The 61323-nt window shown below is 39.8% G+C and overlaps 1 long non-coding RNA gene across 1 annotated transcript; it reads left to right on the top strand.

The window, feature by feature from the left end:
• Positions 1–34447: 34447 nt before the first annotated feature.
• LOC141422451 (uncharacterized) lies at positions 34448–58000 on the top strand. The gene is made up of 2 exons (XR_012447006.1): positions 34448–54777; positions 55841–58000. It is a non-coding gene; the product is annotated as an uncharacterized lncRNA (long non-coding RNA).
• The last annotated feature ends 3323 nt before the right edge of the window (positions 58001–61323 follow it).

The raw sequence follows: 61323 nt of genomic DNA, 5'->3' as shown, positions 1-61323 counted from the left end.
TTCGTGGCTTTTGTCCTCTGGGCAGTGGGGGGACTCAAGCAAGTCTGGTTCTTGCTGCAACACCATCTCTGTGTGGCAAGGCTGAGCTATTTGGTGTGTTTGGACTCATGAGAATTGGTCATCCTTATGGCTTTGGTGAGCTCAGGTCAGGCAGGGGATGCTCTTACTCCAGTGGCCCTTCGACCTGGATAGATTGGGAGGCCAATACTGAGGAAATAAATTGGAAAAACCACTGGGGAATTACTATCTGAAGGCAAGATTCCAGATAGTTTACCAAAGGCTTTTGAAATTGTCATGCATGCACACAAGCACACACACGCATACACACACACACTGAATGCCCTAGCTAAAACTCTGCTCTGAGTTTTGAACTCTTGGTAGAATAAAGATCCTACCAACTGCTGGAGGCTTTCTGCCTCAAGAGGCTAAACCTTGTATATGTACTTTTGGGGACTGACTCCAAAATCTGCTTCTAGTACCCAATGTAGAAAACCATTTCTATGTAGGAAACCATGAAACAAGCTGAATACGTGTATGCAAATGAAAGGCAGTTTTCTTGCTCTCCCTTCCCCAGTAACACTGTGAACAATTTCACATGGCCCCTTCATATACCCTTCTCATCAGTGCTATCCACATGTGCATATGAATTTTTATCAAGCAATTCTTATACAGAAGGCATCCTCTTTGCTGCTCCAGTCTATCAGAGTGGTTTAACTGTGTAAAGTGACAGCATCCTACCCTTAGACCCTTGCTAGGGAGGGGAGATATGAAAGGGGCAGTCATGGGTGGATTTACCTCTTGCCTTGGTCTCCAAGAGGTACTGTAGCAAACCACCATAAACCACATGGCTTCCAACAGTAGGAATTAGTTTGCTTTCTGTTCTGGAATCTAGAAATCTAAAATCACTGTCAGTTCCCATGTTCCTTCTGTGTCTATGGGACAGCCCTTCCTTACCTCTCCCAGCTTCTGGTGGCTGTGGCAATTCTTAGGGGTCCTTGGCTTATAAATGCCTCTATCCAGTCTCTCTCTGTCATCGCGTGACTGTCTTCCCTTTGTTTCTGTGTCTCTCTGTCCAAATTTTGTCCCTATAAGGACATCAGTCATGGTGGCTTTAGAGTCCATTCTAATCCATTAGAACCGTATCTTAGTTTGATTACATCAGCAAGGACTGTATTCCCACCACAGGTCATATTCCCAGGTTCTGGGTGGACATGAACTTTTAGGGAACACTAATAACCCAGTTCATCCTCTCAAAACTGGTGTGAACCTAAAGCCTGTAATCCTAGCTACTTGGGAGGTAGGGATTGAGAGGACTGAGGTCCAAGGCCAGCCCAGGAAAAAGTTGTGAGACTCCATCTCCACCAATAAAAACTGGATGGTGGCTCGTGTCTGTCATCCCAATTGCACAGAAAGCATAAATAGGAAGATCTCAGTCCAGGCCAACCCTCAGCATCATGCAAGACCCGATCTCAAAATAACGAAAGCAAAATGGGCTGGGGTTGTGGAGCACCTGAGTAGCAAGCATGAGGCCCTGAGTTTTACCTCCAATTCTGCCAAAAAAAACCAACAAAAAACTGTGTGGACTGGTGATGTCATACATCATATCTTTTAACACACAGTGACTCCCAACTCCAGGAGAGGTTAAACTTGAACCATTGTGTGTGACATGGGTTCTCTGAGTCCCAGGGGACGGCCACTCTGTATTCCAGAAGAGAGCCAGGTCTTGGTGAGGGAATTAGATCGGGAAGTCTGAACCCAGGAGAGAGGGACCTTGTCCTCTTTATGGGTTTCACAGGGCCGGGATGAATTATAAAAAGATGGACATTCAGCATGGGAGATGGCAGTGCTGGGGATGTCTGCAGACATGGCTTTGAGAGGAGCTGCCATTGCTGGGAGGGTTGTTCTTGGGGTCATACTTCTCTCCTGCAATACTAATTGGGTCTTGTTACAACAGGCGCAGTTCTCCCTGGTGGGAGTCAGAAGCCTATTGTAGGCAAAGAAGACACACAGAGGAAGACCATGTGCCCAGGCAAGCAAGAGACTTCTGAAGATCTTGTGGCCAGAGGAATGGAGGGATAGGTGGGAGGGTAAAGAGCTGTATTCACTTGCTAGGGCAGCCATGGCCAAAGAACCACAAGGTGGGTGAGTTTATATATGTATCCATTTATTGTCTCATGGTTCAGGGCATTGGCAGGATTGGTTCCTTCTGAGCACTGTGAGGAAACCTCTGAGCCAAGCTTGTTTCCTCAGTTCTGGAGGTTGCTGGTGATCTTTGGTGTTCCTTGGCTTATAGAATCATCATTCCAATCTCTGCCTTCATCTTCACGGCATTCTCCCCTGTACTTCTCTGGGCCTAAATTTCCCTTTTTATCAGGACATTACTCACTACTGGTTGCCAGTGGTCAGTGGGTTTCATGGCCATGTAATAAGCTCTGGTTTTGGGGTATTGTCTAAAATGAGAGCATCCCAGTGAAGGGAAAAAAGCAAAGACTGTAGAAAAAGATACTTTTATTATGGAAAGAAAGAAGCTTTTATTAGAAGAGACAGCATGCCCCTGAAGACAGATGTGAAGCAGGCAAGTTGGAAAGTCTAACTGCCTAACCAGTGACAGTACACCTCAAGGTGTGAGGCAGGCATTTCAAATAGGGACCCACTGCACTGGGTTGTCATTGTCTGGGTCATTTGTTTGGTAATGGGGTGGGAACATCTGTTGGCTTGAACTCTTACCTCCACCTCTGTGGGCCAGTGCATGCACACATGTCCCTTGCAGGGCCCCTAAAGGAGAGTGTTTGTTAATTACAAGCCCAGGGAACATCTCAGATGTGGGGTAGGAGTCCCACCTCTTTTTTTTTTTTGCTTGTACCTATCTGCCTACTCTCGAGGGGCCCACCCTACTCAGAATGCCCTCACCTGTTTAATTACTCAGCAAGGACCCCATTCCCAAAGAAAGTCACCTTCTGAGAACTTAGGGATTAGGACTTCAAGCTAGGAATTTGATGAGAGACACAATGCAACCCATAACAAGGCCTTTCCAAGGCACTCCTGTGACAATACCTGATTGTTCTATAGGGAACTTTGTAGGGTGCTAAGAGACCAAGGCACTTTAGTGACCTGTTGTACAACTGGGTGGGGATTCCTGAGTCAATCAGTTACTTTTAGGGGCTCTTCTGGAACTAGCCTGTGTCATGAACTGACCTTTGCTCCTGGACCTGTGCTGATTTGTGTGCATATCTAGGACAGTAACACCTCAGAGCCTTGGAGCCCAGGGATGAATGCACACTGGCAAGCAACTCTTGGGTCAGTGAGGAAGCTGCAGCAAGCATCCATTCATAGCTCTACTCCCCGTGGATAGGCAGGAAGTGCTGGCAGGAAGAGGCTGGAAAGAAAAGGACAGGAATGCGGTCTGCTGGAGATTGCCAAGAATGTTTGTGTCCCCAAAGCAGTGTGTGGATCCCATACTAGTTGCACAGTGCGTGGACCTTTCAATCAGGAGGACCAGGGGCAACACCTGTGATGGTAGGCGTGGAGGGAAGTGATAAGCAAAAGGGAATGGGGCCAAGGCTCAGGACTTCAGAGCTTTGTGGTCCTCAAACCAACACTGCTTAGCATTTCTGGAGACATTTGGGGCAGGACTGGCCCAGGGATCACAAAGTGGAAGAAAAGTATGTGTTTCTGAGTTGAAGAGGAGATGTCATCCGCCATGGCAGAAGGGTGCCACAGAGGGAGGAGCCACAGAGAAGGCCAGCTTTGCCATGAGCTCTACAGTGATTCAGCTGAGATTCCAGAATGAATTTCAGCGTGCAGGGTGAGCCAAGCCTCAGCTAGAACTGGGGGTGGTCTTCTGGTGAGCTGGAAGAGACCAGGTCAAGAAAGATAAGGGAGTATGATGAGGTGACAGCAGCTGGAGTGGCCACTCTTGGAAATGAAGGACAATTGCAGTGATTCCTAAATTGCACTGGGGCAGCTGATTTTGGAACCCATTTCTAAGGGTCTTGTAACAGTGAGGATCCTTGGTGCATTTTCCCCAACTACCAGTTAGTCAGTTGTAGGGAGCTTTTAAAAATCCTGCTACAGGGTCTTACCCCAAGACATTGGGATTCAATTCTCTAAGGAGCCAGGTTGTTCTCTCCTGAGGCCAGGGAGGGAGATCACAGATGCTGAAAAACAAGAGGGGGAAACTGATGCTTCCTTTTTCAACTCCAGGGGAAGAAAAGACTCACATACCCCCATTGAACACTCCAAAAACAGGACAAAACCCAACACAGCAGAATTTCTGACAGATGTGTCACCTCTGGAGCCTCAGGGGCTGGGAGGCCAGGTCTGGGGACAGCTGCCATGTTGCTGAACCACACTGGCCCTGGATGAGGCCTTGTCACTGGTACACAAGCCGCTGTCTCTCAAAATTTCTGTGTTTGCCAATGAAGGAAGCAACGCTGACAAGACAACAGTCAGAAAATGTCACTAGCATCAGAGGGGCACTGAAGTAGGTCACCAAAAGGACAAGTGGTGGCCTCAGGTAGTGCCCAAAAGGAGCCTCTAGAAGGATGCCACAGGCAGCCTTGTGGGGACCCTGGAGGGTGACTGGGGGACAGGGGCAGGAGTGGCTGAGCTCTGCTTCTATAAGTTGGTGACACCCATAGAGAGGGCTCCTGCTTAAAAGGGGGAACGTGGGGTGACCAGGCAGTGCCTACATCTTAGGCCTGGCTCTTCCACTGGGGCAAACTAACCTTTCAGCCTCAGCCTTGTAAGAAATGCCAAGTGCTTTGACAGGCTTTCCAAAGGTTAATCACTCCATACTCAGTGCCTCCAGCCCTCCTCATCTGTCTCCTTCCTTCACCATTCTTTGGGGCATGATTGCCTATTTACTTAGATGAAATTCAAGAGCGAGAACTATTCAGTGACACAACTGGGTTGAATTTCGAGGCTTACAACAACATTCTTATTTACCAAGTTAAAAGTTAGAGGCATTTTATTATCGAGGTGCCAATTTGCGTAATGCCCTGAAGTTTATGAAGCTCATACCTGTGTATCATCTTACAAAATCATTAAATTCTGCAGACAGATGCAAATAGATCTGAAACATGAACTATTTCTGCATTCTCAGATCCCTGAAGCTTCTCATCTCTAGGTCACCCACAATGAGAGACTTTTGGTACACTTAACTGCTGCGAACAGGTATGATGAGAATTCACTCCCATATACAGTTTGCCAGTCACTTGGGTAGCTCCCAGTAAGCCTGAAGAAGTGTTTGTAGTTGACCTGGGTCCAGAATCCTGTCCTATTTTCTGTCATCTGACTTTCTCTCGGGTTGATCTGTTTGGGATCCCCTTCTCTGCAGAGACTGTGGGGTACCAGTTCCTGGTGAGCCAAACAGTGTAACAACCCTGCAGAAACATACGTGAGCCAAGCATTACCCATTTATGTTGGCATCCCGAGCTATTATAAAACCGCCTCATAATTTAGCACATGGTCTGTACACCATAGTCATGGGTGTGAGTTCTGTGTCGGAGAGCTTGGGAGGCTTCTCAGGGGTGAAACTATGGGAGCGAAGACCACTCGCAGTGCTTGGTGACCCCTTCCATGCCTCTCTTCATGCATAAGTAGTATATGTGGCCTTGCACCGCCTGCATGGAACCAGCCAGACTTCCCACTCAGGTAACCCACGATAACCCAGAGTTGGCTTTTCCTCCCCTTTCCAATATTCATACTTCTATGGGCCCATATGGTCATGCAGACATGTAATCAGTGTGTACAAATCTGAGGAGGTGCTAATATTGATCCATGGGCTCAGAGTATGTCAGTCTGCTCAGTCCAAGATAAAAATCTCCATCAACCCTCCAACAAATGTCCCAATATCTACTGATGAGGTTGCCTAAATATAGTCTGTCCTCAGATGCTCAAAAATGGTGACTCTCTAGGTGGGTCATTTCTTCTGAAGCGATTGGCTGGAATTCTTTTATAAAAACAAATGTTCCCTCATAATGTGTTTGGTTGGCTTAAAATAGTTTATTCAGGAAAGGCATGGGGTGTTGGCTTCTTTTCATTTAGGTGTCAGTTTTTTCGAACTGACAATGTCCCAGAACTCTCCAGTGGTGACCACTGAGTTTTTAGTATATTTGTTAATTCATCAGCTTTTATGTGTTTCAATCTGTTGCATTGATTATTCTCTTAATTGCTCAAATTGTTCCAACTTGGACCAGTGGGACCCCTTTAAAGCTCCTGTGGCCAGTTTTAAATTATTTTGCTCTTCTGTCTTGTTTTTAGGACAAATCCTATCAGGTATGTCCAGTCAAAATATTGCATTTAAAATATACCAAAAGTCATTCTTTTCCTGGGAGGTTCCACCAACTACTTAGTATACATCAGGGTCATTATGTATTTTTTCCTCTTTGTATATGTTTGGCATTTGCACAATATAAAGTTTAAAAGTGCATGACCACTCCAATTTCTCCTGGGACTCCATCCTACAGAAACGAAAACTCTGATGGATAAGGGCATATACGTAAGATGTTTACCACAGCTTTCTACATAGGAATCTGGAACCAGGGAAAAGGAAATGCTTGTTAATAATTTTTTTAGTTATGTATACAGTTTGAAGGCCCAAAGTTATAACTATAAAGCAAGATCTATCTCAAGAAGTCTAGTTTTTATGGCTGGGCACAATGGCTCACACCTGTAATCCTAGCTACTCAGGAGGTGGAGATTGAGAGGAACATGGTTTGGGCAAAAGTTAGTGTGACTTCATCTCAAAAAACAAGAGCTACTGGGACCTGGTAGCTCTTGTCCTGCCATTTATATAGGTAGGAGGATGGTGGTTTGAAGCCATTCTGGAGTAAAATGCGAGAGCTTATCCAAAAAATAAAAGGGATAGAGGTATGACTGAAGTGGTAGAGTGAAGGAAAAGGAGGAGGAAGTCTAGCTTCTGTTCTGGTTATCTTCACGCAATCACTCTGTCCCTTGTCGCCATTTTTGTTAGTTTTCTTCATTCTTCCATTGTTTCTTTTTCAGAGATAAACCCCAAAGAGAGTATGCTCTAAAACCTCTACCCTGCCTCTTCTTTTCCCACCCAGCAATGCATCCCAGCAATGTGTTTAGGGTTTTCCTTGTTTCATTTTTCACACAGGCATGCATAGTTCTTGTGGAGTGTGTGTGCCTGGTCTGATTCTGTCTGTCATGGGTATTTGGCTTACTTCCTGATGTTCTATCACGCATCTTGTCACAATGCCTTTCACAAACATCATTTTATTTTCCTTTTTCTGTCATCTCTTAGGAGAGAGTCTTAAAGGTGGGATTATTGATTCAAAAGTAAATGCAAAGGTACCTTTAGTAGATATTGCCAAATTCCCTTGCACAAAGGCCTTGCTGTTTTCTGTTCATAACAGCGAAAAGGAAAAGTGCTCTGTCCCTATGTCCTCACCACAGAGTGCTTGTAATACTTGCGAGCATTTGTGAAGCTGGTTTGCAAGAAAGATCATCTCAGTGGAAATTTAATTGTCATTTCCCTTCTGAGGGGAGCTTCAAGCCTTTTCATGATTTTAAGAACCATTTGCATGTATTTTTGTGAATTATCTGTTGTACTTTTTGCCATTTTTTTCACTTAAGTTGTTTCTTTCTCAATTTTTCAGCTCTTTATGCACTCAGGAAATTCATCCTTTGTGATAAAAAATACATGTATTTTTTTTCCAGTATTCAACTTGCTTATTCTGGTATTTTTAGTTAATAAACTTAAGTTTTATTAGTAATTTAAGGTTTACACTATGCTGCAGTTTTCCCCTACACAGAGTTTTCTTTTTAGTAGCATTTTTCCATTAGTTTGGTACATTCATTACAATTGATGAACCCATATTGATAAATCATTAACTAAAGCCCATAGTTTTAGACTTTACTCTTTATCTTGTGCAATCAACAAATATATAATACCATGTATCCACCACTACAGTGTGATGCACACTAGTTGTATTGCCATAAAAATTCCCTGTGCTCCCCATCTTCATCTCTCCCTGCCCCCCTCTCTCCAAACCTCTGACAACCACTGATCTTTTTACTGTCTCTACAGTTATGGTTCCTCAGCATGTCCTATACATACATTTGTATGTCATTGTTTTTTTCAGACTGGCTTCTTCCTTAAGCAACATTCATGTAAGGTTCCCTCACACCTCTGGTAGCTCGACAGCTCATGATTTTGCTGCTGAGTAATAAGCCATTGGATGGATGGACTGTTTACCTACCGAAGAACGTTTTGGTTGTGTCCATGTTCTAGCAATCATGACTAGAGCTCCTATAAACATGTGCAGGGTTTTGTGTGGACATAAGTTTTCAGCTCATTTGGGGAAATACCAAGGAGCATGAATGCTGGATGGTAAAAGTATAGTTAGTTTTTCAAGAAACTGTGAAATTATCTTCCAATATGGCTGCACCATTTTGTATTCCCACAAGTGAAGATTGAGAGTTTCTTTTTCTCCACTTTGAGGCCAGCATTTGATGTTATCAGTGTTTTGGACTTTAAACATTCTAATAAGTGTTTAAATGGTGTCTCATTGTTTTCATTTTCGATTGCCTAATTAAATATGCTATGCATATTTTCACATGTTTGCTATCTGTACATCATCTTTGATGAATGTATCTGTTCACATCTTTTGCCCATTTTTCTGTTTTCTTATTGTCACATTTTAAAAGATGAGGTTGGTTTTCGTTTAGGCTTTTTGTTTGTTTGTTTTTATATATTCTGGGTGCATTCCTTTTTCAGGTATGTGTTTTTGCAAATGTTTTCTCCCAGTTTGTATCCCCAACACTCTCTCAACAGTGTCTTCACAGAGCAGAATTTAAAAATTATAATGAAATCCACCTTATCAAGTTTTTCTTCCATGAGTTATGGTTTTAATGTTGAAGGTCACCACCAAACCCAAGGTCATTTAGAGTCTATCTTCAGGATGCTTTATAGTTTTGTGTTGTCTGTTTTAGATCTGTGATCCATTTGGTTTAATTTTTGTGAAGTGAGTAAAAGTAAATGTCTACATTCTTGGATGTATGTGTGTGTATAAATATCCAATTTTGTCTGCACCATGTATTGAAAAGAGTGTTCTTTCTCCACTGAATTGCTTTTCCTCCTTTGTCAAACTTGACTGTATCTGTGTAGGTGTGTTTCAGGGCTCTCTATTCTTTGCCATTGATTGGTTTTTCCTTTTCTTTCACCAAGATTCCATTATACTGATTGTAGCTTTGTGATAAATCTTGAAGTTGGGTGTTAGTCCTCTGACTTTTTTCTTTGTTTGGCTATTTTAGGTCTTTTGTCTTGCCATATGAACTGTAGGATCCATTTGTCCATAACTTGCTTAAGTTTTATTTATAACTTGTATCGAGTCTATAGATAAATGTGGAGAAACTGGCTTGTTAATGATAGTGAGTCTTTCTATCCATGAACATGGAACATCTCTCCATTTATTTAGCTCTTCTTTGATTTCTTTCATCAGAGCTTTATAGTTTCCCCTTATAGTTGTGCATTTAAAAAAGATTTAACCTAATTATTTAATTTTTTGGTGCTCATGTGACATTGTGTTTTTAATTTTAAATTCCAGTTACCCCTTGCTGGTATTTGGAAAGCAGTTGACTTTTGTATACTTGCCTTGCCCCTTGCAACTTTGCTACAGTCACTTATTCAATCCCAGTTTCCTTCTCTTATTAGTTTGTTGAGAGTTTTTTCAAGAATGGGTGTTGGATTTTTTAAAATGGTGTTTCAGCATCTGTTAGTATGAAGATATGATTTTCTTCTTTACTCTGTGGCTGTATTGTATTAACTGAGCTTCAAATATGAACCCAGCTTTGCATTCCTAGAATAAGTCCCACTTGGTTGAGGTATATAATTCTTTTTTATACATTATGGAGTTTGAATTGTTAATATTTTGTTCATGAGAGAGATTGGTCTGTGTTTTTCTTTTCTTGTAATGTCTTTATCTGATTTTGGTATTAAGGTGCTGATACTGGCTTATGAATGAATGAATTAGAAGGTGTTCCAATTATGTGTATCTTAATTGATTTCTTTTGTTTGACTGCTTGACTGATGGCTCCGATACAATTTTTAAGATGGATATAAAGACCAACCCGTCCTTTGTCTAATATTAGTGAGCTTAACTCAATAATCTCTAATATTATTATTTCTTTATTAAATAATATTAGTGAGGCTATTTCACTATTTTTAATGTTAGTGTTTCTTCACTAAGTAAAATGAAAACACTTTCATTTTACTTTTTGTTGAACCATACTGAATACACACTATATTTTTTTCCAGCACTTGAGCCATGCCCCTAGCCCTTTTTAGCATTTTAGTTTGTTTTTCAGATAGGGTCTCATGCTTTTGCCTGGGATAAACCTCGGATTGTGATCCTCCTACCCATGTCAGCTGAGTAGCTGGGTTCCAGATATGCATAACCACACCTTGCTTATTTGTTGAGATGGGGGTCTAACTAACTTTTTGCCAGGGCTGGCCTCTAACTATGATCTTTCCAGTTTCCACCTCCTGAGTAGTTAGTATTATAGTCATGAGTCACCATATCTAGCAGAATATACATTTTAAGTCAATTTTTTATTGAATAATACACATAAAAGAAAGAACACAGATAACTAGTATCCAGATCAATGAATTTCACTGAGTGAGTTTTTCTTCTAGCATCCTGGTGAAGAAGTAGAAGGTTTCTATTTCTTTAGAAGTCTCTATCATGTCCCCTTCTGGAACCACCCCTACCAAAGGACCTCTATCCTTCTAACTGTAGCACTGGGTTCTGTAGCATTGTAGATTACTTTTGCTTGATTTGGACCATATCTAAGTGGGATCATATTCTTTCTTATCTGCCTTCTTTTGCTTAACATTCTATTTGTGATTCACTCATTATGTCATGTGTAAAAATAATTTGTTCTTGTTTTTCTTCCTGTGGATATATACATCCACAGAAATATATAGAAGTAGATATATATGTATGCAGATACATTTATGCATCACAATTTATCTATTCAGTCTTCTTTTAATGAATATTTAGGCTGCCTAATTTAGAGTTTTTCTGAACACCATTGTAGTTAACATTTTTTTTTTTGGCAGTACTGGAGTTTGAACTCAGAGCCTCACTCTTGTTAGGCAAGCACTCTACCACTTGAGTCATGTCATGCCCCAGTCCTTTTAGTCCTTTTTCTTTTAAGTTGGTTTTCAGATAAGGTCTTGTTGTTTTGCCTGAGTGGGCCTAGGATCATGCTTATGCTACCTCCACCTCCAGAGTAGTTGGGACACAGACCTGTGCCACCATGCCTGGCTTGTTTTTGAGATAGGGTTTTGCTAGCTTTTGCCAGGGCTGGCCTTGAACTGTATCCTCCTATCTCTGCCTCCAGAGTAGCTGGGATTACTACCAGTATACCACCATGCCTGACCATTAATTACAATTAACATTCTTGCTTTTGGGTCCATAACTAGGAATAGAATTTGTGGGTTATAGGGCATACATATTGTCAACTATATTAAGTATAATTTTATTGCTCAGAACCCCTGGGTTCAATCTCTAGCACCAAAGGAAAAGAATTCTGAACTGTTTGTACCAAGTTATGCTTCCAACAGTACAGGACAATTTTAGTGTTTTCCAAAATCTCATCAGTCCATGCATTGTGTACTTCATTCTGTTCTACTTACTCATCAGGCCCTGTAGCTGTCTTTTGAAGTGGAGCATATTTGGATTTGCTTATTGGTCATCTGGGTATATTTTCATGAGAAGTGTCTGTTCAAGTTGTTTGCCTTTTTTCTGTTGGGTGGTCTTTTTGTTATTGGTTTTTTGGACATTTTATTTTATTTTTATTAGAGTAAATTAATTGTACAATGGGTATTTGAGATACTTCCACAGATGCATACAATGTACTTTGATCAAATTCATCTCTCTATTGTACTTTCTTAACCCTTCTTCCCCTAATTTCCCTTTTCAAACAGTATTTAGTGGGTTTCATTACGCTGTCTTCATATATATATAATGTACTTTGATCATGTTCGTCTGCCAGTACTCTCTCCTTCCCCCTCCCACCAGACATGAGACGCTCATGTCTCATTGTTAGTATTAATATTATTTTAGGGTTTAGATTTGCATATGAGCAAAAATGTGATATTTGGGTTTTTGAGCTTGGCTTATCTCTGTCAACATGATGATCTAAGGCTCCATCATCCATTTGCCTATAAATGGCATAATTTCATTTTTCTTTATGGTTATTGTGCCTCTATACCACACATTCATCATCCACTCATTGGTTGTTGGGCACCTAGGCTGATATCATGGTTCCACCGTTGTGAGTAGTGCTGTGATAAGTATGGGTGTGCAGATATCTCTATTGTATATTGACTCACACTCCTTTGAATATATGCCCAGTAGTAGTATAGCAGGGTCAGTTTTTTGAGGAAAGTCCATACTGATTTTCACTGTGACTGAACTAACTTACATTCTCAACAACAGTGTGTAAGGTTTCCTTTTTCCTGCATCCTTGTAGCATTTGTTGTTCATGTTCTTGGTGATAGCCATTCTCATGGGGTGTCATTTTGATTTGCATTTCCTTTATGGCTAAGGGTGTTGAACATTTCTTCAGGTATTGGCCATTTGTGTTTCCTCTTTTAAGAGTGGTCTGCTGCATTTGCCCATTTATCTGTTGGATTATTTGTTCTTTGGGTATTTAATTTTTTTAGCTTTTTTTGTATTCCTGATGTTAATCTTTTATATGATGAATAGCTTGTAAAGTTTTTCTCCAATTCTTTGAATTGTGTCTCCATTCTGGTGATTGTTTCCTTTGCTGTTCAGAATCTTTTTAATTTGATGCAATCCTAATTTATCAATTCTTGCTCTTATTTCCTGGGCAACTGGAGTCCATTCAAAAAATAGTTGCCTTTAGCTGCTGACCATGTGGTCCCAGCTTGCTGCTGCTCTGGGGGCCCAACATGGACTCTATATATTGCTGGTTCTGTCATCTCTAGGGAGGGCTGGGCCCCTGGTGCTGACCTTCACAAGAAAATGACCCTGTCTGTATCTTGGGCCTGCTGTGTATGTCCCAGGAGTTCACAGGCTGGAGCTGGGTGAATGGGCCCTGTCATGAGCAGGGCAGCTGAAGCTATAGGGTTTTCAGAGCCCTTGGCCAAAGTAGTTTCCCTCCCTGACCTGCCCTGGCCACTCTATGCACCTCACATGTCACCTCCTCCCTTTACCTAGTGTAGAACTAGAAACCCCTTTCTGAGGAGCTTCCAAGAAGACTTCTTACTCCTCAGTGTCACCCCTCAAAGTGGCCTTTCTGACAGTCTTCCTGATGTTCACAGCTCATGACACTGCTCCAGGAGGGAGTTTATGGACATAGAGAGGCCACAACAATAGCTCAAACTCTGCCCACCCTTGTGTTTGTAAATAAAGTTTTTCTGAAACATACATACACACAGACAAAATAGTTGCCTATGCCTGTATTTTCAAATGTTTTTGTATGGTAGTGTCAAAGTTTCAAGTCTTAAAATAAGGGTCTTTTATGTTTCCATGTGAATTTTGTGATTGATATTTCGATTTCTATGAAGAATGACATTGGGATATTGATGGGAATTACACTAAATCTGTAGATTGTTTTCAATATACAGCCATTTTCACAATATTAACTCTTCCAATTCATGAACATAGGAGAGGTCTTTCCATCTTCAATTTCTTCCTTAAGGTATTACGGTTTTCATTGTAAGAGGTCTTTTACCTCCTTAGTTAAGTGTATTCCTAAGTATTTTATTTTTTGTGAATGGGGTCATTTTCCTGATTTCTTTATTCAGCCTGCTCATTGTTGGTATATAAAAGAGGCACTGATTTTTGTATATTGAGTTTGTTCCCTGCTACTTTGCCATAAGTGCTTATCAGATATAGGAGATTTTTAGTGGAATCTTTAGGGTCTTTTGTGTATTGGAACATATCTTCTGTAAAGAGGGATAATTTGATGTCTTCCATATTTGAATCCCTTTTATTTCTTTCTCTTGCCTTATTGCTCTGGCTAGGAATTCAAGCACTGTTAACATGGCAGGAGGGATTATTAGGGGTTGGATCATATCCCATTCAAAAACATATTGAAGTCCCAACTTCCAATACCTCATAATGTGACCTTATTTGGAAATATGGTCTTGAAAGAGGTAATCAAGCTAGGCATGGAGGCACATGCCTATAATTCGAGTACATGGGAGACTGAGGCAGAAGGATGGTGAGTTTAAGGCCAGTCTGGGCTTCATAGTGAGTTCCAGTTCAGCCTGGGCTGCATAGCAAGACCCTGCCTCAAACAACAACAACAAAAACTCAAGTTACAATGAGGTTAATATGGTCGTTTGTAATCCAGTACAACTGGTATCCTTATATAAAGGGAAAATTGGGACACAGAGACATTCACACAGGGAGACCACCATGAACTCCAGAACTGTGAGACCATACATCTCTATTGTTTGAACATCCCAGTTAATGCAACTTTGTCACAGCAGCCCTAGCAAACAAATACAGAGATTCAGAATTGGATTTAAGGAAAATAAAAAGTGCAGTATTTCATATACACCCAAGTTTATGAATAAAGATTCCTACTAACTAGAAACAGGAGAACTGATTTCTGAAAGAAAAATTATGTGGTTTTCTAGAAGTTCCTAAACGTGTATAGCATCCTTCAGTTGTCCACTCACGGTCATACAGTCTCCTCTTTGCAAAGCTCTCTCCTGCTGATCCTTGCAGGAGTATGGTGAGATAAATTCCCTGCATGGATGAGGGGCCAGTGGCCAGATGGTCTGAAACTTGCCTAAGAATAGGATTTCTGATACTCGGTCCAGGTATGTCCTATCTTTACTGCCAGGAAGATGTATCTTCATGGTTGAAGTTGTCCAGGTTGGAGTTTCTCTTTATGTACTATAATCCAGTCTGCTGCCAACATTGATGAAAATAAAGTTCCCATGATTTTGCTTTAAAATAAGACATTGCTGTTCTAGGGCAGAATGAGAGGCCTGGCTTAGCAGTGATGGACAGGAAGATAATCTGGGGTCTCAGAAGGCAGAAAAAGAAAAAGCCAATCAGATTTTGTGTTTAATAAAGGAACAAATGCAGATTTAAGTGACACAAATGTGGGCATAGTTTGCATGGTCTTACTTCACTGGAAAGAGCTGTGGTTGGTAGAAATCAAAATCATGTGAACAGTGCTGTACTTAAGACTAGGATCTGGCTCTCTGGGGCCTCTAGCCCACTCGTGTTTATGTGGATAGCACCAGCAGTGAGGGCGCCAAGGCAAGTAGGGAAGGCACTGTTCGTGGCCTGGGGGCTGGGAGTGATTTAACTGCAAACTCAGGGCTCATTTGGGTGGTTCCAGGTAGCAGAATGCACCTGGGGAAGGTGTGAGCATTTCTTGGTTGGATCAGAGAGGACTGTGGACCAAAAGTTCCTAGCGTGCCAACCAATTGTCCCAAAAGATATTTACACCAAGGTAAATGGCCTTGGAGAAGGGGATTAAGAGGGGATCACTTCCAAAATCCTATGTGATTGAATCCTAAATCTCTGTCGAGATGGTGCTTCTGACTGCACACTTATTGTCTAGGGAAAAATACACTTAAAATTCATTTCATTTTTACTGTAGTGTAAACTTAAGAAATTCTTTTGTCACAAACAACAGTAAAAACAAAGAGAAAAATAAAGTAGGAGAATGAGAAAATTGTCTTTCAGAAGAAACAACATGCAGCTTCTTCCAATTTGTCATAAATCCACTAGGGGGCAGGAGAAGATAACAATTTGGTGTCATTAAAAACCAGTGCAAACCCAATGCTTTTCTGTCAAAAAAATGCCTGAGCAAAAAAGAGAAACCAAAAATGGCTTTTACCAATATTCAGATTTTTTTTTCTAGCATTCTGAGGTAGCTTGTATTTTACATTGAGGATGCTGTACATCAAATGTAACCCTACCTTTGAGTGGAAAATTTAAAGAGTCAAAATGTAATTCTTACCTGCTGATTAGCACTGTGCTTCTGGCTTGGCCATAGGAATATGTAAATGCACTCAGTGTTGCACTCACTGACCTTCAAACCTGTTCAGTCAAGAGGAGAAAGTGAGGAGCAAGCTGATAGTAGACATTTGAACTTGACATAACTTTCTCAGCTGTCACCATTTGATTTTGAAAAATCATAAATCCAAGGTCTGCCCAAGGGAATTTGCCTCAGGCACAGCCTTATTATGGCCTCAGAAAAGTTTGAAATTATTACTATATGATGAATCTTTTCCGTTGGTCTCTTCCTGGCTCACAAAGCACAAAGAAAGCCAGTAATGTCACAGTGAATCAGAGCCAGGTGCAGTGGAAAAGCCCTGCCGTTTACCTCTGTTAGTGCCTCTCAGCTGTGTCAACTATTTTTCTCAGGGAATTAAGCATTTGATGTGGTCATTCTTTGGATTGAATTAAAACACCTTTGACCCAAGAGTCTATGAACTCCCCTGAATCCTATGGGGTAAGGATGAAAGACAACATCCCACTCAAAGAAGCTGATATTGGGTTCATTCATTCAACAAATACTTACAAGCTCTGTGATAAATGTAAGGAATGTGAAGTGGTCACAGATCAGTCAAGGAAACAGACACATAAGCTTCAAAACAGGGTGTGGTCTGTGGTGCCATAAAGGTGTATGTGAGGTAATTCTCACACAGAGAGGAGAGGAAGGGTTTCAGGGCTCAGCTGACAGAAAGGGACTGAGGTGCTGCACAGAGGTGGTGACTTGTTACTTGCCTTGACAATCTCTAGGCATCTGCAACAGCAAAACTGAAACCACTATTCAGACACTTCTATGATCTATGCTGCCCAGGATTCCCACAGAAAACAAGACCACTCCTGAGGAACACACGCTTACAATAACAAAAATTACCAAACATTAAATGACACATTGCACCATGAGTAAATGTGAGCATCTACATTAAATGTTGTAGCTTTCTGATAGTAAAATACTCAGGTATATATGTTTAAAGTAAAAACTATAAAAGAAAGACTGACTAATGAGGATAAATATGACCAGATGGATATGAAGAAGAACAAAAACAGACCTTCTAGAAATGAAAAATAGGATCATTTAAGCCAAACACTCAGGGGATGAGGTTAACTGCTTAGACACTGCTAAAGAAAGAGCTTTTAAATTGGAAGACAAAGCCAAGGGGAGACAGAGAATATTCAGAAAAGCTTAAAAGATATGAAGGATAGAATAATAAGAGTTGTCATATCCCTAACAGGAATTTTATGAGAGAATAGAAGGAAAAAGAGAGTAGTAATTCTTGAAAAGAAAATTGTTGACTTGTTTTCTTTTTTTTAGAATTAGAATATGATTCCTCAGGTTCCAGTAGCAGAGAATCCTAAAATAAAAATACCTAGACACATGAAAATGAAACTGCAGATGCCAGAGATGGAAAAATGGATCAGATCTCTCTTATTAAGATAAGGGAGAGAAAGAATAGGAAACTTCAGAATCAAACGATATAGACCACATGGACTTAACAGACATCTATAGAATATTTCATTCAACAATTGCACAATACACATTCTTAGCCTATGGGACTTTATCCAAAATATATCATATGTTAGGACATAAAGCAAGTCTTAACAAATATAATAAAATTGAAATCCGCCCCCCCCAGGATGCCATCAGGCCACAATGGAATAAAACTAGAACCTAACAGCCAAATATTCAAACACATGGAGAATGAACAATACACTGTTGAACAGCCAGTGAGTCACTGAAGAAATAAGGGACAGAAAAAAAAATTCTAGAATCTAATGAAAATGAAAATACAACTTATCAGAACCTCTGGGATACAGCAAAGGCAGCACTTAGAGGAATGTTTGTAGCTATGAATGCCTACATCAAAAATGCAGAGAGATCTCAAATAATCTAACAATACATCTCAAGCTCCTAGAAAAACAAGAACAAGCTAAACCCAAAATTAGTAGGCATAAAGAAATAATGAAGATTAGGGAAGGAATTAATGAAATGGGGATTAAAAACAATACAAAGAATCAATGAAACAAAAAAGTTGATTCTTTGAAAAGATAAGCAAGATTGATAAGTCCTTAGCCAAACTCACCAAAAGAAGGGGGGGGGTGATGATGGAAATTACTATAATTAGAGATGAAAAAGGGAATATCATAACAAAATCAATTAAATCTAGAGAATCATTAAGGAATACTTTGGAAACATATTCTAATAAATTGGAAAATCTAAAAAAATAGATAAATTTCTAGATGCTTATGATGTATCAAAATTGAACCAAGAGAATATAAACCACTTAACAAATCTATAACAAGGAATTAAATTGAAACAGTAATAGTCTCCCAACAAAGAAAAGCCCAGGACCAGATAGGTTCATACTGAATTCTGTTGGACCTTTAAAGAAGAACTAACTCTACTGCTCCTCAAACTATTCTATGAAATAGAAAGGCAAGGCATACTACCAAACTCATTCTCTGAAGCCAGAATTATCCTGATACCAAAATCTGATAAGGGCACACCAAAAAAGTAAAATTATGCATCAATTTCTTTGATAAACATAGATACAAAAATTCTCAATAAAATTTTTGCAAACTGAATTCAAGAACACATTAAAAAGATCATACACCCCAATGAAGTTGGTTTCATTCCAGGGATGCAAGGATGGCTCAAAATATATAAATCAATAAATATAACATTTAAACAGAACCAAGAATAAAAATCACATGATCATCTCAATAGATGCAGAAAATACCTTTGACAGAATTGATAAAATTCATAATAAAAGCTCTGAAGAAACTAGGAATAGAAGGAACAAACCTCAACATACTTAAGACTATACATGAGAAATCTACAATCAACATCATACTACATGGGAAAAACTGAAAGCATTTCTTCTAAAGTCAGGAATGAGACAAAGGGTGTCCACTCTCCCATTCAATATAGTGCTTGAATTCCTAGCCAGAGCAGTAAGTCAAGAGAAAGAAATAAGAGATACAAATAGGGAAGGAAGAATTCAAATTATCCCCCTTTGCAACTGATATGATCCCATATTTAAGAGATTCTAAAGATTCCACCAAAAAACTCAGATGGGAAAAACACTTGACAATGTAGCAGAATATAAAATTAACATATAAAACCCAGTAGCTTTTCTATATACCAACAACGAACAGGCTAAGATAGAAATCAGGAAAATAATTTCATTAAAATAACCTAAGAAAAACTAAAGAGGTGAAAGACCTCTACAATGAAAAGTATAAAATCTGCAAGAAAGAAATTGAAGAAGACACCGGAAGATGGAGAGCCCTCCCATTGGAGGGGGAAAGAAGATGAGAGAGAGAGGGAGAGAGACAGAAGAGGGAGGGAGAGAGAGAGCCTACAAAGTAACAGCTAGATTAACAACAGCTTTCTCAGGTAACAAAAGAAATCAGAAGACAATGCACAAGCTGACAGAAAATAACTGTCCTGCCACACCACTGATCTCCATTTATGCTCTAACTAGGACTGGCCCCGGTTCCACAGAGGGGTGAGAAGTCAGGTCAGGAAAGGAAGGCAGCCAGTAAAGTCATAGCCAAAGAACAGAGCCCCTCTGAGTTCTCCCCTTGAGGGGTTTGGGAGCTGGGATATGTTGACACTAACTTCTGTCAATCATCTGTAGGAGGCTTCCAGGGGCATCGATTTCCTGGCACTCTGGCCCAGTGCATAGGTGGCAAAGGTTGCTTCAGAGCAAGGAAAAAGTTCTCACACCCCAAAACAGGGACTGGCAGTTGGCATTGGAGCCAGTCAGTGCTGAAGGGAGGAGGGAAGGAGATGTGGGTAGTGCACTGACAGCATCTGCTAGGCATCATAATTTGATTTCTTAGGCAATGAGCCCTTTAACAGGTGAACCAAAACAACCCCAACCAACTCAGGGCAATAAGTGGCTGTCTTCCTCATAGATAAAGGCATTTATCTTTGATAAATTGCTTATGGGCATTTTCTCCCTGAACCCCTGGCCCCAGCTCTCAGATCTGTGCAAACATTGGGAGGGGCTGAAGTGGAGCACTGTTATTAAAGTGACAGAATCTAAAAACACCCAGGTGTGTCATCTGTCCACTGGTGTTGCTAACGGCCTGGCAGAAGGTCCAGCAGGTAGCCATGTGTTCTGAATAGCACACAGGTGTAGCTGGCACTGAAAACAGCAGGTGATGAGCTCAGAGAAGGAGGAAATCCAGGATATTTAAAGTTGTTGCTGATTAAGTATAAAAAAAGAGAACATACTTTTATATTACTGATATTTTTCCAGATTCTAGTACTATAAAAAGAACTAGAAAGGGATAGAATTAGAAACACACCTTTTGGCACTCCTAAAATAAATCAGAATTAAAATGCTTTAGGGAGTGACAGGAAGAACACAGGGGGGCAGATGGCACCACACACTGTAATTTAGTCTTGGTGGTAACTGCAGCGGGGTGACCTGTCCCATCCCATAGAATGACTTTAATGAGCTTATTCTTTCTCTTCTTTTGTTCATCTCTATGCTCTACAATTTTATTTTAAATGCATGCCATTTTATAAAGTCTGCAATTATTTTCAAGGAGAATTCAGTTAATGTGCAAAAGAAAGATATGAACCCATGTTCCTCCTCATTTAAGCCTCCTCTCACTCAAAAGAATGGATCGCTGCTGACCCCTGCATATGTCTCAGCATCTGTTAATGAGACCAGTTTAAATAAAGCTATGGCAAATATACCCTTCCGAGAAGAGAAGAGAATCATGTCAGTAACTCCTCTATCACCAAACAGATCACTACTTCAGAGAGTCTTGTTGTACTTTAATATCAATTTCACCTTTATCCATCTATCTCATCCACCAATCTATCCCTTTATTCATTCATGTATCCATTGCTCCATCTCATCTAGCCAGCCAGTCACCAATCATCTGTTCTCCATCCCAACTGTATTTCCTACTATCCAGCGAACCCAAACTAAATCACCCTTCTTCTTTCTCCCTTCCCACCTCCTTCCCTCTTGCTTTCTCTCAGTTTCTCCCTTCCTTTCCTGACCTCTTATCTTCCTTCTTTCGATTCATGCATCTCAGTCATCCATCTATCCATTTGCCATAAACAATCATCCCAAACTTGAATGCTTTGGAACTAAATACCGAACAGAGGATTGAAATACAGAAGAAGAATGGTTTTCACTTTCAAGGAATTTAGCATTTAATAGTATTTTTTTAAACAAGTCTAACAATAGGAGTAATCTCTGTTCCCGTACTTGTATGTGTGTGTGTATTGCAGTGCACAATTGCCTTGCAGGAAAAGTGTTGCTTGGATGGAAAGTAAGATTCTTCTTTTTATTTAGGTGTAAGTAATTCTCTCTAGAAATATTTGTGACTCTTCCCACATGCAGTAGTAAGCACATTTGAGGGACAGTGAAAAGTGAATTCTTGAGAATTTGATTGCAATTCAACATAGGGGCCATCAAACAAATGCTTTTCAAGGGCTTCTTTCTCTGATTCACTAGTCCTTCCTTCTGTGGATTTATTTTTGGTGGGGCTGGGATTTGAATTCTGTGGATTTTTACTGAGCGTTATTGATGATCTTGTCTACTTTTTTAGTGGAATGGAAATTAAGATCCAACTTTCCAGATATCCAGGGGGATTGGGGTATTGCACACTCAGGTGGAGTGAGCATGAGCAGTCCTGGGTGTTTTCTGACACGTGATCTGAGCCCAGCCTCAGCTGATGGGCTGTGTAATCTCCAATAAATCTCATAACCTATGGAGTCTCTTTTTCTCTGATGCAGCATTTTAGGCTTTGCCTGTTTTTGCATAAATTGTGTATGAATGGTCTGTAAAACGAGCTTTGAAAGCTGCCAACTATTAGGCAAAGTATTTCTTTTGTAAATTATTATTTCTTAAATTACATAAATTGCAAGAGTTAATTGTAAAAAATCATAATATTTACATTAAAAACTAAAATAAACATACAAACATAAAATCTTTGTAGTCCTACCAGCCAGTTTACTGGAGTTGTTTTATTGACATGTAATGATATTGACAATAAACTCTCAAGATGAAAAAGCAGATTTTATAAAGTATGTATGTAAGGACCTTATCATTCAAAATATAATTTTATATATACACATACATCTGGAGGATTATTTTCAATTAACTTTATAATATAAATATATGAGAAGAGTCAGATAAGAAAAAGACAAATTTTAAATTGCTTATGATATAATCACTAATGATATTTTGGTGTATCACCTTACAGAGTTTATGTGTATCTATATCCACATCTGTAGGTATAAATATCCATATTGATATAGATATGGATATGGATAAAGACAGATTTTTTTTTGGCAGTACTGCAGGTTAAAGTCAGGGCTTTGTGCTTGCTAGGCAGGTGCTTCACTGCTTGAGCCATACATCCAGCCTTTTCACTCTGATTACTCTGGAAATGTAATGTAGCCACTCTATGATGTAATATAGCCACTTTCCATGTCAATACTTCCTGCTTCCGCAATGCTGGTCCATTTATTCCCCCAATGTAGTACATAAGCATCCTATCCACCCCTCTAAGTTAAAAAAAAAGTTGTATATATGTGTATATATATATTTAACTGATGTTCAATTCTTATTGTTTAATAATCAACAGGCACAGAAAGAGGACAGTGGGAGATCCTCTGAGCCCTGATCCTGTGGGTCTACTTATTCCCATCAGATAACATTTTCAAGCAGCTTATAAAACTTTGTCCCATTAAGACACAAGGGAGTGCTTCCTACATCAATATTTAGAGTACATCCCCCCTTTTTTCAGTATCCAGGAGCCCCCCAAATTGGTAACAGGCTCCTGTCTGTGTCTGTTGTTTTCCATAGCTACCAATGTTGCAATGAGTAATCTCATGGTAGATCACCTCCTATGCACGTTATAGCATAGGATAAATACTCAGAGGTGGAATCATGCATTTATGGTTTTTTTTTGGATAGATATGGCCAAATTCTCCTCTGTGATGACCATACCAATTTCCATATAAAGACGTTCAAAAGTGCCTGTCTTTCCACCAACTGGTCAACAGGGGGTGTTATTAAACATCAGGATTTTTTTCTATTTGATCGGTGAATCATATTTCACTGTTGTTTTTGGTGAATGTCACCTACAATTTTTTTAAATTCATATGTGCATACAATGTTTGGGTCATTTCTCCCCCCTTTTCCCCGCCCCCTCCCTCTCCCTCCCTACCCCTTCGCTACCAGGTAGAAATTATTTTGCCCTTATCTCTAATTTTGTTGAAGAGAGAGTATAAGCAATAATAGGAAGGAACAAGGGTTTTTGCTGGTTGAGATAAGGATAGCTATACAGGGAGTTGACTCACATTAATTTCCTGTGCATGTGTGTTACCTTCTAGGTTAATTCTTCTCAAACTAACCTTTTCTCTAGTTCCTGGTCCCCTTCTCCTATTGCCTTCTGTCACTTTAAAGTATCTGCATTAGTTTCTCTGCATTGAGGGCAACAAATGCTATCTAGTTTTTTGGGTGTCTTACCTATCCTCATCCCTCCCTTGTGTGCCCTCGCTTTATCATGTGATCAAAGTCCAATCCCCTTGTGTTTACCCTTGATCTAATGTCTGCATATGAGGGAGAACATATGATTTTTGGTCTTTTGGGCCAGGCTAACCTCGCTCAGAATAATGTTCTCCAGTTCCATCCATTTACTTGCGAATGATAAGATTTCATTCTTCTTTGTGGCTGCATAAAATTCCATTGTGTATAAATACCACATTTTCTTAATCCATTCATCAGTAGTGGGGCATCTTGGCTGTTTCCATAACTTGGCTATTGTGAATAGTGTTGCAATAAACATGGGTGTGCAGGTGCCTCTGGAGTAACCTGTGTCACATTCTTTTGGGTATATCCCCAAGAGAGGTATTGCTCGATCATATGGTAGATCTATGTTTAGATTTTTAAGAAGCCTCCAAATTTTTTTCCACAGTGGTTGTACTAGTTTGCATTCCCACCAGCAGTGTGAAAGGGTTCCTTTTTCCCCACATCCTCGCCAACACCTGTTGTTAGTGGTATTGCTAATGATGGCTATTCTAACAGGGGTGAGGTGGAATCTTAGTGTGGTTTTGATTTGTATTTCCTTTATGGCTAGAGATGGTGAGTATTTTTTCATGTGTTTTTTTAGCATTTGAATTTCTTCTTTTGAGAAAGTTCTGTTTAGTTCACTTGCCCATTTCTTCATTGGTTCATTAATTTTGGTAGAATTTAGTTTTTTGAGTTCCCTATATATTCTGGTTATCAGTCCTTTGTCTGATATGTAGCTGGCAAATATTTTCTCCCATTCTGTGGGTGTTCTCTTCAGTTTAGAGACCATTTCTTTTGTTGATAAGAAGCTTTTTAGTTTTATGAGGTCCCATTTATCTATGCTTTCTCTTAGTTGCTGAGCAGCTGGGGTTCCATTGAGAAAGTCCTTGCCTATACCTATTAGTTCCAAAGTATTTCCTGCTCTTTCCTGTACCAACTTTAGAGTTTGGGGTTTGATATTAAGATCCTTGATCCATTTTGAGTTAATATTGGTATAGGGTGATATACATGGATCTAGTTTCAGTTTTTTGCAGACTGCTAACCAGTTTTCCCAGCAGTTTTTGTTGAAGAGGCTGCTATTTCTCCATCGTATATTTTTAGCACCTTTGTCAAGGGCAAGTTGGTTATAGTTGTGTGACTTCATATCTGGGTCCTCTATTCTGTTCCACTGGTCTTCATGTCTGTTTTTGTGCCAGTACCATGCTGTTTTCATTGCTGTTGCTTTGTAATATAGTTTGAAGTCGGGTATTGTGATACCTCTAGCATTGTTCTTTTTACTGATATTGCCTTGGCTATTCGTGGCCTCTGTGTTTCCAAGTAAATTTAATGGTTGACTTTTTAATCTCTTTGATGAATGTCATTGGGATTTTGATGGTAATTGCATTAAACATGTAGATTGCTTTTGGGAATATAGACATTTTTACTATGTTGATCACTCCACTTTCTATAGTCTTCCTCAGTCTCTTTCTTCAGAAGTGTATAGTTTTCCTTGTAGAGGTCTTTCACATCCTTTGTTAGGTTTACACCTAGGTATTTGATTTTCTTTTGAGGCTATTGTAAATGGAATTGTTTTCATATATTCTTTCTCAGTTTGTTCATTATTAGTGTATAGAAATGCTAATGATTTTTCACCTACATTTTGTATTGGATTCTTTCCTCCCTCCCTCCTTCTTATTTCTGGGAGTTCCATATATATAAAATGTATATTAGGAAAATCAGGCTTTGTCATATTAATTGCAAAAAGTTTTTTTTCCATTTATCATTAAAAAAAATTTAACACATGGTAGTCATTTTTTTTCCTTTTCATGCAAAAGGTTTAAAAATGTGATAGAGCATGTCACCTCTTGTACACCTTGGCATTGAATCATGGTCTGGAAAGGACATTCTTCAGGAGAGGGCCTCCCCAGGCCTCTAGATACCTACTTGCTCTGGAAGATCTGACAGGTGAGGATGATTGCTAACCACACAACCTACCCCCGGGGCCCTGCTGAGTACAGCAGCTCCTTGGGTTAGCAGAGACTGGCTGCCTTTTTCTTTTTTTGTTGATAACTCGTTTCATGGGAACAGGAGTGCTATAAGGATCCCACAAATCCATGTCAGAGAGCTAGAGGGACAGATTTAGAAGTGGGCTTGTCAGGGAAATCTAACCTATGGGCCTCAGAAGGCTCCCTGCCTCTCCCAAGCCTCAGTGTGCGGCTGTCCAGAGGGGGCAATACTGATGGACAGCAGGTGAAGTAGCTTCATGTGTTGTTGATTACACTGATCACATCCTAGAACTTTGTCCTGTAGAAACTGAGGTCCGTTTGACATTGCTGCACGTGGATGTGTCTCATTGTGCTGTTGCCATTCTCCCTGGACATAGAACATTCTAGAAGAGCCCAGGAGCTCTAAGAACCATGGAGAAGGATTCTAAGAGCTTGGCAAACTTGAAATCTAACTGTGGCCCCACAGTGCTACAGTGCAAATGCCCATGTGGCCTCTGGTGTGAGCATGTCAGGTGGCCTCAGAGCACTTTGCTACAAGGGACGGCCTCATTCTGACTTCACCCCCGAGCCGGCCACTGCCATTACCTACCTCCTCACAGGCAGGAAAACTGTGGGCAAGAGGACTTCAGAAACTTGCCTCAGACTACCCACCTGGGAAGTGAATCCAGACCACCTTGCTCCTGACCTTACACAATGCTGTCTCATTTCAGTACTACTTAAGACCAAGGAAGAGAAAGTAGAGTTTAAGGGGAAGATGGGGAAGTGCAGTTAAAGAGAAATAAGTGGAGAAATATGTATGGGCAACGGAAAGCCAACCTGAGGGTCCCAGTTTCAGCACCACTGCCCCCGCAGCTCTGTGACTCTGGCAAATCGCTTTCTCCCCTCCCCTTCCCTTCCCTCCCCTCCCCTCCCCTTCCTTCCTTACTCTTCCCTTCCACAAGTATGTCTTCTCTATGTTCCTTATATAAGTGGAATCATACAGTGTTTGTCCCTTTGCATCTGGCTTATTTAATTTAGCATAATGTCTTCAGGGTCACCCATGTTGGGCATGCAGTAGAGTTCTGTCCTTTAAGGGTTCAGTGATACTCACTGTATGTGTACACCACATGTTCATCTAAATTCAGTTGTCGATGGGTATACTTTTGGCTGTTGTGGACAACGGTGCTGTGAGTGTGCATATACAAGTGTCTGCTTGGGTATCTGCCTTGGAGTAGAATGGCTGGATCATATGGTTATTCTATGTTTAACTTCTTGAGGATCTGCCAAACTCCTTTTGTTTTTAACTATGAGCCTTTAGGTTTTTAATTTTTGGGGTTTTCTCCTCTCACTCAGGATGCTGACTATAAACAGCTTCCTAGTTCTTTCTATGGGGCAAGCCAAGAGGGAGGATTTGCCCACTCTCTTCTCCCTGGGCATTAGTCTCTCCAGTGAACTTTGTGCTGGGCTCAGATTGCATACAGACCCAAGGCCCAGCCTCATGAGTGAATGAAAGAAATGGCATCTGACCCCATCAACCACCTCTTTCTTCTAGAATCACTTTATTTTGTTTTCTTCATCATTTCTCCCCCTCCACAATTTTGATTCTGTCAGGGTAGGGATATTTTCCTCTCCTCTCCCCACAAGCCCCCATTATAGCTTCACAGCATAAAATGGTATCTGGATCAAGACATTTTTGGTGGATAGCAGAAAGGGCTAAATCGTTTCTATAAATTGTCTCATTTAATCCTTACAGCAACAACTCAACAAAGGGGCAATAAGCCTTGTTTTACAAACAGAAGACAAAAAAACCCCAATACAGGACTAAAGGCTCTAAGTAGCTTCCCTAAGGTAACATGGTTAAGAAGATTTACATTCCACTTGTCACCCAAATTATAACAGACCAAGCCAGTGCCAGCCTCACTGAAGGCAACTACGAAGTGCCACACTTCCCACTAGGTGTTCTTGTGAAGCCTAGCAGTGCTGCCCCTGTGTTGGACCGGCTCCTCCCCTGGTCCTAGGCCTGTAATCAAGGAGGTCCCTGCTCTGTGGCATGATTGTCCTCCTCTGTGTCTGTATGAAATCATGTGGTTCTCCTACCACTCCGCCATTGTTCTTTCTGTCCCATAGCACAGCAGGGGCCAGGCAGTGACGTTTAATAGACTTTGCTGACCCTGATGGCAAACAGAACGCAAAGGTAATTACAAACAGCCTTGGGTTCAGACCAATACCTAGGGCTCCATGTGGGGCCACCCTGACCTCACAACCAACCTGGTCCCTGATTTCCAGATAAGGCAAACAGCACACCTGTCATTACCAGTGCATGCTTTGTATCCTCCTGGGTTACTCAACTCAGATTGGGCAGCTTAAATAACAGAATGGGTTTTGGAGACTGGATGTTCAAGATGGAGATGCTGGCAAGTTAGGTTTCTTTGAAGGCCTCTCTCGGCTTTAGATGATTGTCTTCTCCCTGTGTCTTCATATTGCCTCTTTGTCTCCTCTTATCATAAAGATACAACCATGTTGGGTTAGGACCCATCTTAATGACCTCATTTTAATTTAATCACCTTTTTAAAGGCCCTATTCCCAAATTCAGTCACATTGTGAGGTACCAGATGGGTAGGAATTCAGCATATGAATTTTGGAGATCAGGGATACAATTTATCCCATAACAACTCAGTGGAGAAGGACATTCCCCTTTCCGAAGTATGTATGAGTCTGCTCCCATGTCACAGTGATTTTGACATCTTCCAGAGAGGACTGCTAACAGGTCTCTTCATTTGTCTCCCTTTAAGTGGGAAATTCTCAAATGACGTGATATGTACTAAAGAAAGTACAGTCTAGTGGGGACAATGGGCTAAAAGGGCCCACTAAAATATAAAGTTGTAAAATTCTGTATTTTCCCAATATTTCCAGAAAACACCAATTAAGAAGTGATGTGGATAGGGGAGGGGTCAGGAGCTGGGATGCTACAAACAGGAGCCCATCCCGAGGGCAGAGCTCTGCACATCCTGGAGCCCACGCCTGTCATTTAGTCCTGGGATGAGCAGCTGCCTGTCTCAGGAGAAGAGATACCTTGCTGCACGTGTGGACCACAGAACAGTGCTCTCTCTCCTTGATCCATAAATTAGGTCTGTTCTGCACTCATCTGCTTGCCAGGTCTTGGCAGCCTGCTCAGGACCTTGGGGCTCTTTGAGTGCTTACAGTCTTTGTTCAAATAAGCAGCCTCCTGATGGATGGCCTAGATGTGAAGCTCACATCTGGAAATGATCCCTAGTCTTGGCCCAGGATTGGCTCAGGCTTAGGAGATGTGTATTCAGGTACAACCACACCCTGCCTGTTGCTTCAGACACGAGGGCAGGACTGGGAGGTGGAGGTGGGCTTGCAGACAGTGTGTTGGGGTCAATCCTGACAGGGAGTCATTTGAAAAATGTGGAACCACCAGCCAAGGGCACCACACTGGACTCCCATCTCACTCTCCTGTTGGTTTTCCTTGGCAGGTCTCATGGTGCCAGCCTTGCCACAAGCATCCTGCATGCAGTTGCCTTACTTCTCTGCACTTCACTAATTCCCCCATCTGGCCTTGGTCCGTGGATGGGAATGGTTATCCTAACGTGGGACTGGATCTCCCAATTTAGGGGTTTATAGCTAAAATTTATGGTACAGGCATAAAGGTGAAATATTTTACCTCATAAAGTACTGAGTTTAGGGAACTCCTAATCTTAAGGGAAACTGTGCTACAAAGACAAAAATATAGCATGTCCTAGGTCAGCCCATCAGTGCCTGTCCAAAGAAGGAAATGCTGTGTTCACCATCCCTAAGGAAGGACAAATGTCAAGGGTGGTTTATATCTAGGAGGAAGGGTGGCATTTGTGGGAGACTTAGAGTAAGCACTTGTCTCAAGATCCTGGGCCAAGCAGCCAAGCCTGTGTACAGAGCCAGGATGAACCAGGATGTTCACTGGCATCTACTTGACCTGACCTCTTGTCTATTTTTGCCCTGGATAAGCATTAAAACGTCTTGAGTAGATAATTTTTAAAGATACAGATAAAACAGAAGACAAATACAATTTCTCAAAACTTAACATTAAAGAAACCCTTTGGTTATGAACTTTGGTTTTTATACTGTTACAATGACTGAATGTGTCTCTCTCAAATTCATATACCAACATCCTATAGCCCAAGTTGATTGTAATAGAACCACTGGAAAGTGATTAGATCATGAGAGAGAGCCTTCACATCTGGGATTATTGCTTTTAAAAAAGATACACTAGAAAGGCTGGGCGTGGTAGTACATGCCTGTAAGCCTAGCTACTCGGGAAGCAGAGATAGAAAGATAGTGGTCTGAGACCAGCCTGAGCAAACATTTGAAAGCCTATCTGAAAAATAATTAAAACAAAAAAGGACTGGGGGATGTGACTTAAAGTGGTAGAGCCTGGCTAGCAAGCATAAGGTCCTGAGTTTGAAACCTCAGTATTACCCAAACCACAACTAAAACCCCCCAAAAGATACCCTAGCTGCCTTGCCCCTTCAGCCACATGAGACAGAGAGAGAGTATGAACTAGCAAGAGGGTCCTCAGCAGAAACTAAGTCTGCCAGAGCCTTGGTCTGGGACTTCTCACTCTTCAGAACTACAAGGAATAAATTTCTCACAGTTTGTGTCACCCAGTCTATGATATTTTGTTATAGCAGCCTGAATAGGGTAAGACAATTGCTGAAGTTATGTATATATAAATATTTTTTTAAATAGTGGGAGGGATCATTCTATAATATCATTCTCTAATCTCGTTTTCACCTAATACACCGTAATAAATTTTCTTTTCAAAGTATATGACTACTTCAGTGCTCTTAACAAGAATAGTACTGCTCCTTGGGAGGATTAAAAATCTCTGGGGACATTTTAGTTGTCACAATAAGGGAGTGAGAATGAGGGTGTGTGTGAGATGTGCAAATGACATTTAGAAGGCACGGGACCAGAAAATTGGATGTCCTGCAATGCTCTGCACAGCACTAATTTTGAATGTTCTCACAGACATTCATGCAGATAAAAGAAAAAAAAACCTGTTTGTATTGATTTGAGCCTAAAATCTAACTCCATTTTGCATGCAAACACAAAGATTTTTGGCATGGTTTTAATGTACACTGTGTTTTCTAGCAATACATTTGAGTTTGTTCATGTATTTTACTGCAAAATGAGGACTGAGCCATTTGGAAAGTGTCACTAGCAATGGATATGCAGCAGCAGCTCCTTAGCCTTTTGTTTCCAAATGTCACATCCACAGCATTTAGTGGGGCACTGTCTTCCTTCTGCTAAATCCCAACTTATTTTAAAATAGATTCAATCATCTGGCCTTTTCCTGTCTTCAAATGTTCTGCTTCATAATTGCAAATTGAAACATTTATTTTGTGGCCCTGCACACCCTTCTAAACTCTGTTCTCCATCTTTGGGTCTAGAAACGTCTACATTCCAGCATCCAGATTCCTTCCTATTGGGCTTCCCTTGAGAGTCTGCCAATAGGAGGTGTTAGAGAAGGTGGGAAGGCAATAAGGGAGACACCATTTCCCCCAGCTTCTGGATTTCTGGTTTGAATGGCAGCTGTGGTAGCCTGGCTGTCAGTAGCTCTGGTATATCATTTTCCCTTCTGTCTCCTCAGTTGTAGAGCTGGTGATCCCTGTAGTTACTAATTCTGGAAAACTGAATCTTCTCCATGCTCTTCCAGCCTTTCTAAAACCTGAGTACCCAATTCCCCATATCAACACAACTCTGTTGAAATACCTATAGTAGTTTCTTTTTTTGACTGGATTTACATGGATAAAAAAATACTTAGGATTTTATTTTTTTTTTCTTATTTATATTATAATGAGGCAATTACCTTCAGTTTTTTTTTTTAAATCATGCAGTTGGGTAGATATATGAATTTAATTTTGAAATATCAAAGGGGGGTATTACCAAATATTTATTTCTATCAGAAAAGGTTGTTGAGCCAGAAAGAGCTGAAAACAACTCAACTATGCCATCCTGTTAGTGACCTCACTTGTCTTCTTATATGTCTTCATTTTCCTCCACTGTTTGGTGTTCAGATTGTTGCTTACACGTCTCCACTGGCACTGTACTGTCCCTTGTGCATTTGCTGTCTGTCTCCTTCCACTAGAATGTAAGCTTCACAGACTCTGGGATTTGCGTAAGGCAATTACTTAATAGATGTCAAGTCAGGATTTGCTCATGGCAGTTTCTCAATGAGCATTTATTAATAGAATCCCTCAGATCCTGACTTAGACATCATTTCCTTCTGCAGATGTTTTCTGACTTGCATTGGTTGGTGAAATACCCATCCTTATGAACAGAATGAGAACAGAATTGTGGCTGAGAACCAAATAACAAACAAACAATAACACACAGCATTCAACAAGATGGTTGAGATGTTATTAGAGCCCTAACAAATGAGGGAGGAAATTGCTGCAAAATGAGTAGGGGTGTATTTACTTGAATCAGGAGTAAAGAGTTGAAATGGTTTTGATTAAAAAGTGGAAAATATTGAAACCTGAGGTATATTTCAGAAATTACATGGTGTATTAGATTGAAAACTAAATCCCAATTGGAAAGCAGGGGTTTTGGTCTTTCAAAGACAGAATTGGCCCAGTATATTCATCCATACTTGGCTAGCCTGACTAAGGGTGTAAGTGCCCACACCCATTCCCACTCAAACTTCTGAATGATATGTGATTGCATTGTAGTTCTGAAATTTCACCCCCAAACCAATGCCATCCCAAGTGCTAAAGATCTGTCCTCTTTACTTAGCATCTTTCCAGTTCCAACATTGTACAAAACAAAGTAGAGAAACAGTGAAGGGAAAAAAACCTGAGGTATTAATACTTTAAGTTTAGAGTAAGTTTTATAACCAGGATAATCTGTATAATAAATAAGGTGAAAACATATATGTGAAAGTCTGATATAACAATATTGTTATTTCAATTTGAAATGTTTCATTGGCCTTAGATGTATAATATTAACTGGAAAAGTGTAAGTGAATTTGATTAAATTGGTAAACAGTATCTGAATGTTTAAGAAAAATTAACCTGTTTTGTTTGTAAGTTTCTTGTAAATTTTTGTTTTACAAATCTGTCCATTCAGGCATTGAAAATGTTTGAGTAAATTAAATATATTGAATGGACAAACATGCTTAAATGCTTAAGAGAATGTAATTATGTTTGTAAATTGGACTTAATTGTTTAGGAGACTTTATTAAGCTTAGGTTGATTCAATATCAGCCAAAGAGCAAGTGAATGTAATATTTATTTTTGAACAAAAAAATGCCAGATTTATAAAGAGAATATAATTTGTAAATTAAACATAAGGGTATAAACAATCTAGATTTTAAAACTCACCACTTTAATGAACTAGATATCAGTTATAAGCCTTAACTATAGAATTCAAACTTTTCACAATACAAAGAACTCAGAACATGCACTTCATATAGTATTCAAATCTTTCATTTAATTTTTTCTCCCCAATTAGTCTCTAAATTCTTCAATTTTCCTAGCATAATCAATTTTTATGTCATACATATTTTGAGATTGCTTGTATAATTGACCTGCTTTGTAAGCACAAACAATCCAATTTTTACCCACTTACTATACCATTGGTCTTCTATGATCCTGGATGAACAGAAAAATTACTCCAAATCTGTGCCAATAAGATGCATGTGGATGATTTTTGCAACTTCTCTTAAATCCTGGTTCTACCAAAGAAAACCTGGAGAGTACTCTGTAGCAATTTGGCAGTTAGGTACACTGACTGATCCTCCTGACTGGAGCAAACAAAAATTCTAAGTCACATTTTAAAACAGTAATTGTAAGTGTGGAATTCATCAAATCCAAAAGTGAAATGAAAGTGGTAACCCTGAGAGCAACTCACAAAGGAAGCTTTTACCCAAAGGTTTCTACCAAACCATGGAGATCTTGACATTTCACTCTGACAAGTGCATTGGATGTGTGGGGCTGGAGCTAAAGCCCAAATCCCAAAGCTGGGGACAGGATAGACTTTACGTATAGCTGACACCTGTACTACATCTGATTGGAAATAAATTCCATAGCACAGAAATTCCTAGCAAACACATTTTCTTCTCTCAGCCCTGCTTCCAGATTGAGCAAGAAAAAAAATCTCATGAGAATTTGTAGCCATCAGACAGCTCTCACGCAAGATTTTATTTTAAGTCACTACTAGTATGGTCTGGAAATCTTTGAGCAGAATCTAGATTAAAATCCTGGGTTACTACCACTTCTAGGTGAGTCAAAGAAATCAATGACCTCTATAGAAAAAAAATACATAATTTATTTTTTTTTGGCATCTTAAGTTTTTTATTTGTGCTTCTAGAATTTAGATTTGATAGTTTCCTCTTGAGGAATTGTTTTGATTTTCTTTTTTTTTTTCTTCATTTTTCTTTTATTATTCATATGTGCATACAAGGCTTGGTTCATTTCTCCCCCCTGCCCCCACCCCCTCCCTTACCACCCACTCCGCCCCCTCCCTCTCCCCCCCCAATACCCAGCAGAAACTATTTTGCTCTTATTTCTAATTTTGTTGTAGAGAGAGTATAAGCAATAATAGGAAGGAACAAGGGTTTTTGCTGGTTGAGATAAGGATAGCTATACAGGGCATTGACTCACATTGATTTCCTGTGCATGGGTGTTACCTTCTAGGTTAATTCTTTTTGATCTAACCTTTTCTCTAGTACCTGTTCCCCTTTTCCTATTGGCCTCAGTTGCTTTAAGGTATCTGCTTTAGTTTCTCTGTGTTAAGGGCAACAAATGCTAGCTAGTTTTTTAGGTGTCTTACCTATCCTCACCCCTCCCTTGTGTGCTCTCGCTTTTATCATGTGCTCATAGTCCAATCCCCTTGTTGTGTTTGCCCTTGATCTAATGTCCACATATGAGGGAGAACATACAATTTTTGGTCTTTTGAGCCAGGCTAACCTCACTCAGAATGATGTTCTCCAATTCCATCCATTTACCAGCGAATGATAACATTTCATTCTTCTTCATGGCTGCATAAAATTCCATTGTGTATAGATACCACATTTTCTTAATCCATTCGTCAGTGCTGGGGCATCTTGGCTGTTTCCATAACTTGGCTATTGTGAATAGTGCCGCAATAAACATGGATGTGCAGGTGCCTCTGGAGCAACAGTCTTTTGGGTATATCCCCAAGAGTGGTATTGCTGGATCAAATGGTAGATCGATGTCCAGCTAAAAAAATACATAATTAAACCCAGGTCTCCAAGAATTCATAACAGCAAAGTTGCAAGGAATATAAATAGCTTAAAAAAGTATGAGGGCCAGGTGCAGTGGCCCACACCTGTAATTTCCCAGCTACTCGGGAGAAATCAGGAGGATTATGGCTTAAGGCCATCCCCAGCAAAAACTTAGACCCCATTTCAACAAATAAGCTGGTTGTGGTAGTATGTTCCTATGATCCCAACTACATGGGGGGTATAGGTAGAAGGATTGTGATCTGAGGCTGGCCTAAGCAAAAATGCAAGACCCTATCTGAAAAATAACTAAAGCAAAAAAAGAGCTGGGGGCATGGCTCAAATGGTAGAGCACCTGCCTAGAAAGTGTAAGGCCCTGAACTCAAACCCCAGTACTGCAAAAAAATAAACAAAAAGAGAATCAAGACATAATAAATAAGAAAAGGCAGAAACAATAGACAGCAGGCCTAGACCTTTTGAAAATTCACGTATTTACAGATAACGAGTATATGTTGTTTATGTCTGATATGTTTTTCAAGAGGAAAGAGACGTTTGGAAATGTGAACAGAGAACAAGAAGATTTGACAATGACTCAAACCCAATAGACCTTCAATTAATGAAGTTTGTAGCCATATAGTTATATATCATATAATATATAAAATCAGTGGACAAAATGACTAAGCCTAGTTGATGTGGATAATTGTGAACTGGATGATGGATCTGAAAAAAATTTAGAATGCAGTGTAGATGAATAAGGATATAGAAAATATGAAATATGAAACAAAGATTAAGAGCATGATGTATAGAGGTAAGAACACTGACATTTGTGTAACCTGAGTGCAAAAGTAGAAAAAAAAATGAAGAATAGGTTGTATCTACAAATTAATTTTCTGAATTTTTAAACGATGTAAAGCCTAGATACATCATAGTGAAGAGTAACCAAGAAAAGGAGATCTTAGAAACAGCCAAAACTGAAAAGAAAGATCACTTCCAAAAAAGTGATCGTTAGACTAACTACTGATGTTTCAGTTGCAACAATGGAAGTTAGAAGACAATGGGATAAATAGTCAATGAGTGAAATAACTGCCAACCTAGAAAGCTACACCTTAAAAATATCTTATAAAAATGCATCCAAAATAAATTTTAATATCAATAGCAAAAGAGAGGATTTATCATAAGAATAACAAAACTCTGACTAAAAGAAATACTACAGACTATTTCAGGCCAAAGGAGAGTGACTTCACACCTAATTTATAAAAAAAAAAAAGGTTAAGATGAATAATGGGTAAAAAGAACATCCAAGTGAGAAGGAGAATGACTAGGGGGAAACAGTCTAAGGTCCCCAAGAAGAGCATGAAGTTATGGATTAACTTTAATTTAGCATATTAATTTAAATTAACATATTAATACTTGAGTAATCACTAAACAAAGAGACATATTGCAATAACTTCTAAATAAGCACATAAGGGAAATAACCAAATAACAAAGTAGTTGAACAAATAGAAAGCACATAATAGGTGGGAGATAAAAATCCAAACACACCAGTTATCACTATAAATGTACAAGAACTAAACTTTTGAGGCAAAGATTACCAGACTGGATTTGAAAAGGTCCAGTTATATGTTGTTTAAAAGAGATAAGCATAACAATATAAGGAGATTAAAAGTCAAAGGATGAAAATAATCATACACTAAGGAAATACTAACCAAAAGAGAAATCAAGTAGTAATATTAACATCTTTGACTTCAAGCCAAAAACACTTCTAGAGCTAAAGGTCATGACTTAATGCATAAGAAAAGGTTCAGTTTTCCAGAAATATTTAGCAGTTCTAAATGTGATTATCGACAGCATGTCAGACATACATACAACAAAACTTAACAGAACTATAGGAGAAATTACTAAATTTACCATCTCTATGGGATATTTTAACATACCTTTTGGGCAAATATCTCAAAGAAAGAATATCATAGAGACCATAATATTTAATTACAATTCAATTAAATTATAAATAAAGAAGATAACTAACAAACGTCCTACATCTGGAAACTTATATAAAATTCCTTCAATTTGTTAATATAAAATATACAAAATACAATGGAAATTAGAAAATATTCAGAATTAAATAGTAAATGAAAATTATGTGTCAAAATTTGTCAGGTGCATCTAAGGGTGTACTAAGGGAACAATTTATTGCCTTTACATGTTAATATTAGGAAAGAAGGAAAATTAAAACTTAATAAGCCTTCAAGCCAACTGAAGAATTAGAAAAAAATAGCAAAGCCCAAAGACAAAAGAAAAATAATAAAGGTAAAAGCAGACATTAATAAAATAAAAAATATGCATTAGAGAGGATCAACAAAACCAAACATTGGATTTTTTTTGAGAAAAGAAACCAAAATAACCATCTAGCAATATTAAGAAAAAGAAAAACAAAAATAGGACTTTAATGGCAGTTTCATTGAAACTACAGGTGCTGCAGAGGTTAGAGATACAGGATATTATAAACAATAGTGACAGGTCATGTTGTCAGTCACTATTGAAGATGTCCATCGCTCCTTCCTAAAATGCTTGTATGAGCTTGGATCTCCAAATGCCTCTTAATGCAGTGCTTCTCAAAACTCCATGGGGATTTTGTTAATCTGCTGTTTCTGACTCTGCAGTGGAACCTGGGAATCTGCAACTCTAACCAGACCCTGGGTCCATGCTGCCCATCCATGTTTGAGCAGCAAAGGCCTTCAGGGACCCTCTGAAGTCCTCGTATTGGTATTATTGTCTTGTTAGACAGATCTCTCCAGGACATTATGCTGGCTTTTTCACCACTCACTCCTATTCCCAAATTCCTTCCCACGCCTCCCAGATATAGTAAAGCTAAGAGTCATCAGAGTCAAAACCTTAAATAACCCTTAAGAAAGAGAAAAATAATAACAGAAAACAAGCCCAGCACCCTCTAATTTTACCACAGGCTGCAATTGAAAAGAACATCAGTCCTAAAGAGGACACCTACAATTAAGGCACCTTTTTCCTTCTTTCTTTCTTTCTTTTCTGTTCTGTTTAGATGAGCCAATTTACTGTACATTATGGGAAATGAGTGTATTGAAAACTGTTATACAGACACAATACAAGCCAGGAATTGACTTAGAATGATATGCAATTGCATAATGCATCCGTGACAATCACCACTCTGATGATTTTTCTCTTCTTAACTCTATAGGAGGAATTTCTATTTGTCTTCACACAATGTTTCAGAGGTTTATCTTAATTATCCCAATGTCATTAGCAGTTGAATGAAAAGTCAGTTTGATGTGCAGTGTGGGAGAAAAATGTCCTTCCCAAAGCCTTCTAAAGTATGAACTTTAACTTCACACTCCCTTGGTGTAAGTCAAGGAGAAATTGATTATGTCATTTTGCTTGAGTGCACAAAATAAGAGTTTTCTTTCACTTAAAAATTCTAACAATAAAAGGGGCTGTCATCTTTAATATTTAAGCCCAAGGCTAGAGGGGGGAAAGTATTTATGCATATATGTGTGTGTGTATAATACATACGTGTGTGTGTGTGTGTATATATATACAGCCATCCAAAGTGCAAGTGTTCAAGGCAAACAAGTTATACATGACACTAATACACCAAGCACCCCATAAATAGAGTCAAGAGTTGCAGGGCCAGCACCACAAAACACTTGGATGTTGACAGCATAGTTTCTGGGAACTTCCTCCTTGATTATGGAACCCCCCCAGAGCCATTTGTGATGAAGGACTGGGCAGACACAAGGTAGGAAGGAAATACTTTCCATGGGAACAGGGACATACACAAAATCAGGTTTAAAAAAATCTCTATGGACCAGAAACAGTATGGAAACCCAAGTGAAGAGCAGGGGATGAGGCTGTAGGTGAGCAGACCCAGAGCAAATAGTGCTATTAAAGTCAAGCTAGGGGACTACACAGTCTTCTTGGATTGTGAGAATTTAAAGCCCAATGCCTTGTCTGTCAGAAACCCAAGCCTGTGACCAATCTCTGCCTGTGAATAGAGGAAAGGGAGGAGATGCCCATGCAGGAAGAGTGCAGCTCTCACTCAAAGTTTAGGTGAGAAAGCCAACAGAATGAAAGAAAAGAGCAACAAAGCCAATAGCTGGGGGAAATCATACCCCCAAAATAGAAACCAGAGAGCCACCAGAAAAGGTCTTCCTTAAAGATAAAGGAGAAGCAGTCATTCACAAATAACCGGAAGCCATGAAAGCAAGTTGTGGGCAGAGTCAGGGCATTCAGCACAAGCGTCAGTTTCCTCTCCCCTCTCATATTTCTCATAACATCCGGTAGTGTGTTAGCTTTCTTGTTACTATGATAAAATACCTGACACAAACAATGTAAGGGAGGAAAGATTTCTTTTGGCTCACGGTTTCAGAGGTCTTGGTCCATTGATTCTGGGCCCATGGTGAGGCAGAACATCATGGCGCCTGGAGGTGAGGAGGCGGCCATTCACCACATGGCTGACAGGAAGCACACAGCAAGGAATGGACCAGATCCAGGTGAAACCTTCAAAGGCAGGCCCCACAGTGATCCACTTCTTCCAGCTAGACCCTACCTCCTAAAGTTTCTAAAACCTCCCAAAATAGCAGTACCTTCTGGGAAACACGTCTTCAACTCATGAGCCTGTGAGAGGCATGTCATTTTCAATTATAATAGATAGTGAAAAAGTAGAAAGGAATAAACTTTTCTAAGGACAAAAAATTTAGAAGAAAGGAAATCAGAAGAGTAGAGAGGAGCTCAATGAAATTTTGCAGGACAAATTAGATGGACAGTTGTTATCTGACAAAGCTGAGGTTCAAGCCACCTGACAAAGTGGAGGTGGAGATGAGACACCAGGCTGAAGTGCCGGAGAGAAAACACAAAAGTCTGCAAATGGAATGTTGCCTACCCTGAGGGCAGGTCACTATTAGCCAAGTGCCTGCTGAGACAAGGCCTTCAGGGGATGGGAGGATTCCCTCACTCCCTTGAGGATGCCGAGTAGGTCCAGAGAAAGCAATCATAAGCTTACATTTGGGGTCTCTCAAGGAACCATCAACAAATCCTAGCCCTGAACACAGAGCTTCCAATGAGTCTTATTTATGGTCTTAAATATTTGACAAAGGGCTCCTGAAACGTGAGAAGAACCCCTCATGTGAAGAAGCTCAAGTTAAACAACTTCAAAATGAAACAAATGCTAGGAAGAGAGGAAAATTCAAAACAACAAAAACCCAAATATAGAAGCAAGAAAAACATTAAAGTTTCAAAATAAAGTTAAAATGCTACAAAATGGTATGTAAGACTTAAGAATAGACCTTTGGAAATTTAAAATAAATACAGTAGCCAAAAAATTCAATATGGGGATTGATAGAGAAGGTTAAATAAATAAAAATAATAAAAAGAGAAAATGAGAGAAAAGATAAGAAACATGAAAGGTTTTGTCTGAAGATCCAACATCAGATTTAGAGGCATTTCACAGTGAAAGAACAGAGAACATGGCCTGGAAAAAAAAAAAATCACTGAGTATTTTCTAGAACTGAGAGACAAATCTCCCTATTAAAACAGCCAAGCCAGTAACTATGACAACAATGGGAAAAGATTCCCATCAAGGAACATGGTTGGGACAATCAATCTGGCTTCTCTACTTGGGTTGGAGAAGATAGGAGGGTGATGCCTCTTACATACTGAGAAAACCAATCTGGGCTGTGGCACTCGGCTAAACACATCCCAGTGTGAGCCATGCCAGGACTCGGAATCTCTACCTTCCGTCATAGGAAGTGAACAGAGCCTATGCTCTGGAAGGATCAAGAAGCAATCCAAGAAAGAAGATGTGCTAGGGTTGAGGGAAGAATGGGTGCAAACTGGGAGCCAGAAGAGACATTTTGGAGACAGGAAAAGCCAGCCGGTCAAAACAGGAGCTGTGACTGGGGATTTAGGGCTCTGGGAAAAAAGGGGGTTCCCTAATTATGTGACGTAGTGCTGCATTTGGGCAAGAAAAGGGCAGACAGCAGTACAAAATAAGTAACATTCTTATACTCTTAATAATGTCGTTTAAAATAGTGACCTAGCATAGCTGATTACAGAGAATATCTTAAAGCAACTAGCCACATATTACATAGCAACAGGATGCTAACTGCTATCGGCCACAGCTAGGAGTTCAAAGGGGCTGCCCTGAGCTAGGAGAAGAGTGCAGGGAAAAGATTGTGATTTATTACCAGCCTTCAGATACTGTTTGATTTTTAACTCTGTTCCTTTGATTAAAAAAATATATAAATCTAAAGAACATAACTGCCATGTAACACAAGCTACAGGAGTGGGAGAGAGGGACGAAGTTGAATCTGGGGTGGTGTGTTGGAGGGGAAGCCTCCCAAGGAGAGATGTGGTCAGGATTATGTGTCCCCATACTTCTGCATGCCTGTTGTTTCACTCACTCACTCATCTACCAAGCCCCAGACACCGTTGTGAGGCTGGGACTCTCAGTGAACAGAGACCTGAGAGCCAGCGCTATGTCCCCAGGGCCTGGGACCAGCCTGTGCTTACGTGTGCTTCCCACGGTTGCCACACACACTCTGAAGAATGCTGAACTGACATGGCCCTTACGTCCTGGTGACAGGAGCTAATGAATGAATGATGCAACTACAAGCCCCATAGCTGTACAAATAGGCAAGTAGCCATGGAAAGAAAGAATTTTCTCCATTCAAAGTATAAAATTTCTCCTCTAATCAGATGGAAAAGGTTGAGAAAAAGTTAGAAATTTGACATCTTTGACAGAAAGGTCCTAGGTCTCTTCTTAGCTCAGTAACTGCATAGCTTTGGATGTGACTTCCTTTCTCAATACATCTTCCCATCTATAAAGTGGGAAGAAGGCTGATGTGTCCTAGCATCGTTCTTGGAACCAAATAAGACAGTGCTCTGTAAATCGTAGGGCCCTTTAGCCTTCTTACTTTATTCTTGGGACTATACGAAGGCTTTGCCTGTTACTTTTAGAATGACAGGAGCTTAGAACCTTGGAGTTCACATAGCACATCCTCTCCTTTGAAACAAAAAAAGCAGCAGCAGCGGAGGCCCTAAGTGGGGCAGTGAGTTACCCAAGATCACGTAGCCAGGCTGCGCAATGGTGAGGCTGGGCCCCACACTCCTGAGTTCAGTGCTCCTTCCTGTAGCACAGCTTGATCCACAGAACTCTGAGGGCCAGAGGCTGGAACAGGGGCCTACTTGTTCTCCACAATATGTATTTTTAAATTCTCATGTGTTCATTTTGATGTTAACTTAAAAAATCTTCATAGAAGCGAATTCGGGGTCATTGGTACACCACTTTCAAATGAACTCCCACTCCAAGAGTGGCATACGTTTGTGTTTGCAATCTTTTTGTCACCAAGGAACATGTAATTGTCCTGGGCAACTGGGAGAAGCACGGTGGTGTTCGGAGGAGGAGGGCCTTGCCAGGTGAAGCCCAGGACAGCACCTCGTGCGACTGGTCCACAAAGGTTCCAGGGTATTTGAACAAAGCAAAGGTGAGGAAATTATTGAACCAGTGTATCTCTCCAAACACCAAATATGGGTATGTCAAATTAAAACAAAACACAAAACAAACCAGCTGCCCTAGCAATCACTGCTAATTTCTGTGGAGAGTGGCAATTAAGCCTCAGCAAACAGTATCAGCAGCCCTGCTAGATAGACATCTAATTTCATCAGTTTTATGGTTTGTTTTTGATTTGCACATTTGTTTTTATAAATCAATGCATAAAGCCTCTGAATATGAAGGGTCAGTATGGAACTTTATGTTTTAACTAACGTTTACTTTTTGTTGTTTTTATTATTTTTTGAGACAGGGACTTGCTATTATAGCCCAAACTGGCCTCAAACGCACAATCCTCCTATCTTAGCCTCTCAAGTGCCACCAGGGCTGGCTTTAAGTAGCATTTCTATAGCAATAATTTAAACTAATAATGGGGATCCACAAGATACTTTCTCTTTCTAAGAGCCATATATTCTTTAAGCTTAAACACATGCAGGTAGCAGGAAAGGGAACATTTAGCCACACTTGGTCCCAGAGGCAGGTCACTCAACAGACACATAGAGGAAAAGGGAAAAAAAATCATACTGTCTAATATCAGGAAACCTGAGTCTTCCGGAGTACTGAATTTCAAATTTTTCTCTTGTTCCTTAAATAACAAAGCAAAACAAAACTAGACATCCCCCACTTTTTTGAGTTGACATTTAAATTTTTCATCATAAGTTAAAACAGTTGCAAAAGGTATACTTTCCAATGTGTCGTAAATAGTGACATTTAAACAAACGTTACAGAGCTCTTTTAAGTATAAATAATGAAGTCTAAATACCACAAGAGTTGAAAACCAGTCGTTCATTTATAAAGGAGGTGAGCCACTCTTGCTTAATTCTTAGAACTTCTGTATTGTTCTTTCTCTTCTAGAACCCACATTTCCATTCTTCTCCCACAGAATGCTATGCCATCATAATATCAGCAAACGTCGAGGTATTCGTGGGCCTCTCTGCCCCAGAAATAGGTGTGTACATTGGAATTTTAAACTGTTTGACTGTCCAGTGACCACAGGGTCTAAGCGCTGATTTTTATCTGATTGATTTATTACTATAATTTGTATGAGTTCACAGTTGATCAAAGTAGCATAAATGTATTTTAAATGTTGATATATAATTATTACATAGAAAAGTACATGCTGTTGGAAATAACCTCTCTCAAGAGAGGAATTTACCCATAGACAACTATACTTGTTGCAGAAAAGACAGTGTTCAGCTTCAGTTCTATGCCTGCTTTTCATTTTTACCTAGGTAAGCTCTAAAACTCTTCACGGCCATAAATAAATGGCAAGCGTTTTGTAGTAACACTGGTATGAAATTCCCAAACTCCTCCCAATGCATATTCTACAAAGCACCTAACAGTCCATCATCAGAAATCATCTTTAGTAAAGAGGAAACATTACCTAATTCACAAGATACAAAAGATTTGTTATTCAGTCACTGGAGTCAATTTCTCAATTTGGGGGAAAATATAAGCAAAGTAGCTCTATTAAAGACTTGGCAAATGGTGATTAATTAGACCTAATTTGTTCTTTCACTTCGGCATGTTATTTCACTCAGATTACCAGGAAGGATTAGGAAAACCTAAATACTGTTAATTTTAGTATGCTTTCCCCAGTGGAATCTTTTGATTAAATGCTTTTATCTTATCAAGGACTTTCTGCCTATTTTATTTAAGGCATTGCAGCTACTGATTTAGCTCAGTTAATTTATGGAAGGTATCTTTTATGTAAACAAATTGACCAACTCAGTCCTTTTTGTCTTGCCAATCAGCTGAGTTAGATTTGGGATTTCTACTGGAAAGAATCTGCCTACCTTCCTCAACTCCAGTGAATGTGTTCATCGGTGTCCTTGAGCTGTGGAGGTGGGGCACACAGATTTGCACCACTGCCTGTGATTTTTCTTCTTGCTTGCTTTTCCTGGAAAGGCAAAGACTGTGAGATTTTTAAAATAGTCCAAAGTCCTACCTTGAAGTAAAAAACCAGCTGTGAAGCTGTGCTTCCCTTTCATGGAAACTTGTGATACAACAGTTTTCTGTGCCCTGGGTTTGGCACTGTGGTTTCCTCATCCTGGAACTTCCATGGGAGACACACTTTCCTTTCATGAAGAGCAGGTCTGAAAGAGAGGAAGGAAAGGAGACCCAGTCCAAGCTTCTCAGGTCAGCATCACAAAGGATTCCCTAGGAAGTTGTGGACCTCGAAGTCCATTTGCATTAACCCAGAGCTCTTAATCCATCTGGAAGGTTGGCACAGCAACCCTCTGTCCACACAGTGGCATGGATGAGGCCCAGAAGCTTCCAGATCCTTCCCTCCACCCTCACACCCGGCTTGCTCCCTCTGACACAGGCCGAGGATTGGGAAGAATCAGGTTATGGTGCCTCTGAAGATGAGATGTGGAGGGGTGAAAGTCTAGGCCAAAGGGATTTAAAATATGGTTCTGATACTAACAGGCAATGAGGCTGTGGAAATAGTACTACAAATTTTAGTTCAGCCTTAAGAAAGTCAAAATAATTATTGGTTGAGATTCTAATTCAAATTGCAGACAAAGAGTTTTTGCTACATCCACACCTCATTGCTTCCATACCCAGGCATGAAAGCACAATAATCAAGAAGTAAGCCCTAATAAAATAACACCAGGAAGCTGGTGTTCAGCCCACCTCAAACCTTTAAGAATGGACTTGAGAAGTCTGGTGCTCATGCCCGTAATCCTACTTGGGAAACTAAGATCAGGGAGCCAGCCCAGGCAGAAAGTTCGAGAGACCACCAACTCAACCAATAGCTGGATGTGGTGGTGTGTGCCTGTCATCCCAGCTACAGTGGGAAGTGTAGACAGGAGGGTCCTGGTCCAGGCTGGCCCAGGCAAAAAATAAGTTCATGAGACTTCATCTCAATGGTGGGGGAGGGGAGAGGAAGCTGGGCATGGTGGCCCACAACTATCACCCCACCTATGCCGAGAAGCGTAAGTAGATGAATCACAGTCCAGGCTGGCCCGGGCGAAAAGCAAAGCCCTATCTCAAAAATAACCACAGCAAAAAGGGCTAGAGGCGTGGCTCAAGGGGTAGAACACCTGCCTAGCAAGTGCAAAGGCCTGAGTTCAAAACCTTAGTATAGCCAAAAACAAAACAAAACCCAAATAAACAAACAAAAAGGCAGACACAAGGAAGCAAATAAAACCCGTAACACACCTCTCCTTGCGCAAAGGTCAGGGCGTTTTCCAAGGAGGGGTTCTGTTGAGGTTTATTTTAGAGAGAGTAGAAAGGCCCAGGAATCTCTGCAGGTTCCCTGAGTCCTACAGCAAAGGGACACGAAGTCAGTCGTCTTGAGCACTGGCGTGGAGGATGGGGTGGGGGAATCCGTAGGAGGGAAAAAGAAAAGAATGTGCTTGTCAAGTTTCAGTGTCTCAGAGCTGAGGAAATAGGTGGAAATTACAGCTCGGGTCCCTTCACCATGGGAACATCTGGAATATAAACACTTCTGTGCATATTAAGAGGACTATTTATAGTTTTCTACGAATGTTAGGGAAGGCAATTATGTAAAGTGTCACTGTATTATTAGGTATTTGAAATATGCCAGGCTTGCAGTAACTGCTTGCAAAGATCTGAAAGCAGTTCAGGCTTTTGTGGATCTGTCTACAGTTGATTTTCCCGAGTCAGCTTGACATTGCCCCAGTGATGTCATCAGGCAAGTCTGTCCCACTGAGGTTGTGTTGGTGCTGGTTGTAATCGCACACAGAGCCAAATGGCATGACTCTGAAAGTGTCATTTCCAGGGCACATTGGGAAGTGAGAGAGTAGGATGAGAAGAGCATTGGATGGGAGTCCAGGCATGCTGGGTTCCAGTCTGTGCTTGAAATTCATTAGCTATGAGACTTTATTTTTTTTCAAATTTCTTGAGTTCTCAAGGCCTTAACCTTATCTGTAAAATAAGTGACCTCAATGCCTATGGATTCCCAAGATCACTTCTAAGCCCAGTCATTTATCAGTGAGATAAACCATATTGTTGGCTCATCCAGGCAACATCTCTGCCCAGGGAGTGCTTCAACCTACAACAGCAGAAAGAAATCAGAAAGCCAGATAGGACGGTACACACTCAAGTCCCTAAGTACATCATAGTATTGCTCAAAATAAGAAAAACTGAAAACAGCACATGGTGAATCAAATGATGGATTACCCAGAAGCTGGAATAATATGTAACCATAAAAAGGAGTCCCACAGCATTCGATTATATGGAAACATTCAGGATATGCTGCTGGGTTAAATAAAAGCCAGCTGTAAATAGCACATATGGCATATTCCAAGTTTTGAAAAAAAGGGATGGTTTGGATACTTTTGACATATTGCTAGGCACAGATAACATTTTGGAAAATTCATAAACAGACCTTAATTTACATATGGTTTGCCATCACTTACTAGACTTTTCTCTACTTCAAACACCTCTATGATAATGATACCCAGTGTTTCAAAGCAACACAGGACAATGAACAGCTCTTACCAACTTACTGATCTACTATTGTTTAAGGGAGATTCCCCAGGCTATTCAATAAAAATATGAATCCTGATCTCGTGTGGAGCATGGGTGGGCAGTAATGTGCAGCCCTCTGTTTCTTGTCCCTTACTCTTTGAATTAGATAATGAGAAACTCCTAGAAAAGAAGAAATTAAATTCAAAAGTAAAACAGTAGAGCCATGAGAAAAGAAAAAGAAGCATGGGAGAACAGTTGTCTAAGTCCAGTTCTTAATAATGAAGTAGAAAGCGTCGGCGTGGAAGAGAGATTACAGGGCTATTAGGGGACTGGCCAGAGGGGTGGCAATGAAACCCCTGGTTACCTATGGGCAGGAGCGTCACCACGCTGCAGAACGAAACTAGAAGCCAGGAAATCCAAGAATGTAGTTCAGAGGTCGCTAATAATGCAACCTACCCAAGCATGTGATTTAATTTCATTTTGAACCATCCAAATCCTCTCTTGAATATTAAGTTCCCCTGAATGGCATTGTTTGTGGAATTCTTGTCTCCATCCATGAAAGAGGAACAAAATTACAAAGGCTAAAAGTAATTACATTTTCAATAAACTTAAGCAACCAATTCTTAAATAGGTCTTCTTAATTTCAATGTACAATTTCATAAATATTTAACTCTTCTCCTGCTCAGTCCTACTTCTTCATCCTGACGATTAAGTCACTGATGGGTTATTATTATTTTTTGCAAATCAGAAATATGAGAATATTAAAAATATGGCCACATCCTAAATCAAGCAAAAATGCGAGCTAAATGTCTTAGAGAAATGTTTGATATTCACGACTTCATAAGTAAGCTAATTGTGAGGCTGGTCATTCTTCAAAGTCAAATTAAGCCTGGATGGCTGAAGGAGGCAAACCCTCCTGATCCAGAGCCAAGACAGACATGTGTCCTCCATATGGTGTCACCCTGTCAACCTTGAGAACAGATAATTCCTTCCCTCTGCCAGAAACCCAGGAGCTGACCTTCAACCTTCCAAACCTGGAGCCGGAACATCTCCCTTTTGGACACAAAAACACAGAATGACAAGAGCAGACAGAAAGTAGGGAGGCTCTTTATTATAGTATAATGAATCAGTCTCCCAATGAGAAGACGATTTGCTAAGAAAAAGCTACCCCCAGAGTCCCACTTCATAGTAAATTATTGTTTTAGTGTATTAAATTGTACCCTAGAGGCCTAAAGGAATTATGGAAAACTGCCTGATTTACTTTTACAAAGTGATTTGCACACTGGGGTGTAATCTGTCTCAATAAATCTGAAACCTTTACAAAGCAAGCCATTCGTAAGGTAGTACAAAGCAAGGCGATTTCAGTTACAAGGTTATTTACCACCACTCAATTCAGCTTCCCTCAGAGTCAAAGCTGAAGAAAATAAACACAGGCCTTCTCTTTAATTCATTCTGTCACATGAAAACCATTTTCTCCTGTAGTGCAAAAAACAAGGGGAAATGCAATAAAAAGAGACCCCCTCCCTTGCTCTGCTCTCTCTCTCCCTCGGCATAGATTTGAGATTGGTATGTTCTTGACAATGCCAGAAGATTTACCAAAACTGTGAAGCTCTTGTGCCCACAAACGATGGAGCTACTCATCATTTCACATTTACCTGCCTGTCCTTTGGTTCTGCAATCTGTTGTATAATCCAAAGGTAACTCTCAAGTTCCACTAGCAAGACAGCTCATTCCTTTGAAAACAAAAATGGCAGCTGAAAACAGATTTTCATTAAGGTCAGTCTCCGTGACTTCATGTAACTCCAGCTCACAGAACTCTTCAAATTTAATATTTATTAGGGGATTTCCCCCAAAGAGTACTTGCTAAGGTTGCTGTGGCCAGAAGCTAAAAGTATAATTGGCAACTTGAGAATATTTATGCAACTATTATTGATCGAATGTTCAGCCCATTTTCTTATCAGCAGTTCATCTCCCCAAAATGCAAAGTGCTGAGAAGAAGCCACATGCACTGATATACCCATCAAGCTGGACAGATCCGGGTCCACATTTAGGAATAACTGCTGAAGCTGGAAATGGCTGACAAGAAGCAAATGTCTCATCTGTACACTTGATCATAATAAACCCTGACCATCTCAAAGTACATTCATAAAATCTCCTTTCCCTTTCAATTCCCCAATTCTTCCTAATACTTAGTTGCAAATGCAGCCACTCTTTCCCAAGCCAAGAGGCTCATTCTGTCTACACTGGCATTTGCAACATGGCAGCCCCTACTTATAGGTGTTCATGTGCTATCCACACTGTGAGCACAGCACTGGCCTGGGACTCCTGGTTGGGCTTGACCTGTTATGAGTTAGAGGGCTCCCTCATGTGGGTGAGGAGTGCCTGGCCAGGCAACCAACAACCTCTGAACAAGGACAGAGGCCTGATTTGCAACCCTATTGCCTACTGTCCTTACTCTGGAATTCAGTTTGTAAACTCAGCTTTTGAAGATTGAGTTTTTCTGTTTGCAAGGTACTATTTGCTTTCAAAAGAAGCTTTTAAAATGTCCCCTTCCTAGGGGCACAAAAAGGGAAGCTGCTTACAGCTAAATTTTTTTTAAAATCCCAAAAGCTGCTGCTCATGAAAACCATGTGGAGATACACTGGTGTCTCATTACACACAGAAGCAATTGGAAAATACACATTTGTTCACTATGTGGTTTATTAATTTTATTAAAAAATAAGATGGCTGCTGTGATCAAATTTAGCATCTGCACATCTAACATCCCCTGTTTTTTGATCTGATGCTGTAAACACACCATCACCTATGTGGTATTTGTGAGTCCAATCATGAAAGACTAGGCAGATGGATCGAGGATGAGGGAGAGTCTACAAGACAATTGGTGCAGATTTATAGAGAAAACCCAAGCCAGGTAAAATGGACAAACACAATAAAACAAAAAGGTAGGGGACTAATCTAAGTTAAAAGCACTAAAAGAGATGTGAAAACCAAAGGCAATATATGAACCTCAATTGTGTGTTAAAATTTCTTAAATCTATAAAAGGTGTTTTGAAGATTCTTGTAGTAGTCCAACTATGCACTATTCAGTAGATATTAACTGAGTTAATGGTGATTTCCTGACATGTGATAATGGTGCTGTGGTTCAGTAATGCCCTTTGGGCTAAATGCTGAAATATTTAGGGGTGAAGTGTCATGATGTCCAAAACTTACTTTCAAATGGTTCAACCAAAGCATAACACATGTAAGAAAAATGGTGCCATCTAAGGAAGCGATAAACCAGGCTGCACTTTTTTCTCTAAGAGAAGAGAGTATTTTAGGGAACTTACCTGAGTTGAGTGCTCACCTTTGTTTCCTGCAGAAAAGGTAAGGAATGCTGGAGGATTTATTCACACCTGGGAGTGAATAGAATGTTGTAACTCTAAAGAACCAGACGAGCAACTTTAGGTGCCGGAAGAAAATTTGCACCCCTTAGAAATAAGAATTCACAGTGTGGCTTTATGACAAATGTCCTTTGGTCTGAAACAAGAACTCATGTTTCAGAGGACTGAAAGAAGAAGGGTTAAAGCTAGTCAAAGGAACGACCAACGAGGTGAGTGCTTTGACAAGGGCCTAAGCTGTGAGACTCAAATCCATTTGAAAAAATTGAATTCTCTTACTATTTTGAGGATGGGGCTGGAGGGAGGAAACAAATTGGTTTTGAAGTGGCTCCCCATTTCTGTTATGTTCCAGGCATAACAGGATGCAAGAGCCCAAGCTCCCTGTCTTCATCCTTGCACAGTCTTCTGTGGGGCCCGCTGGAATGAATGGGGAGGAGAAAAGACTGGATTTGCTAAATTGGGACCGAGATGAGACCCAGTCAGACACTTAATCTGGTCAACTTTGTCAGGGATATATCAGCATCACCACTAGATTTGAAGTTTGACAGGCAGGCACTGGATTTGAGAAAGCAATCCTGCACATATTAAGAAAAACAGTCAGTCTACACACTGAATTGCTCACCACTTTGGAAGCACAGATCCCGAGTTGGCAATACAAGCATTAACCTGGAAAGGATGTACACATGATTTTGTTGAAAACAACTTAGTTGAGTTATTAATCAATTTCTAAAAACAAAAACAATAATTTCATTGAAAATGAATAATCTCTAAGCATTGTGTTGGGTTTTTGTTTTTTTTTTTTTTGCAAATATGACAGTTTTTTGGCAACAAGGGGCATTTAAAAATAGTTTCTTAAATTTTGTGTATTTTCCCAGAATTTCTTCAGTTATATTCCTCCCTTTTTTCCTACTCTATTTGTTATTTATTTTCACCCAATTATTCTGGCTTTGCTGGTTAGTTTTATCCAATAATTAGTTTTATCCAGTTCTTCTGGTATTAGTTTATTAGGAACAAATTGGAAGCAATCAAAATGTCTAACAATAGGAATTCAGTTGGAAATAACTTCAAAGTCAATAATAAGGAATTGGTTAAATTAATTACAAAAAAATTTGTATTATGCATAAAACTTCAAAAATGATGCTAGCAGTTTATGATATTCAACTTTGCCCAGTTCTAAAATTTCCTGAACACATTGGCAGATAAGCAAAGCAGGTTAAAAATAAATTAGAAAACAAATGGTAATCCTTAACAAATTCCAGACAGTTTTTTCTACTCTATCACATATGGTTTAGGATCATATTGTTTTATTTTTATTGAAGTAGCCACATGTTCATCACATTAAAAGAGGTACAGTGAGGCAGAAGGAAAATAGTAGTGTTACTAGTATTTCTAGCCATCCACCAGCAACACTTCTCACCTTGGTGTGTTTCCAACAAGATGATTTTCTGTACGTTCGCTCTGACTTTCATGTCCAAAACCCTGTCAGCATGGCTTTTGTCAAGGTCATCCATGATTCCCTGGCATATCCATCTACACGGGTCATGCCTTCTCTTCCTTGAAGCACTTCCTTCACAGTTTTCAGACCAGCATAATTCCCTACTTCTCCTTCCCAAGCTGCCCCTTCTCATTTTCTTCTGTGGGTCCCTTTCCATCTTCCTCACTTTCCATTCTTGGAACATTCCAGAACTTGGTCCTGGGAATGCTCCATCTTCACTCACTCCCTGAATGCCCTCACGTCATGTTTTGCCTTTATAGACTGTTTATTCCATCGTGCTTCCATTTATCAGTTTAACAAATGTATATTGAGTATCTGCTAAGTGCCAGGCACTGTTCTAGTTATTGGTTTAAAAGAAAGAAAGAAAGAAAAAAAAAAAACCCTATGGTTTATGCAGGAGCATTTGTGTGGAGAGAGGGCCTAGAAAATAAGCAAGATAAATTCATAATATTATTTGTTGAAATGTGATGTACTTGCTTGAGTAGTGACCTCTCCCAAAATCGATATCCTCCTGGAACCACAGAATGTGACCTTATTTGGAAATAGGTCTCGCATTTGTAATTAAAGTGATAGATATCTTTGCATGAAGGCCATGTGAAGACGTAGAACGAAAAGGAGGAAGAGGACCAGGTGAAGAAGGACGCATAGATCGGGGCAATACATCTATAAGCCAAGAAGCACCAATAATCGTAAGGAGCCATCAAAGCCAAGCAAATGGCATCACTTACCGGCAGTCACGTAAAATCAAGATCAGGAAGAGGTACCATCTCATACTTGCCAGACTTGCTTTAAAAGCAAAGGAAGACAAAGCAACCCTAAAAAACAGACAGCACCAACTTTTAGAAAGAACATATAGCAGTTGGAGCTTTCATTTATTGCTGGTGAAAACAGAAAATGGTACAACAGTTTTGCATGTGACCTTAGGCACAGATATGGCATCTGTAAGTATTTAACCAAGAAATTAAAATGTGCACACACATAGGATCTGTCCTATGTGTCCTATGACTGCAACAGCACCTTTTCTTCATAATAGACAAAATGGAAACAACCAAGTGTTTATCAACAGGACATTAAAGAATAAACACAGCAGGTTCATACAGTGGAATTCCACAGTAATGAAAAAGAACAAGCTACTAACTCATGCAGCATGGATGAATGTTATTTTGAGTTCAAAAATCCATAATCAGAAGAAGACAAATTGTTTGATTCCTTTTATATGAAATGTAAAAAAAAAAAATAAGCAAAACTTCACTGTGGTAATGTAATCAGATGCTGGGGGATTGCCTAGATGGGAGCACAAGGAAACTTGGAGTGATACAGTGCTCTATATTTTGTTCAAAATGGTGGTAATATGGTTATATATAATTGTCAGAGCTCATCAGATGAAACATTTAAGATTTACGCGTTTGAGTGGTTTGTTTTGTTTTGTTAATGTTTTGTGTTCCTGGGGATCGAAGTCATGGCCTCTCAGTTACAAGGCAAGCTCTCTACCACTTCAGTCATAATCCAAGTCCTTTTGCTTTTTTTAGTTTATTTTTCAGATAGGGTCTGGAGCTAACTTTTCCCAGAGTTGGCCTTGAACTATGACCCTCCTGCCTCCACCTCCCAATTACAGGCGTGTGCCTCCACACTTGACCCTGTTTTGATTATACCTGAATAGAAATAAAGGTTGACAGAAGAGATTCAGCCAGATCCATATAAATATGGGTTTGTCTTCATTCAGTGGTGTCATGGGAGGCAGAGGAGAATGCACAGCTCAGAAAGGCCAATTTCAGAAAGGATGAGAAGTCTCCCTTCTGTCTGAAAGCCTTGCACATACAGCTTGCTAAGTTAGTCTTGCTGGTGGGACACAAAGGTCACAGATGTTGGGCTTAGAATCCTCAGTACATCTGGGATGGGAAAAGGAATGAATCAGACACCCGGCATAGATTCCTCTGAGCTACGCCTATCTTCTGATGGGCTATACCCTGGAAGATGTGGGTCTTTTCTGTACCCATCTCTGTCCTTCCTCTATATCTGTCAGGACTTCAGAAGGAAGGAGAATGCAGCTGAAGCTTCCCTCTTTATCTAATATAGAATTCTCAGTGGCAGCAGGGCTCATTCTGTTCACACATTTGATAATACCCTAGCCATGTATGTTCCTAAGACCCTTCAGATGAAAAGCAGCTGTCTCTGCTCCAAGGCATGATTGGAGATTAGTACTGTGCTAGCCCTGTGGGGTATATCAGAGGTACAAGAGCTCACAGCCTATGCATCTTCTTTATTCTCCTCTCCCTGTCCAACAATGAGTCCAAGCCTGTACAGGGGGAGACCCAGGACCTGTGGGGTAAACAGCAATAAGCTAGACCCTCCTGGGCCTTCCTCAAAGAGCTGGTAGTCTAGCTAAAGGCACAAAGATCACAGTGGCAACCCAAGCTTTTGGCAAGTGTAGCCTGTATAAGGCAGATGTGACTTGGTTGCTGATGCTCTCCTGACCCAGTCTTCAAGGAGAGAAGGGCAATGAGTAGTTCCTAAGGGACAGAGAAATGGGGATGGAGAGAAGAACTCATGTGGAACAAGAAATGTGGGGGTGGGGGGTATTAGAGGGACAGGGAGAAAAAGACAGGAAATGGAGACAAAGAGAGATAGAGACATTTAAAATAAGCAGGGTGGTAGAAAAATTAATCAAATATTGGAATAAGACCAAGAAAATGACTACAGCACTATGAAACTTAGCCCAAACACCAGCATCTCTGAAGGTCCCCATATGTGTTAACAAAAGTAATTTCTAAAAAGTTACGATAAATGCTGGCTCTTTGTTCAGACAGTTTCACTCATCTGGCCTGCTAACCAAGATATTTCTTATTCAAATATTATTTATGAATTTTTTCATCTCTTAGGACTAGCAGAGTGTCTTACTGGTTTTAGTGTTTTTATGAGCGTTAGTTCATTGAACCTCACATAGCTCCTCTGTAAAGAGCGCAGCTGAGGCTCAGAGAAAAATGAACTGCACAGCAAGCTCATATACAACTAGTGAGGAAGAGCCAAATGGAGGTTGGCACAAAGCGCTTCTGTTTTCTAAACCATTTAAGAATTGGACCTCAGTCTTCTTGAACCTTGGACCATGGTAAGGACTTCTGTTTTCCTTTGATAAAAACTTGATCATTTTTCCATGCTGAATTGTTTTGCAGCCAACCATGAAGGTGCTAGTTCCTTGTAAAACAGTAACCGCTCTGTTTTGATAAGACTGACCATAATTTACTGTGGTTGTAACCTCTGTGTTGCTTAGGCAACCAATATCCTGAATTAAGACTCGGATTATTTTAGTTAAGTTTACAAATTTATTACCTTATAACCACTCAGCCCATCCACTTGTGCATGTCTCCCGGCAATGAGTCACAATAACCCTTTCTGAATGAACTGTGGCCTGTGGCCCCGGTGTATGTCAACAGCTGGGACAGAGGCTATATGACTCACAGGCTGATAATGGCCTATCTCCTTGCTGAGTGCAGAGAGAATGGGAAGAGGGACCCCCCATGTTGATTTTTCAAAGATGCCTACCCTTTATTGCCATCAATATTTTCTGCAGAATGGGCAAGCTTATTGCACAGTGACTGGGCTGCCACATGGCTAGTTATGTAACATAAAAAAAGTGTGCCAGTGCCAACAATCTGTGTATGTTCCTAAGTACTATAGTTCTATAACTAAACAAAATATAACAAAGTATCAGAACTGGGTAGATCAGAAATAACAGAAATCTATGCTTCAGAAGTCGGGAGGCTGGGGACATTCTGTGTCTGGTGAGGTCCCACTTTCTAGTCCATACACCGCACCATCTCGCTGTGTCCTCGCATGGTTGAAGGGGTGGGGCAGCCCTGTGGAGTATCTTTTATAAACACTTAACCCCATTCATGTCACCCTTGAGACCTAATCACCTCTCAAAGGCCCTTACCACTTAATACCATCACTTTTGTGGGGAAAAGGATTTCAACATGCGAATTTGAGGGGACATAAAACTTCAGCCCACAGAAAAAGGGTTGGTAAGGCAAACACATGGTGTGAAGTCATCCTTGGACTTGTTTCTGACCTGGGCCTCTCCCTCATCACTTGTAGGAACACAGGTCCTCTTGCTCTTTCATCTTCTTATTTAATCCCTCTTCTCTCCCATCACTTTTGCATTTTATTCCTAGCTCCCTGCACATCTTGGATGGACACCGTGATAACTTCTGGTCTTCCTGCCTCCACCCCACCTGGGACATCAGCCACTTATGGGACATTTATTCACAATCTGCTTGATCCTCTGTGCTAGGGATAGTGAGGTGAGGTGAAGGATAGGTGAAACTCGGAGGAGATGACATTGGGCCTGCAGGGCTCTTTTTGCCTCCTTTAAAGCCCCCCTACCCCCACCCCGGTCTATTATGGCCTCAAGGAATCTGCTTCTTGGAAGTGAGCACTTTTAAATGTTTTGTTTCTTCATATTCTTCATCACGGGGCTTTCTTTTTCGTGTGGACGTGTCATGTGCCTCTAAGTAGATTGCAGTTTTTTTGAAATCTTATAATTTATTAATTTCCTCTATGCACTGGCCAGGAATTCATTAACATGGTCACTTTTTAATAGAATGTGTTCTATTTAAATAGAATGCGTTCTATTAAAACACTTTTTAATTTCTATTTTATTCACTCGTAGGGCAAAAGTAATGATTCCCTTTTAATAGCAGGATTTTGAAAATCCATAATTTATAAGCCTTTAATTACTTGCTAAGGGTCTGGGGCATGGTCAGAAAGAAATTTTAAATTTATAATCAATATAACTATTGGTTCTACTTGTGATTCAATCAGAAATGCAAATAAAGTATCTTTGGGTAAGCCAAAGAAAAACTAAGATGTGATTCCCCCAACATTTTGATTTAAAGACAGACTGGCACCATTAAGAAACAAAAAGTTTTAAGGAGGTGTAAAGTCCAGTGGGTACATTATTTGTCAGTGTTAGCGAGGGCTGTGTCACAGACATCTCATCAGTCCATAAATGTAGCAACTGACTTGAAATAATAGGTACAGAAACCTCTTGAGAGAGTTTAACTCCCAGAGAACTTTGAGCATTTGTGGGTATTCACAGTATTAAAACTATCCCCAAATAATGTTTTGCTTTCATACTGGAATGTCATTACTAAAAGACTCATATAATTTCAAAATATATGTTGCTCAAAATATGATTTAAAGTGACCTTAAATATTAGTCATAAATAACAAGCTGAAGTTTGAATCCTAAACCTTAAATAGTTGCATATGTCTCTTTATAAAACAGTAGATTTTCCTTGTGTTCTTTCTTTCTTCAAGTAAAAGTCTTTTATAGCCAAACCACAACAGTGGTGTCCTGTGGCACAGGTGTGCTTGACAAGTGTGTGTCCACCCTTTGGTTTTGGAAGACCTGGAGTCCTGGCTACAGAGGTACAGTGTCACCGAGAAGAACATGTCAATGCCAGGAGAGAAAACAAACATCAGTCATTTATGAAGACCTAAAATCATCAACATGCATCACTGTGGTATTCTGTCTTTATTTCATGAGAAACGAAGTACATGTATAATTTATAATTGAACTGAGAATGAAGCTGAAGAAACTTAATTACTTTTTAAAGCAGCTTAGTTTTGAGGGAATCCAACATGAGTTTTCCATGGCAATTTTTATACAGAGAATAAATATGTCACTGTTTTCCCCATGATGTTATCTCAATGCCCACAATGCATAGATAAAATGGTGTGTTTGTCTTATAAAAGACAAAGAAAAGGGTGAACATTTTTAAATTAGTTGCTTTTATGCATGTAGGAAATGAAGTAAAAGAATGCACCAGACCACTAATAGCAGTAAACACTTTCAATCTTACTTTTCCCAGAAATTACACAGTTCTAAATCTCAAGTGACTTGGTTGTCACTTTCAGTCTACCCTGAAAGACAGCACTGTCATAGTCACTGTGTAAGCTTCCAGCTTTTTGTCTTTTTAAAACCCGTTTTAAAATATCTTCATAAATAACATGAGTTTTGCCTTTTCTCATTTAAAATTTTTACATAAACAAGAGTTACGATTCTCATAGTCTATAAATTTTTGCACTCAATATGTTTCAGAATTCCTGTGCATGCTCATCTTGAGGGAGAATTTTATGGAATATGAATGTTATGATCCTATTTCTTTAATTTTTAAAATTATATACGTATATGAACATATATGTATATATTTAGAGATATTTGAATTTCTACTTTTGATGGTTGTATGTTCTCATTTCCCTCCCACTTTTTTATTGGTGTTCTTCTGTTATCTTTATCAACTTCTTGGTCATAGACTCTGCAACTACGTTCTCCAAGCCTGTTTTGTTTTTTGTCTCTAATATGATGAGGTGTGTTTGTTGTAAAGCTGTTTTAAGTTCTGAGGTTGTATGTGAGTTGCTGTGGTTTACCTACATAAACAGGACCCTCTCTGGCTGATTTATGCAGAAAACAAATTTCTGAGATAGTAAGGAGCTCACACAACATCTGAGAGTCAATAAAAGAGACACTTGCAGAAATCAAGTAGCTCCTTCAGGAATCTGCCACTAACTCCAGACCTACCCCCTTTTCCCCAGCTTGCTCTAGACAGGGAAAGAGTGGAGGTCCAGGGATATCAGGCAGAAGTCATCAGTTTCAGTCTAGGGTCTCCTTCCCTGGGAAGGAGGCTGGGAATGAGAGCTTCCTTGGGAAAGCAAGACTCCCAAAGTGTGGAACAAGCAAATATAGGTAAGGTAGCCCAAAGAGTGTGGCAGACTCATGGACTGCAGATTCACCATGGAATATGAAGATATTCTCCACATACTAGTAGTGTTCATGTCGTGGATTTTTCATTTGGGGACTTTAATTCTTCTAGATTTTGATTTTCTGTCATTGGTGTAGGACTAGTTGGATTTTTATATGAAAAACCAGTGTGTCCGCCATCAATGAGTAAGCTCATCCTTAACCTACTGGTCTGGAATGCTACCTGTGTCATACTCCACTCTCCTGAGCCCACATGGACTCCTATTGGTCTCTCTGTTCTGTACCATTGCCTATTCCTCTGCCAGGACCACCCTATTTTAATTTCTGTACCCCTCAAGAAGGTTTTGATGTCTTGCAGAGCAACTTTACTTGTCTACTCTATTGTTTTTTTTTTTTCAAAATTAACTTGGCAATGACAATTGTTTTTCCACATAAATTTAGAGTCAATTAAAAACCTCACCCCAAATTCTGCAGGGCTTTTGTTTGAAATTTAGATGCATTTATATATAAAGGTAGAATTGATGTGTGTATACTTCTGAGCTTCTTGCCCATTTTTTGGGTATTATTATTCCTTTATATCCTTTAATAAAGTTTTGTAATTTTTTCCATGAAGCCTTTAAGCATTTCATGTGTGTATGTTCCTTAGGTCTTTTACAGTCTTTGCTGCTATTGTGAGTTAGTGGATTTTTTTTCAGTTGACATGTAGGCAAGAAGTATTATTGCCTTTTGCATGTTAATCTTGTAATCGGCACCCATTTCCGGATTCTTTCATCAGTTGCAGGAGATTATCTGTTGATACCTATGCTTTTTCTAACCCTAAAAATAATTTATCATTTCCTTTCCAAATGCTACACATTTTATTTGTTTCATTTGCTGCTTAATACATTTACCAATATTTTCTGGAGAGTTTTAAATTGTGGTGGTGGTAGTTACCTTCCATGCTTTGTCCTTGTTTGTCATGGAATATTCCAGAAGATTGCAGTATACTTGTTCTAGGTTTTTTTGTTTTGTTTTGTTTTGTTTTGTTTATGTAAAAGGTCTCATTGGATTAAGGAACGTCTCTTCTTTTTTTTTCTTCATATGTGCATACAATGTTTGGGTCATTTCTCCCCTCCTCCTTCCCCCCCCACCCAGCAGAAACTATTTTGCCCTTATTTACATACATTTGTGCAACAGATTCCTTCATGATTTTCTTCATTTCTATCAAACCTGTGGTTACACTATAATTTTCTTTTTTATTAGCACATATTAATTGTACAAAGGCATTTCATTCTGATATTTCCATTATGCATATAACATACTTGGATCAAATTCACCCCATCAATTACTCTTTCTTATCCCTCCTTTTAAAACAATTTTAAAAGATTTTTATCATTGTTTTCAGACTGTACATAAGGTACTTCAATCATTGTCAACCGCTGTCACCCTCTCCTTTTTTTCTCCCCTACACTGCTCCTCCCTCCAAATAATCCCCATTTTACACTCATGTCATTATGTTTTTTCAGGTCTAGATTCAGTACATGAGATAGAACATATGCTATTTGTCTTTCTCAGTCACATTTTCTTTATCCATTCACTAGGTCATGGGCACACAGGCTGATTCCGTAGTTGGGCTGTTGTAAACAGCAGTGCTGTAAACATGGTGTGTAGGTATCAATGTTGTGTGCTTACTCGCGTTTTTTGGATATGAACCCAGAGGTAGTATAGCTGGATCATATGGGAGTTCATGTTAGTTTTTTCAGAAAATTCTACAATGATTTCTATAGCAGCTGGACTAATCTACATTTTACCAACAGAGTATGAAGGTTCCTTTCCCGCCACATCTTTGCAAGAATTTGTTGTTTGTTTTCTTGATGATAGCCATTCTGACTGGACTGAGATGGCATCTCAGTGTTGTTTTGATTTGCATTTCCTTTATGTATAAAGATATTAAACATTTCTTCATGTATTTATTGGCTATTTGTGCTCCTTTTGAAAACTGTTCAGTTAATTTGCCCATTTATCAATTGGATTTTTGGAGTATACTTTTTGCACTCTTTATATATGCTTCATATTAATTCTTTCCCCCTCCTGACCCCCATATTAGTTCTTATCTGATAGATAGCTGGGGAAGATTTTCTCTCACTCTGTATGTGGTTTCTTGATTCGGGTGAGTGATTCTATTACTGGGCAGGAGCTTTTTAATTTGATGCAATCCCATTTGTCAATTCTTGCTATTATTTTCTGAGCAATTGGAGTCCTATTCAAGGAGTTGTTGCCTTTGCCTTCCAGTGTTTTCCCTATGTTTTCCTGTAGCAGTTTCAAAGTTTCTGGACTTATATTAAGATCTTTGATTCATTTTGAATCGATTTTTTGTATAACATGAGAGACAGGGATCTAGATTCAGTCTTCTACATGTGGGTATACAGTTTTTTCCCCCAATGTATATTTTTGGCATATTTGTTGAACATCTGGTGGCTGTAGCTATGTCTGCATATTTCCAGATCTTCTATTCTAGTCCACTGGTCTACATGTCTATTTTTGTGGCAGAATCATGCTGCTTTGTAACTATGGCTCTGTGGCATAATTTGATATCAGGTATGGTGACACTGCCAGCATCGCTCTTCTTTTGTTCAGGATTTCTTTGGCTATTTGGCATCTTTTGTGCTTTCATATGAGTTTTAGGAATAGATTTTCTATTTCTGTAACAAATGAAATTTTATGTTTATTATCTTGCTTTTTTGCCTAAAGTGTTTATCAGATCTAAGAGTTTTTTGGGTGTCCTTAGTGTCTTTTAATTAGGGATTATATTGTGTGCAAATAGAGATAATTTGACTTCTTTCTTCCCTGTTTGAATCCTCTTTATTTCTTTCTCTTGCCTTATTGCTCTGGCTGGGGATTCAAGTATGATATT

Source organism: Castor canadensis, chromosome 4, assembly GCF_047511655.1.
Source record: "Castor canadensis chromosome 4, mCasCan1.hap1v2, whole genome shotgun sequence".
In the NCBI taxonomy this organism is placed as follows: Eukaryota; Metazoa; Chordata; class Mammalia; order Rodentia; family Castoridae; genus Castor; species Castor canadensis.
Note: the sequence above shows the minus strand (reverse complement) of the source record. Positions and strands in the feature narration are given on the sequence as shown.